At 39.3% G+C, this 72,089-nt stretch overlaps 3 protein-coding genes, 2 long non-coding RNA genes and 1 pseudogene across 5 annotated transcripts in view; 4 read left to right on the top strand and 2 right to left on the bottom strand.

Moving 5' to 3' along the window:
- Positions 1–6,967: 6,967 nt before the first annotated feature.
- Positions 6,968–8,567, top strand: LOC104604243 (MYB-like transcription factor 4). The gene is made up of 2 exons (XM_010268515.3): positions 6,968–7,448; positions 7,557–8,567. The coding sequence occupies exons 1-2, from the start codon at positions 7,186–7,188 to the stop codon at positions 8,017–8,019; spliced, it is 726 nt and encodes a 241-aa protein (XP_010266817.1). The 5' UTR covers positions 6,968–7,185; the 3' UTR covers positions 8,020–8,567.
- An 11,979-nt stretch (positions 8,568–20,546) lies between these two features.
- On the bottom strand, positions 20,547–41,442 carry LOC104604242 (proteasome subunit alpha type-7-like). The gene is made up of 3 exons (XM_010268514.3): positions 41,049–41,442; positions 39,337–39,751; positions 20,547–21,000 (listed from the first exon to the last, which is right to left on the bottom strand). The coding sequence occupies exons 1-3, from the start codon at positions 41,219–41,221 to the stop codon at positions 20,839–20,841; spliced, it is 750 nt and encodes a 249-aa protein (XP_010266816.1). The 5' UTR covers positions 41,222–41,442; the 3' UTR covers positions 20,547–20,838.
- LOC148791101 (uncharacterized) lies at positions 21,011–30,874 on the top strand. Its single transcript, XR_016077737.1, has 2 exons — positions 21,011–22,764; positions 22,803–30,874. It is a non-coding gene; the product is annotated as an uncharacterized LOC148791101 (long non-coding RNA).
- A 1,483-nt stretch (positions 41,443–42,925) lies between the features above and the next one.
- Positions 42,926–45,059, top strand: LOC148791100 (F-box protein At4g18380-like; annotated as a pseudogene).
- An 18,647-nt stretch (positions 45,060–63,706) lies between these two features.
- The window catches only part of LOC148791099 (uncharacterized), a 9,261-nt gene continuing 878 nt past the window's right edge, over positions 63,707–72,089 (top strand). Inside the window, exon 1 of the long non-coding RNA XR_016077124.1 lies at positions 63,707–63,940. This is a non-coding gene — a long non-coding RNA (uncharacterized LOC148791099). The remainder of the gene's footprint in view (positions 63,941–72,089) is intronic.
- The window catches only part of LOC104604241 (histidine kinase 1), an 11,920-nt gene continuing 3,782 nt past the window's right edge, over positions 63,952–72,089 (bottom strand). Inside the window, exons 4-13 of the mRNA XM_010268512.3 lie at positions 72,012–72,089; positions 70,798–70,957; positions 70,158–70,284; positions 69,921–70,010; positions 68,386–68,571; positions 68,211–68,280; positions 67,693–67,735; positions 67,056–67,196; positions 64,796–65,992; positions 63,952–64,607 (exon numbers count right to left, since the gene is read on the bottom strand). The exon at positions 72,012–72,089 is cut by the window's right edge and continues 170 nt beyond it. Coding sequence (XP_010266814.1) covers positions 64,401–64,607; positions 64,796–65,992; positions 67,056–67,196; positions 67,693–67,735; positions 68,211–68,280; positions 68,386–68,571; positions 69,921–70,010; positions 70,158–70,284; positions 70,798–70,957; positions 72,012–72,089 — 2,299 coding nt within the window. The 3' untranslated portion in view covers positions 63,952–64,400. The remainder of the gene's footprint in view (positions 64,608–64,795; positions 65,993–67,055; positions 67,197–67,692; positions 67,736–68,210; positions 68,281–68,385; positions 68,572–69,920; positions 70,011–70,157; positions 70,285–70,797; positions 70,958–72,011) is intronic.

Below are 72,089 nucleotides of genomic sequence, written 5' to 3'. Positions count from 1 at the left end.
TTTTGATTAATTTGCACCAAATCAATTTGGAATACGCCAAACCAGAGCCCAAAGGAAACAAACATATATAATTAGGTAGGAGCTAACCTTCTCCTACGTATAAAAAGAAACTAAGAGATGAAAAAGAACGAAAATTTGTACTCACATCGTATGGTCCAATTAAGCAACCTCCATGAAAGCACGCAACCATCCATTCCACCCAATGCCTTAGCAACAGACACGTAAACACGCATGAATCAGTCCGGACAAAGATTGCTCAGTTCTGGTCTACGTGTCTGTGTGCTGTGCGGAAAATTTGTACTCACAACACTTATAGCCATGCATTTGTACTTAGGCATTAAAAGAGCTTTCAGATTCTTGCCAACCGGCCGGCCCATAGAAAAAGGCTTTCATTCCACCGTTGCCGGCATAGTCGTTTAAGGTTAATTTCTTCATCATCATGTTTTCAATCTCAATTTCTGAACTTACCATTTACAAGAAAAAAGTGTATAGTGGAAGAATTATACAGGATTTTACATGGTTGGTTGTAGATAAGGGTGCAAACGGATCGAGTTAGAATTAGATCCGGCAATATTCGAATTTGAATTCGATTAAGAAATTCGATATTCAATGGATATTGAAAATTAATATTCGATTTGATTTTGACTAATTAATTATTTTAGGTAATAAATAAATATATAAAATAAATATTTTATTTATATAAATATAAAAATTGCATATATTATATATAAGAATTAAATAATTAGTCGATTTTGGATACTTACGAATCGAATCAGGTCATATCCGAATTCGAATCCAATTCGATATTCGGTATGAATAGGATATCTGAATTCGACCGATTAGATATTCGAATTATCCGAATTTGATTTGATTATGTCGAATCTCGAATTTGAAATCGGATTTTCGAATACTATTGACACTCCTAGTTGTAGAGGTGTCAATGGACAGGTTTTGGATTGGACTCCGTCTAAGCCAAAATCAATTTAGATGGATTAAACGGACCGATAAGATAATATATTGAATTGGACCAGTCCAGACTTAATGGTCCAAAGTATTAATTTATTGGATTGGATTAGACCCGGTCCATGTGTAATGAATTAATTTATATTGGATTGGATTGGATTGGGCCAATATCTGATCCATTGATAGAAGATAAGAATATAAGTGTCAATGGACCAAGTTTGGATTAGAACCAATCTAAATTAAAACAAATTATTTAGATTGGACCGTTTAAACATCAAATTAGACGGATGCAAAATATTCATGAGATTGAACTGGACCTGATCCATTTGTGATGGACTCTCATTAGACCGGATCGGATTGGACCAACAATTGACTCTCCCTAGTTGGTTGGATATGTTTTGTGTTCATTTGCATGGAAGATCCTTGTCAAACTCACCACTCACCATTTTCAATTTGACATTTTATACAACCCTCATGATAAATTCACCATTTTCAATAAAAAACAAATGCAGCCTAAATGTCAGGGCTTTTATGAGCCACATATGATTGTTTTGCACATGGAAAGCGGCAATCCTAGTCAATACATCGTTCTGTTACTATAATTAGATGTAATTATTAGTAAGTTTCAGCGCATGTTAGGTTCAGTTTGATCCGCCCCGAACGGGGTGGGGATGGGGATGGGGATGATTTTTCCCCTACGGGAACGGGGATGAAGAAATTTTTATCCCCATTAGGGGGATGAGGCGAGGACGGGAAGAGCACTCCCCTCCCCATGGGGACCCCAATTCTTGCCCTATGGGATTCCTACTAATATATATGTATATATGTATGCATACGTTATATATGTATATATGTACACACATATATATATATATATATTTTAAAAATATGTTTGAATCTTTTCTAATAGGATTATAAATTTTAATTATTTTATTTTTATTTTTTAAATAAAATAAAAAACAAAAACAAAATGATTAACATTATAAAAATTATGGGGAATGGGGATCCCTGTGGGGACAGGGACAGGGACAGGAATAACTTTAGTTTCCGTTAGCAGGGACAGGAACGGGGATGGGGATGGAAATTTTCATGGAGACGGGGATGGGGAGAGGCTCCCCGTCCCCTCCCCGCCCCATTGCCACTCCTATGCAAAATCTATAGATTTGCACTCTATATATTTGTATTTGTACTCCTTTCAAACTGAGCCTTAACAATTCCTAGTTAGATGCACCTTGTTTTTAATTACATGAGATTTCGTTATATAAATCCTGTTTCACCATTTTGTTCTATTTAATGTCATATCCATTGTTAAACTGTGAGAGCTTAGATCATTACTTGCTATTTTGATGACCCATGTCATGCTTTGCTCTTTCTCCAATCAGATCAATTTCTATTAAGGATGTACAAAAATTTTTGTGCATGTGAGATAAACCCTTCAAGTGTATTTTCTCTCAACTTATCACCTATTAAAGTTATTAATACATTTCTTTAAATGACTTATTTTTTATTTTATATTATTTTTAGTTTTCTCATTCATCCATCTCACCATATACATTTCTGCCACACTCAGTTTTTAGTTTTTATTATTTTAAATTTATCAAATGAAAATTTTATTAAACACAAATGACTACTAATTGACCAATAATCTTTCATTGGATTATGTTCATTTGACCCAATTTGCTTTTGATTCCGAATTACACACATTAATTTCTGGGTATCATGTTAATACATACCACTTCAATCCCCATGAAATTTCTCATGAAGAATTACTCTTATTACAAAAAAAAAAAAAAATTGCATGAGGAGGCATGTTAAAGGATAAAAACATATTCAGAGACCTCACCTAAAAGTTTAAGTAAGGTGCTGACCCATATGATTCAGCTTTTGAGACTGGATCTAGTAGGCACAACAAAGTAAACATGTTAAATGAATACTTAATAAATATTTTCACAATTTTCAAAAGTGGGTATTAATCCTTTTCAAGGATAGAGCGAAGGTATTTTAAGGAACAAGTGTCAAAAAAATTTCTAAATGCTCATTTACCGTGCTTACAAAATTGTGCCTACCTGATCTGAACAGAACTGCCAGATTTTATGTGTTATGGAGACAGGGAGAGAAACAGAACATTCAATTCAATCTCCCACGTATTAGCAAATAGGTATAAAGGAAATTTTAGAGAGGAAAAATGATTTTTCTCTTTCTTCTAAGAAAAGGAAAGAAAAGAAAAATGGACAACCCCAGCTGGAATTTGTGAAGAAAAATGGAGAAAAAGGACAAGATGATCTGATTCAAATCCTTCAATTGCGCATCAGTGCATCACTCAAGGGGAAAGCAGGACCAGAATTTGGACAGGACACGGAGAAACGGTCGAAAAGTTAGGTAATACTTGCTGTGAGGATTGAGGAATGGGGAGAAGACTACACTCCTTGTAGAAAATTTTTGTACGGGTAAAGATATTCTATTGGGCCTTTGGTTTTGCAATCTGCTTCGAAGCCTGGAAAAAGAAATATGATTTTTTATTTTTTATTTTTTTTTGTAACACCGAGACTGATATGGCGCAGATTCATGCAGTAGGGGTGAGAAAAAAATCGAAAAATCGGTTAACTGAATTGAATTGATCGGTTCAGTTTTGGTTAATTAATATAGAAAATTGACAATTAACCGAATCGACCAATATATATGTTTCTATATATTTTATATATATTTATGTATATTATATATTTTTTATTTTTTATATATTATAAATTAATAAATATGTATATATATAAATATATATTTATAATATATAATATATTATTTATTATTTAAAATATAATATTTTATATATTTTTATAATATATATTGTAAAAATTAAAAAATCGACGAATCGAATTGATAGTTAACTGAATCGATCAACCGGTTAACCAACTGGCTTCAATTCGGTTTCGATTACCAGTTTTCCAAAAATGGATAATATTGATTCAATTCCAAAAAAAGCCCCACGGTTCGGTCACCCTTACATGCTAGAACTCTCCAAAATGGCCACATGTCTAATTTTATTGTCGACGTTCGTCACATGTTTATCCAACAACTTTTATTAATTATCTACTGCCTTCGTTCTTTTCTAAGAGAAAAAAGGAGAAGAATAGATGAAACCAAGTTGATGATGTATTGATGAATGGGACTTGGGACCAAAGTTCAAAGTATCGACACATATCGGCTGATACGCGTCGTTCCAAGACCCCTCCGATACGCCCCTACAGTGGGTGTATCGGGGATCTGACCAGTTTAAGGGGTGGAGGAGCTCTAAATTGGCCCCCCTAAACCGTTTTTGAAAAAGAAATAAAAAAAAAGTAAAAAAATGTATCAATTCGCCCAATATGCCCCTACTGGCGTATCAGACGTATCGATATTTTGAACCTTGCTTGGGACTCATTCATTAAAGCCCATTGGTTTTTGGGAAGTTACTCACATAAAGGGTAAGTGTTATTTGGGAAATAATTATTTGGGTAAGTGCATTTATTCATAGTAAATAAGACAAAAAGCCATTATTAAAAGGGGTAAATTTGTCCCATGTTGGCAACTTTCTTGGCAAATGAGAAAATTATTTATCCATCTCGGATATGGGTATCGCTTACTTGAGAAAATAAATTCTTTCATGGAAATGATAAAATTATTTATCCATCTGGGATATGGGTATCACTTACTTGAGAAAATAAATTTTCTATAGACCTTACATAAATCTGAAAAAAAAAAAATATGGATATCATGGAGGGTATTTGGTTCAATTTACGTTTGTTGAGTAAATATTTTGTACTTGTATAGCTGCAAAACCGAGAAAATTAATTAATGAGGGCGTTTATGACACATAGGTGCCATTAGGCACCACATTAGCAAAGTGCCAATTTGTGCGCCTGAAATATGAGAGGCGCACAAATTGCAAACATCAATTACGTATGGATGCAATTAATGAGGCCTTTTTCTAACGGGGCGCCTATGTGGCAGTGTTTACTCAATAAACTTAAACGGAACCAAACACATACTTGATCAATAAGAACTAAAATCCCATTGACCAACTTTCCTCCCTCTTGTAAATTGAGTTTGTTGATGAATGAATTTGCCTGAAGAGGCTTTCTAAAAAACGTTCCTCTCTCTCAAAATCCAAAAAATGAACGGGTCGGGCCCTGACGGTAAGTTATTTTTTGGACAAATATTTCATGAAAAATTTTTTGTTTAGATAAGTGTATTTATAAATGTTTTTTATTTCCAAGGTAAAATTATACAATAATCGTTTTATCCATAAAAATATCACTATTGAAAGGCTCATCGTGTATTAGTAAATTTATGCATAGACAGAAAATTGATTTATCGAAGCCTAATAGAGTTTTACTTATCCAAATAAATGAGCCGCTTGAGAATCGTTATTTTCTGTGGGACCAATTGATTCTGCAATATGAATACAGGTTTCATGAGACCCACCAACTTACCCGCTCCCATTTACCGAAAAATGAATCATGCCCCCACAGCAAGAGGGGAGACCGGTTATTTTCTCAGGAGGCCCAAAGAAGAGTGATCAACGACCACTAGGCACTAAGAGAGTAAAGGGGCGAGAGAGTAAGATGGTGGTACTTCCATGTTATCCAAACTTGAGCCACAGGCTCAAATTTGGATAGAAGAAAAATAAAATAACAGTTAATATAAACAAAGAAATAAAAGTGGAAGCTTATCGGACCAAAGCCCACATAATTTCCGAAAAGAAAATTTTAACCAAAGCCCACATACACGGATACACCCACCCATGAACCAACCCCTTCTTCCACACACACTAACCCTACATCCCCTCTTCTTCGCCCCTTCAAAGTGATCTCGATTTTCCATACTTTTGTATTCAGGAATAGCCCAATTAAAGACTAGAATATGCTTAATCCAACTTGTCCAGAACATCTTCCAAAGGTTATAGGCTCCATTCGATGCAAATGTGTGTGAATGCAAATATGTAGAGTGTAAAATGGTCGATATAAATTGTAAAGTTGGGTTAGTTTTGCACCGACAAATTTACCTTCTTACCAAATAGACTTTTAGCTGTAATGGATTCCAACACAAATTTCAATAAAACATATGCTTTCTTTTATCAAAAGCCCACTTGAGTGTAAATTTACTTCTTTTTTATTGATGTAAATATGCATATTTACATCTTATTATCAATGTAAATATGCATTGGGAATGCAAATTTATCCTGAACCGGAATTTACACTCCATTTGCATCATTTCCAAACACAGCTTTACTAGGGTATTTGGGTATGCAAGTTTATTCAGGCAAGTGTCTTATAGGTTTAACTTGTCTGGATAAATTTAGTTTCATTACTGTTCTTAGGTGGGTAAACAACTTATTCACCTTATAAGAGAGTACCAGTGAGCCAGACAACTAATACTCTCCAAAAAATTGACTTATTGTAAGACCCATTCTAGTGACATACAAATGTAGAAATCATAATCAACTATCCAATTAACTAATTTACCTCCTATGAAATACAGGCAAACAAACGGAGTCTAAGGATATAAAATAAATATAAAACGTGTTATAGATAGTTGGTGTGAAGTGCCGATTCCAAATTACTGCATGCTTCTCAAACGATGGTATTACTTTTATTCAAATATCTCAACAGAAACACTTGGTAGCCAGATAAACACGAACGATTAGAATTAATTTACCTAATTTGATCATCAATCCTCAAGGCCGCAAGGTTATTCGGGTCGGTTCTTTTCTAACATTTAAATCGAGACTACTAATAAATTAAGTATATAGATATAGATACATATAAACATGTGTACATTTTTAATATAAAAAAAAAGTTATAATCTCAATCACGGGTTACTAGCTTAATTAATCATCTTATAATAGAAAGTTAGGGATTACACGTTGTCTTGCTTTACTTAAATACAATATTAGTTTACACACCTACCTGAAGGTTACTGATAGTTGTATCATTTAACTAATTTCATTATGATGTTTATATATCATCTGGACAGAGTCCCCAAGCATTCCCCCCTAACCTCTCACCAACTCAAGTTTAGAAGCAATTAATCTCTCTCTCTCTCTCTCTCTCTCTCAAAGCCTAAGCCTATAAATCAATCCCCCGTCTCAAGTTCTCACAAGGGTCGAGTTGGGTGCACCAAATCACCACCACTTACAGCAGCAACAGCAACGACAAGAAGCAGTAGTAGAAGAAGTAGTAAGACTGAATGGGGAGGTCTCCTTGCTGTGAGAAAGCTCATACTAACAAAGGAGCATGGACCAAAGAAGAAGATGATCGGCTTATTGCACACATCCGGGCATATGGCGAGGGGTGCTGGCGATCCCTCCCCAAGGCCGCCGGCCTTCTCCGTTGTGGCAAGAGCTGTAGGCTTCGATGGATCAACTACTTACGTCCGGACCTCAAGCGCGGCAACTTCACAGAAGAAGAAGACGAGCTCATCATCAAACTACACAGTCTTCTGGGTAACAAGTAAGCCCAATTCAATGTTTCTAGCTTCAACTGTTCTTCGATCGAAACTTTAGAACTGGGTATATATTCACTGGTTTTATGATTTTATTAATTTAATTTATATTACAGGTGGTCTCTTATAGCCGGAAGGTTACCGGGAAGAACAGATAACGAGATAAAGAATTATTGGAATACCCATATAAGGAGGAAATTGCTGAGCCGAGGGATTGATCCGGCCACCCATCGACCTCTTAACGAATCGGCTTCCGATGCCAGAACTATATCTTTTACCGCCGCTGCTAAAGAAGAAACGAAGATCATCAGTATTGGAAGACTCGAGTGTAACCAAGAGAAAAGGCAGAGAGTGGAGCGGTGTCCCGACCTGAATCTCGAGCTTCAGATTAGCCTTCCTTATCAACAACATACTCCCGAGACGCCATTGAAGAGTGGAGGGGGAAGAACTCTTTGTTTCCCTTGCAGCTTGGGCTTGCAGAATAGTAAGGACTGCATCTGCAGTAATTCCAGCACTAATAGTGATTTCTTAGGCTTAAAAACTGGTCTTTTGGATTATAGAAGCCTGGAAATGAAATAAAAAGCTCTACTTGTAACATCTAACTAAATTAGAGTGGAGAAAAGAAAGAAAGAGATTATTATGTGGGAATCTCTCTATCTAGCTTTCTCTTTAGTCTAATTTGTATAATTACTACCACATATTACAAGTAGATATGATTTATGAATTGAACTATTTGTTGGAAATCAAAAAAAAAAAAGAATGGTTGTTCATTCGGAAGATTTGGTAGCTAGAATATCTATCCTTGATAATGGTTAATTAGCTTGTTGTTTCCCCCTTCATAATAGATTTCTACTTTAATAGAAAAAAAAACCTAACACAATCCCACAAAATAAAAACAAGGAAGAGAGAAAAAGAGAGGATTAAGTGCTAATTTGTTCTCATGTGCAAAATTATCAGTCCATCAGATGCTACCCATGAATATTCTTGACTGGAGTTTAATTTGTAATAGTGTGAGCTGTTCAACTCCAACTCTAAACAAACAACTAGTTAATTGCTGGAATCATTTTACGATTTTGATGAACTTATCTTCTTCCCTTTAAAGGAAAAGGAAAAGTGAATCATTTTAATTCCCTCTTGGCTTGGCCCCTGTTGAGATGAGTTCACTGATTTTTTATGGGGGGGCCCTTGGTTGTCTAGAAAATTTTTCTTTGATTGATGAATACTTTGTGTTAGAATTTCGATTTTTGGTCGTCTTGAGTTTCAGTCGATGGATGGATAAGTCGTGAGAGGACGAGAGCGAGAGGAACGGGTAGGTAACCTATCTCGTCAACAGAAAATATCTTTCTCCACAAACACACACAGATTGAGGGAGATGAATTTTACAGTGGTATCCCATCTTTTATTTGTTAAGTATATCCTAATAACTGCTTTACATTAAGTAAAAATCTAGCTATGGCTGATCTGGTTATCTGTCCTTAATAATTATTTCTTAAGATCCGTTTGGTTTGCAGCCGAAATTGGAATGATCTATTCCCATAGTCTGTTTGGTTGAAACATGAATGAGAATAGAAATTAGAATAAGCAGTAATGGTATTTCATTCTCAAAGAAGAGAGGGAATGGCCATTCCCTCAAATGGAAGAATATCATTCCAGTAATAATGAAAATGGAATTCTGATTCCGCCCAACCTAATGATTTAAAATCAAAATAATTCATTCCAATTCTGATTCTAAACCCTTATTCTCGTAAACCAAACGGGACCTTACTAAAATTTGATTAGGACTCATCATGTTTGCATGCATGTGTGTAGTGGGTAGGAAATATAAGTGGGACCTGACCTAATAATCACTTATCAAAACTTAAAGGGGTCACCTTCTACAAAATAGAATGAATCTACCTGTAACAATGTCATTTGACTAGAAAACTTTTTATAACATGTATCTCCCTTAATTTCCTGACATAAAAAAGAGACTTATAAAGCATCAACCATGTGCACAATACCTACCCAAATATTTCATTATATGCAATCGCCCCACATGTGACAGTACAACCATGACCATCAATACAATATTATATATATGAAAGATGGGTCGAGGACATTAGAATTGATAATTAATCCACCGCATAATCTACCTAATCACATTTGTCACACTATAGCTAGCTAGAGATCTAATTGTTTGAACCAGAATTTCCCTGACTTGCCTCTGTGTCATTAGGGGATGATAAATTTCATGTGAGAGATGTCACATTAATCTAACAAAATGGATTTGTTGATGGATAGATAAAATTTGGATAACAGGGCTGTTTAGTCTATTGGTGTTTATTTAATAAACATTTTGTATAATATTTATTTTTTATTGTGTTAATAATTTTCCCTTGACCCCTTTTTTCTAGGGGTGTAAATGTTATTCGAAAAACTGATTTGGAATTTGATATTTGACATAATTGAATCGAATATAGATAATTCAAATATTTAATCGGTCGAATTTAAATATCTTATTCATATCGAATAGTTAATCAGATTCGAATTCGGATATGACCTGATTCGATTAGATAAATATCATATTTCAACCAATTATTTAATTATTATATATAATATATAAACTATTTTATATAATAATTAAGTTATATAAATAATTTATATATTTATTAATTATCTAAACTAATTAACTAATCAAATTCAAATTGAATCGAATCGAATATTTGAATATTTAATCGGATTCGAATTTAAATATTAATTTTCAATATCTGTCGGATATCGGATTTTCTAATCGGATTCGAATTCGATCCATTTACACCCCTACTTTTTCCCTAATACTAGTTGTGGGATTTGATTCCACGTCAACATCAGAACAAACCAGTTAATACATCAACGAGCTAGCCCTTGGTTGGTTTATAGTATTTATTTTGGAAAACAAAAAAAAATTGGTTGATTTTTTTTTTTTTGGTTTTTGACAAATAGAACCACTAGACACCACATAAGTTAAGCAATGAAAAAATCAATGTTTTTGAATCATTGTTGATCTGGACAGTCAGACCATTTGGCCCTGGAACTGTCTAAGCAATCAATTTTGTTTCACCCTTAACCTATTCTTGGCCAAAAACTGTTGACTTGGTCAATGATTCATTGACTTGGACAATCAAATCATCGACCCATTCGACCCAGACAACAGTTTTTTTCCGTTTTTTATTTTTTATTTCTTTAAGTCAGAATGAGCCATCCATTTAAACCGGGCGATCGAATCGCTGACCCAAAAACAGTGGCCAAAGCGGTTTTGATTCCGAATCAATTTTTTAAACCTTGAAAAAATACCTTAATGTTGGAAGAAACATTAAAAAGAAACTTCTTCAATATAGTTCTCACATAAATTGAGATAAACATTTATTTGATAAATAATTTAACCAAATTATATTTAAGAGGAAACGCCTATATAACACTGAGCTAACAACATTTTTCACATAACCGAACGAAACACCATCATCATTAAGAGGGGAAAGGAACCCTAAATCTTAGAATCCATGAAACCCCGAACCTAACTCTAAAAAGCAATTAAGGCATTAGGGGAGACAACCAGCAAAGAAACCGACCTAAGTGGTGGTAGCTCTTGACCTCTTGTTCATGAAACAAAAAATCTGTAAGAACAATGACCCCTCCAAATAAAAATAATAAAAAAAAAAGGAGGAGTCGCTTTTCAACACTTCACCCACTTTTCCTTTTTCAAACATGTTAGGTGGAGACAGAAGAAGCTTCTATTAATTTTTTTTTTCCTCTTTATATCCCATTTCTTATTCCATCATGTATCTCTCATCTCTTGAAAAGAAAATATATAACACAAAAGGCTGTGTTTATAATATTAACTAGGATGTGGCTTCCTTTGTTAACAACTTAATTTCCTATTCAATCCCTATTAATTAATCAACTAATACCCAACACCACATGCATGACTCGGGTGGTGGGGCCTCTCGGTTCCCCTTCTGGTGTCTCACCCATCCAAAATCGCATTAAAGCATGTCATCATTTACGTAACTACCACCAATTACTTGTACACCACTTGTTCGACCTTCTAAGCTTTTTTATCTCCTCTCCTTCGAGATGAATAGGCAGAGCACATAACCTCAAAATCAAGTAATTCAAACTCTTTCAGTGATGTCTTCATTGAACTACTATATATGCTAATTAGGAAGAATTTACATCTACTTCTCTTCCAAAGTCTAAGCTGCCGATACCCATATACTCTAATGGTCTGTTTGGTTCATGAGAATAGGAATATAAAATTAAAAACAAAATGAAAAAATAGGTTATTCCGATTTCAACTGTTTGATTGGATGAATTTAAAATTCCATTCTTATTCTTGCTAAAATGGCATCCTCATTTAAGAGAATAATCCCTTCTCTTAGGAATAAAATTCCATTTTAAGTTTATTCTGTTTTTAATTCTCATTTAAATAAAATAAACTATGTGAATAAATCATTCTAATTCCGATTGTAAAGGATTTTGATTTTAATTTGGATTGCAAACTAAGTAGACCCTAAATTTGGAGAGATTTTATAGATTTTAGCATAAATTTAAGGGTGAAAAAGTAATTTTGGATGCACAACTGGGTATATTGTGATTGTGGAACGTTGGTCTGTATCCCATACGCTACCAACTCCTCCCTTTCTGGCGGTGTGGTTGCCAGCCGCCCGCAACGGTCATGTGGCGCATGTGCATGGTTGCGGCGGGTGGGGCCGGCCGGACCCGTGATTTATATATAGGCTATATAGCTGGGTCTGGTGGTGTGCCCAGTGCCCTTACAAATTACAAGTCCTCCGCCGTTTCGGATGAGCTTTTGTTTCTTTTCTCCTTTACATGAATTCTTTTCCGGTCGGTCAACTCCTCCCCTCCCTCCTCAGTCCTCCCTCTCTCTCTCTCTCAAAAGTTTCCAGTATGGCCACGAGTCGAGCATTTTACGAGTTATTTGAATTTGACTTGTAAAAAGGTCGCTTGGTTAGATTTAAATTGAGCTTCAAACTGAATTTGAACTTGATATATAGGCTTATTTGTTAATTGAGTTGAGTTCGAGTCCAATGAAATCGATTCGTGAAGCTCGTGAGTCTAGTATTAAATAATAATATTTTTCATGTATAATAGTAAATAATTTTTTATAATTATTTTTTGTATATATAATATTAAATAATTTTTATAGTTCTTATTTTTTATCTAAAAATTAAAAAAAAAAATTAATACATATAATTTTTATTTTTCAAAAGAACTTCACTTATAGTCGAGCTTGAGCCGAACCAAGCTCGAGCCCTATACTATTCTTGCGAGTTGGGCTCAAATAGCTAAGTATTTGGCTCGGCTTGGCTCGAATCCACCCCTAGTCTCCATCATTATGAAATAAAACATGAGTTTAGATAAATTGTTTAAAATTCCAATCAGATGGTTGAACCTATGAACCGCTGATCGTGTGATCTTTTCAGGCATCTAGATTGTGGGGTCATTTACCATCGTCATGTATTCCTAAACCACTGATTGGTATACAATGCTCTCACCAGTGGTAAAATACATCTGAATTGTATTCCTTAATCTCTTAGGCTGTTGCGTTTGGAAATGATGCAAATAAGTGTGAATGCAAATATGTAGAGCGTAAAATGGTCCATATAAATTGTAAAATTGGGTTAGTTTTGCATCGACAAATTTACCTTCTTATCAAACAGACTTTTAGCTTTAATGGATGCAAACATGAATTCCAATAAATCATATGCTTTTTTTATCAAAAGCCCACTTGAATGCAAATTTACTTATTTTTTATTGATATACTTTTACATCTTATTATCAATGTAAATTCATTTGTCATTGCATAAATATAATGTTGCCAAACATAGGCAAAAGTGAACCAAAGTGCAAATTTACCCTGAACCAGGATTTACACTCCATTTGCATCATTTCCAAACACAGCCTTAGTTTCCGTGCTGCCTCCATTTTGTATAACACCTCCTATTCTATTCAAAAAATCTGGGATTATACCAATAAAACTATAACCCTATCAACTTTCTGGTTTTATCGTCCAATCCATGCAGTTTTAGCTACACTGGTAAAAACATTTGTCGATTACTGCTGCCTTACCCTTTAAAAAAGCAAAAAAAAAAAAAAGAGTAAAAAAAGGCTATATTTTGCTCTTTTGGACTATGGTACTGAGCCTACAAGTACAAAAAGACAAAGGGCCCATTTGGTGCGTTTTTCCGTGCGGTCTTTTGGTTGTTTATAAGCCGGGAAGACCGAAAATCGATATATTCCTGTTTGGCACACGGAAGATCTAATCACCAAAAGACACGTAAAACCCATTTTAGGCTGATTTCATGAAGCTTCAAATAAAGCTTTTCACGTCTTTCACATTTTAATCTCGCGCAAAAAGACCCGAAACGATGCATGAAAAGATGCACGTCTGCCAAACGGTCTTGGGGCTGCCCAGGTCTTATGTCAAAAGCTCAATGCGTCTATTGACTATTAGAACTACAAGAAGATCTTCTCAAAAAAAACTTGCCCAAAATAAAGTAAGGGAGTGGCATTATGAAAAAATGAATGGTAATAACATCAAATGCATCACCTATTTCAATCAATAGATATAGATTTTTTTATTTTTCTTGTTTAGGTTATGTTGTAGAGACACACATAAAAAGACAAATCAGGTTGGAAATGATTTGGCAATTTTACCCACAATACATTATCTCCGTGCATTAGAAACGTCTCTCATACATAATACTATGAAAATGAAAGAGGATGAGATATTCCTCACGTATGGTTGCTATATTATATTAGTAAACGTGGGCAGAAGATCGGGACTGGGGCCATATGAGATTAGCTATGGATTCTTATCACTTAACCTTACAACTCAGCTTTCTTGACGACGAAAGTCTCATCCTATTTGGACCAAAAGGCAACGAAATAGGTGAAGGTTACCGTCATCAGCCATGAGAAGATGGAATTTTATTCTCGTATTCCAATTCAAAGTCTTGTCAGTCTGATTGAAGTGGAATGAAAAGAAACAGCTTTCCCATTTCTTCATTCCTTCATGGATTTCAATTACAATAAAACTGGTTGGCGGTGGCAATAGTTGTTTGATGCTCTTAATAGGTGGGTACTGGGTACCCACTTGCATCAAACCGGGACTGTGTCTGGTTCATCAGACTATATATTTAAAAGTTAAATTTGAGTCCCATTTTAATAAAATCCGGAAATTAGTCAAAATCGTTGATTTAATCAAAAATTATTTGACTTAATCAATTCAACTGTTGATCTATTCAACTTAACAATCAGGTTACAGGTTACAGGTTATTCAACTGTTGATCTCAAGGTGCCATAAGGCTCCTTGCCCTGTTATTTTACAAAAAAAAAAAAAATTTTTTGACATCAAATCGCAACTTTTATATATAAAACATAATTATATACACACACATATTGCTGACATGGCACGATCTGACTTGTTCGATTTAAACGATCAAACCGATGACCCATAACCCCGAGAAAAAAACAGTTGAACCTTTGGGTTTTAAAACTTCGGATTGGTTTTTAAAACATTACTCAACAAAAACGAAAAAAAATAAAGAAAAAAAAGTTTAAAATTACAACATCATATTTTTCTCTCTATTTTATTTTCATTCATAGAATTCAATGAGAGTTGATGACACACCAGGTTGTTGATGATGTAATAACATGTAAAGTTTTTCCTCTCATACGTTCTCTGATTCTCTCTACAGGACAATTGAATCATTGCAATAATAAATTTTTTTTCTATGCTTTGGACCAGAAGACGCCACGTGGTAAAGAAAAGAGCAACCCTTTTTTTCTATTTTATTATGGCTTTATTTTAGCCAAAAATTCAATTTTATTTTTTTATTGAATATATTATACATAGGTCGTTATTTCGTGCATGGGGGACCAAGTATTTCACCATATTTACACCAAATTAAAGGAAAAACTATTCTTATTAAGAAATCGGCAACCCGCCTAAGCTCACAGTTTTCATCTTTTTATGTTCATTAAAAAATTCAATACGACTGTATTTTTTTCATATATTAAAAAAAAAAAAGACAGAAACCGAAGTTTTTGCAGTAAAAGAGACGAAAACACAACTAAAATATTGTATTTTTTTTTTTTAGAGCAGATGAAGTTTATATAAGGAAGTTATCTACGCATACCCAAGTTTTTTTTTTCTTTCTGTATTATTTTGTTGGTCTTTTCCATCGGTGACATGTGCTGCTTCAGCTGTGATAAGCATATTTTAGACTGTTGCCCAAAACACCATCCAGATTAAGTTTATCTGGAAAGAGGAAAAATAAAGTAAATAAAGACAAATCCTGGTGTCGTTTTAAATTTAATGGTAAATTGTAGATTAGTACCTATATTTTTATATTAGTCTTATTTATTGTATCTAAATTTTAAAATATGCCATTTTAATATCTAAATTTTTAAAAATTGTCAATTTAGTACCTGTCGTTAGCAGTTCCTCACACGGCTTTAAAAACCGACACGGAATTGGAATCTTTCTAGTCACCGGTTTTAGGTTGACGTTCGACTGTCCGGTTTGAATAGATGATCCGTTCCAACTTAAAAAATAAAAAATAAAATAAAATTTAAAAACAGCCATGTACTGTTGAACAGGTCGAATGGATCAACAGTTTGACCGCTTCAGTCAATGGATCATTGACCAAATCAATGGTTTTTGGCCAAGGACCGGGTAGAGGGTGAAACAGAACTGGTTGTTAGACAGTTCCCGGGCCAAACAGTCCAACCATCTGGGCCAACAGTGAATCAAAAACATCAGTCATTCAATTATTTGTATCATGTGATGACATGGGCAACTTAAATTTTTTGAAAATATCAAAACTACCCCTTTTTAATATTTTTTAGACTATTTTACTTTGATTGTCGACAAAAAGGATAGGGTATAAAGCAAATATGAGCAATTGCAATGAAAAGGGATACATAACGGGGGACCCATCCCCCAACCGACAATCCCTCAACCTAGGTGCAAGTAGGATTTAATCCTAAGTCTCTGCTAGGACCAACAGGAGACCTTACCAACCAGCTGGCTGGCACCTTGATGAAAAGGGATTTAAACATAGATATTTTGTCTATTACAAAATGATGCTTCTCTTGTCCACTCAAAACTTGAAGGGTATTTGTGCCCTTTCACATGTCACCTAATGTCAGTTAATAATTTTACACTAAACTCACAGTTTCATGAATTTAGATATTGTAGTAACACATTTTAGGTGTTCTTTTTCTGGATTTTGAGGGGGGAGGGGGGAAGTCGGTCAATGGGATTTTGATTTCCATTGACCAAGAAACCCATGTTCTTTTTCCATATTTATGTGGGGACCAAGGAAAGTTTATTTTCCTCCTAGGTGGGTAAATAACTTTTCCACCTAAGAGGAAAGTTGCCAATACTTGAATGAGACAAAAATGTCCCTTTTAATAATGGATTTTTATGGTTAAAATGGCCATTGCCTTATTTACACGTGAAATAAAAGAAAATGGATAATACACTTATACAGATAAGTTTTTTCTAAGAAACACTTACCCAGATAAATGCACTTTCCTGAATAAATAACTTACCAAAAACTAAACACGACCTTAAAGTAAGAATAATACCTCAAAATACAAGGTATTAATCTGCAATTTACCCTAAATTTAAATAAAGGTGCATGAAAATGAAAATGATATATGGATAAGAAGATTAGAAAGGAAGAGGGTGCGTACTTACGCACCGTGCGCGGGAAAGCATAAACAATGCTGGTGGGAGTAATAAACGAATTTGGTGAGCTGTGAACGAAGACAACGACGACCCTAAGAGGACAACAATAGTAATGGATCTATTTTTGTGTGGCCAGGGGCCTACCGTTAACGCAAACCTACCGTGACGGTGACAGTCTTGAGTCTCACAGATTCATACGTTACTCGTCAGATAGATAGATGGTTCATGGTTGGATTGATAGATAGATGATCCATACTAATTTTAAAATGCCGACACGTAGATGATCTTCTCTATTGGCCTATTTTCTTCTATGGTCCCACACTCCACTATAACATAACTAGAGGCCATTGACAGGTGGTCCCCGCGTAATGGGTCCTCGTCTGATTAGGTTGACTTTGACCTTACCAACGAATACATTAATGCAATTAGAGGTTTGGAGTCACCAGATCATGTATTGGGCTTTTTCATGGCCTGGGCCCACAAACATCCTACTAACCCGACGATAAGCCAGTCCATGTCCCATCTCGGGTCCACACATTTAAAACCTCTTATTAAGTCAAGGGTCCAGCTCTGAACTCTGGACTCGGTGGGTATCTTCCAAATTTCCAATGACAAATAATATAAACATAAAATTTGAATCGAACTAGATAGAACCAATGTATATATATGATAAGGTTGGAATCTGGATATATGAACCCGGCCTAGGCACTTGACCCGTTGACCGGATTCTCAATTCAATTTTGCGTAGATTACCTGTTACCAGCCCAAACCCACACCCATTTGATTATTCCTGACCCCACCAGGCCACCTGATCCGAAAACCCTTTTTGCCAACTCATAATGAATAATGGGTTCCATCTTTCTTAAATGGACGTTATCAGTCCATCTCATGCACGTAAGATACCGACGTTTTAATCTTAACCATTCAATTCAGTCGGCTATGATAAATTCTTAATAACAGTAATAAATGTAAATTTTTTACTATTAAGTTATTTTACGAATGGATGCAACAGAGGACAGAATCTGAATCTGAATGAATCATTACAATAAGATCAGATAAACATAAAGCAGCAGGCAGCAACATTCCATCCGCAGTTGCGGGGCCCACCTCCCTCAATAATTTTCAAGGGTGGTGGTGTCATTTAGTTTGATTTCTTGAATAAAGGCTTTACTCTTCTTTTTTTTCTCTTTTCTTATCTTTCCTTCCAGCATCCAAATTCCACTGTTTGGAGTCTACGTAATTACGTAAGGGTTTTTGTTGATTGTAGAAAATTCTCGCGCGTGATATGTGGATTGAAAGAAGAACGACATATCATATCAAGTGACATCGATTGTGGGATAATTAAATGTGGGACCCTTCTAAGAAACGTGGCAAGCATCAAATGCTTTTTAATTGGGTAAAGTGGGCCATCACGGGCCGTGCCGCTCTCCCCGGTGAAAAATTTGGGGGTCAGCCCGGCCCACGGCCCAGTAAAAAATATGGGCCCGTGCCACGGATTGGGCTGGCTCATGGGCCGGGTCGGGCCGTGTATTGGGCCAAAGTAATTTATTTAGAAAAATTGACAAAAAAACTTAAAATTTTGATTTTATATGAATTTTGTGTATAAAATTACTTATATATGCAATAATTAAATTAATTAGTATAATAAAATTTAAAAAAATAGTTATTTTATTAATATATTATATATTATTATATAATTATAATATATATATAATATATATAAATATATTTATAATATATATAAATATATTTATAATATATATAAAATACATATATGGGCCGTGCCACGGGCCATGCTGGGCCGGGCTACGGGCGGCACGACCCGTTCAGTCGTATCGTACCATACCGGCCCATGGACCTAAGATCCCAGACCCAACATGACTTACATAATCATGCCAGGCGTCATGCCGAGCTGATCCAAGTTCATGCCGTACTGCAGGCGGCATGGCCCAATTTACACCTCTAATGGTGGTAAGTCAGCGCTATTACTTATGAGATATGGTTCATTAAATACTTAGAATTTAGAAATTATAGTATATCTGAATATGCAATAACTAGTAGAGAAAAGGCGTAGATAAAATAGAAGCATTCATTCGCTAATCTCTGATGGTTGGTGGTTGGTTTGTATTATAATGACAAGTGCATTTTTTTAAAGAGTTTGGATAAATATAATTAATTTACAAGTTAAGATATTATAATGATCGTATGGAAAGCGCGTGTGATGTGGAGATTAAGTATCTATATAAATAAATTCAGAAAGTCATTAGACATAAATTATGAGAGTGAGTCCATTGTATTCTATGTCTAGAGAAGAATGGGTGGTAGACTGGTAGGTTAGCATTTTGATGATATTCAAGTAAGAGAGAGAGAGAGAGAGAAATCTGAGGAAGAAGCTAGACTGCTCAACTGGGCTGGACTTCTGACAATGCTGATGGGTGTCATAATTCATAAACAATTAGCAAAACAACGGCCTATGTACCTTGAAGAATTTCGCAATTTGGCTTAGGAAGTCAATTTCTTTTCTTTTAAGTAGTTTCTGATAAAATATTTTAAAACGAAATACGAATACGTTAAGACATTTTATGAAATCCATTTTAAGGACTTCATTAATTTCTTAAAAGTAAAAAAAAAACAAAATAATTGCAGACAGAAATATTGTTAGTGTGGGTATAGCTTACTGCATAACCAAACCACGTAGTTCTCATCCTATAAATAAAAAGATAAAGAAAAACTCCTAATGAAGTTGGAAATAAGGATCCATTTGATTCATAATCTAAATCAGAATCGAAATCTATCAGAATTGAAATCAGAATGGTTTATTTTCATAATTTGTTTGATTCAAACAGAAGAAATTGAAATCAGCCAGAATGAGATATTACCTCAAATAAGGAAATGCCATTCCGCCAGAAATGTGAATGGGATTCTGATTCCGTTCAACCAAACAGTTGACCCATTCTAATTCTGATCCCAGACCCCTATTCCTGCAAACTAAACGGGCCCTAAATATTTTTTTAAATTTATCAAGACGAAATCTCAAATTTGATAAGACAGGTGGCCACCTTAAAGTGCATTAAAGAGAGAGAGGTTGGCAAGTTTGACCTACTATTTTCCATTCTCTTCATCTGCCCATCTCTCAAATCTAAAACTCTACCATTCCTGGTCGATATGGTGGGGAACAAAAACGCATCTTACTGTTACTGTCCCCATCTTTCAAATCGCCTACAAGCATTCCTATTAGTCCCAGAACCATGGAGTGTGTGTATCCATTTTGCCAAACCAATTACCTTCCTGCTTAAGATTAATGGCTAGTGATTGCTGCCAAGCCTTTTGAACATCAATATAATACACGAACCGACAAGAAAATGTAGCCTAAGTTCAAACTATTCCAGAAAATAGGGATGAATCCCTCTTTCCTTTGCAAAGTATATGCAGCCAAGTCACATGTGAAATTACAGATATGACCAAAAAATTCAAATTATACATTATGATAATAGGTGAATTACCATTCCAAAATCTTTCACTGAACCCAGATCCTGACTGAAGATGTAATTAAATCTTTAGATTCAAGGGAGTAAATGAATTCAAAATAAGAAAATGCCACCTCTTAGTACAGAATTCTATGCAAAATCACAAGGTGAAAAGTAGAAACTAAGCAAGACTTATGTTTCTTTGGGGGGAGCCTTCTTTGCTTTCTCTGCTTCCGCTTTCTCTGCTTCTATTTCAGCAACGATGGCATCAATTTCAGCTTCTTCCAGTTGCCGCAACCCATGCTCTCTTGTCATCACAGCAACTTCTATGTTCTTTCCTCCACTTTCAACAACCTAAGTTTAATAAAACAAGATTCAAAGGTTAGGAATTGTGAAAACATGCATACATAGGCAGACACTTCATATTCTGCAGCTACCTAGCTACTTAAACAAGAAATGACACATGAGCATGCACGCATAAGAAATGACACTTCATATTCTGCAGCTCTCTCTCTCTTTCTCTCCCTCTCTCTCTCTCTCTCTCTCTGATCACCCCTTGCCTAGCTTACGTGCCTATCATACAAGTTGCCAATTTCTGGAACTTGAATCGAAGTAGAGGATATATTCAGTCCCCCAGCTAGATTTATCACTTCCCTCAGGATATGTTCTAATTTCCATGATTCATCATTATCATCATCACTAAGCGTTGCCCCAACAATATAGGGTTGGCTATAGAATCCTGTTTTGCCATTACATTCTGTTCAGTGTCATATCCATCATTAAATTATGAGCAATTTAATCATCTCTTATGACTTCCGCCCAAGTCCTTTTTGGACTGCCCCTAGCTCTTCTAGCCCCTTCAACTTGTAACAGAAGTTTTAATTTCCACAATTCCAAGTTATTTGTCAGCCAACTGATTACTACTCTTGAATCCCCTTCTACAACTATATTTTTGTAGTTTAGGGATTTCCCCAACCAATTCTCTTTTTTTTTTTTTTGAGAAAAGATAACAGAGTTTATTTATTAATAAAAGAAAAAGTACATACATGGCACAGGGAAAACCCATCGAGATTCCACAGGAATCAAACTATCACCATATAAGACATCCAAATAGGCACCTATTTTAGCTAGACCATCTGCAACAAAGTTTAAATCCCTTGGAATCCAAATCAAATTTGCATTTAGCAATTCCAAAGAGTCTCGAGCTGCTGTCAAGAAGTGGTTTAGCCTCCACGGGCCACCTTCTTTGTCTCTTATCCATGTAATGGTGTTTGCTGAATCACCTGCAATGGTTAAACTTTGAATGCCTAGTGTTCTTACAATTCTGATTCCCGTGAGAGCTGCCAACACTTCCGCCTTGGAGGAGTCAGTGACACCTATTGGACCACTAAAAGTCCAGATAACAGACCCCTTTCATCTCTTAATATGCCTCCTATGCAAACAGCTCCTGGATAACCTGACGCATTCCCGTCAAAGTTTAAAAACATCCCTTCCTTCCCTTCCTATTCCTAAACCACGGGGGACAGGAGGGGGGTGATGTTGAGTGAAAGAGAAAGAATTGAGCACTTCTGTTGAGATTGTTCACTGATAGTCCTCCAAAAAGATCAGAATTGTTGGCCCAAAGGTTATGATGATAAGTGATTTGAAGAGACTAGTCCCTCGTGAATTATTGTCTTGTTATTAAATAAATGGTTGTTCCTTTCTTCCCAAACACCCCACATCACCACATGTAGGATGGTTTGCCAATAGGTTTTACCTCTTTTACTTAACCCTCTGCCTTGCCATTGTTGAATGAACTCCTGAATATTCTCCGGGGCAACCCAGCTATAACCAGCCAACTCCAGAAAGTGGTGCCAAATTTTCTTGGTTTCCTTGCAGTGAAGAAGTGATTGGCTGATTCTCCTTCATTCAAGCACAAGATACAAGCATGAGGGAAGATGAAAAGTCTTCCCAAGCTTTTCTATTGGAGAAGGTCACATGTGTTGATCCTTTGCAAACAGGCTTCCTATACAAAGGAGAAAAATCTTGAGGCTCAGTTTGGAAGGAGTACAAATACATACAAAATAATACAAAATATAAGGTTTTGCACTCTACAAATTTGCATTTGTAAAATATAAGGTTTTGCACTCTACAAATTTGCATTTGTAAAATATAAGGTTTTGCACTCTACAAATTTGCATTTGTACTCCTTCCAAACTGAACCTGAGGGAATGTGGCTGTACCAAGCCTTCTTAAAAGGGAAAGAGATCTGTTCACCTGCAGTCAAAATCTTGTAAAAAGACTTGGAAGAGAAGTCACCATTTGGATGAGGGGGCCAAATTCTTGAGTCTTGGGAGTTAGATGAGATAAAACCTCCTTTAGAGTTTGGAGGAGGTCTGCTACTTCAATTATCTCTCGGTCTCTTAGGGGTCTTCTAAGGCTTAGGTTTAAGGTATTCTCAGAACGAGGCAGGAAAGCAAGAAGAAATGGATGCATCTTGATCTAGGGTTAGATTAAAGAGTCTGGGGAAAGAGGTAGCTAGGGTGGAGTGGCCCACCACAGGTCTTTCCAGAACTTAATCTTGCAGCCATTACCTACTCTGTATCTAATGAAAGGGACAAAAAGATTGCTAATAGAGGTGATTCCTTTCCACGGATTTGTAGATTTAACCCGGTTCAAATGGAGAGTGCTCTCCCAACCATTAAAGTTTGTCCTGTATTTGCTGGAGATGATAGCTGCCCACAGAGAGTTAGATTCTGTAGGGAATCCCCAAAGCCATTTCCCCTAATGGTCCGTTTGGTTTCCGAGAAACAGTGGGATGAGAAGGGATGAGATGAGAAAGGAAGAATTTATTTTCTCATTTTTTGGCCCATGTGTTTGTATGCTGAGACCTACTATCCTACAGAATATGCTTCTAGTGTTTGGTTGATGAGACGAAGGGATGAAGAAATACCGCAGAACTGGAACAAATCCATGGGGCTAGCAACAGATTTGGAACAAATCCATGGGAAAAACTCCAGATCTGGAACAAACACGTCTCTGGCCAGATCTAGAGTGCCGAAGTTAAACCAGAGGACAATAGTAGCAGATCTAGAACACAGGTGTCGTGTTTCAGCTCGCTGACAAGGAAAAACTAGTCTGGCCGACCATGGTTAGAGGGGCAATTCAATGAGTTGAGGGCCATCCATGCTATTTAATACTTTGCAAATAAACAACCGTCGTACGACCGGAAATGTTACCTTCGCCAGAGAAGATGAAGACAATAACCGCCGGAAACATTACCTTCACCAGAGATGAAGGATACAGGTGGTCGGAGTTCGGACCGTTGCAGAGGTGGGAGATGAGAACAGTCCACCCCTTGATAAAACTTCAATGACTTGAGGGCCATCCATGCTATTTAATACTTTGCAAATAAACAACCGTCGTACGAAACCGCCGGAAATGTTACCTTTGCCGAAGAAGACGAAGACAATAACCGCCGGAAACGTTACCTTCACCAGAGATGAAGGATACAGGTGGTCGGAGTTCGGACCGTTGCAGAGGTGGGAGATGAGAACAGTCCACCCCTTGATAAAACTTCTTCACTGTCGTCGCACAACTTTCATTTCTTAGTGGGGTTGCACCTATTTGGTGAGACCCCACATCCCCATATTTTGAGAATGCTATTCTCATTGCACCTACTCGCTGAATATACCTATTTTCTCATCCAGGTCGTACGAACCCAACGGACTATGAAGGGAAGTATTCTTCTCCTTGAGATGGCCAATTCCCAATCTACCTTCCTCCTTAGGCTTGCATACTTGATCCCAACTTACTAGGTGATTCTCTTTTCCCCCTCCGCCTTCACAAAGGAAACTTCTTTAGGCTCCGTTTGGTTCATGGGATGGGGATGAGAAAAGGGAATATTCCTTTTCCCCTTATTTGTTTTGGGGGAAATAAAGGGATGGGATGAGAAAAACGTGGGATGAGGGATCCCAAAATTGTAATCAAGATTGCACTAAAACAGTGCAACCCCGGTGGAAAAACTCGAGATGGGAGATGGGCCTTCTTCAACCTCTCGAGAAAACTCGAGAGACTCTTCTTTTTCAACCTCTGAAAACTCTGCCAACAGATCCAACCACAGTAAACGCCATTAGAAGTCTTATTCAGGCGAAGCTCACGCCGGAATCATCTCCTCTGTTGTCAATCTCTACGATACAAACTTCTAGTCATCACCGCCGCTAGTGAGGATGGTCTAAAAACAGAGAACCACTACCTCCGATCTCCGTCTCTTTATTGCTTTCGCCGGACGAACAGATCCAACCATAGCAAACGCCATTAGAAGTCTTGTTCAGGCGAAGCTCGCGCCGGAATCATCTCCTCTGTTGTCAATCTCTTCGGTACAAACTTCTAGTCATCACTGCCGCTAGTGAGGATGATCTAAAAACAAAGAACCGCTACCTCCGATCTCCGCCTCTTTATTGCGTTCGCTGGACGAACAGATCCAACACAACAGACGCCATTAAAAGTCTTGTTCAGGCGAAGCTCACGCCGGAATCATCTCCTCTGTTGTTAATCTCTTCGGTACAAACTTCTAGTCATCACCACCGCTAGTGAGGATGATCTAAAAACAGAGAACCGTTGTAGTAGTTTCTTCCAGGCCGACATACATTAAAGCTAACGGAGCTGGTGAAGAGGTTCATTGAATCAAATCCAGTTCTTGTGAATTCTCGACCCAACCAGATCTCATTATAATCTCTCATTGCGTTAATTCTTTCGAATCCACTGTCGTGTGTGTGTGTATTTTGTTAGTTTTTTTTATGACTAGATAATATTCTTGTTAGAATCCTATTTATTATGATTCAAAAATTGAACCTAGAATAGATAAAAAACGGATGAGATCTAAATCCTACTATAGAATTTTTCATCAGAGCAGCATTTCCACTTTAGTTTGTAGGGTTAGGTTGGGAAGGTAAGTTGGTCGAGGGAGACAAAACTAGGTCTAAAATTGAACCTCTGAGAACTCTACAGATTGATCTTCAGAGGAAATCTCCAACACCAACGAGGAATCCGCCGATTCCAATTTCGCAGGAGAGAGGTCCTTCTAGACTCGCAAGGGTGGACTCTGTTTTATGTTGGATACTTTTCCAACTATTTACCCATATAAAACCAAACAATGGAAAGTTAAATTTTTACACCTTCCCATCCCATCCCACCCAAATCTTCCCACAAACCAAACAGAGCCTTAAGTTTATCAATCTGAAATCTGACTTTCCTAGGGATCTGGGAGACCAACAAGTATCAACAGGTTTGCAAAGGCCTCTAAAAGAGTAAATCACCCCCCTTTTGACAAATAGCAACTCTTCTAAGTTGTTAGTTTTCTCTTGCATTTTTTTATCACTGGCCCCCAAAAAACTGAACTTTTCAGATTCCCTCCCAGCGGCATCCACAAGTAGAGAATTGGAAAAGACTCCTCTCTGCACCCTACAATGCTTTTAAAGGATTCTAGAAGTCCTGCTTCAATAGAATTGATGATCACAATACTGCTTTTGGAAAAGTTGATCCCAGAACCAGTTACCATCCCAGAACCAGTTGATCACCCTTTTGGAATTTGTAATTTGCCCAAAGAAGCTTCCAAAAATAAAATAATGTCATCTACGAACTGTAAATGTGAAACATGGAGAGTGTATGTACCTACTTCAAAACCTTTTAGTAAGTTTAGACTTTTGACTTTCTCAAAAAGCTGGCTGAATATATCCATCACCAAAGTGAAGAGAAAGGGGGAAAGAGGACAACCTTGTCTCAGACCTCAATTTACCTTGGAATAGCCTTTTGGTTCTCCATTTACCATTACTGAGAATAAAGTAGATTCGATACACCCTTTAATCCACCCAACCCACCTACTACCGAAGCCTCGACCTTTAAGATATGGTGAATGCACCCACAATCCACTATATCATTAGCGTTTTCCAGATCTAATTTAACTATGACCCCTGGCTTTCCATTTTGTCTTCTGTCTTCGACACGTTCATTCACTACAAGGATGTTGTCCACTATTTGCCTTCCTTTCACGAAGGCAAATTGGCTTGGGGAGATTAGATCTCTTAAGACTTCTTGTAGTCTTCTTGCTAGCACCTTGGCCAATATTTTGTGAAAACTCCCTACTAGGCTTATCGGTCTGAAATCCTTCACCCCCAAGACTCCCCCTTTCTTTGTGATCAAGCATATAAAGTTGGAGTTGAGTCCTTTGTTCACTATGGCCAAGGACTGGAAATCCCTGAAAGCCTCCAAGAGATCTCCTTTTACTGTGTGTCCCAACACATCTGAAAAAAGAACATAGGAAATCCGTATGGACCCGGAGCCCTATCACCATTCATTAGAAATACAGCCTCTTTAATTTCTTGCTCGTAAAGACCTCTTACAAGCCACAATCTCTTTTATTCTGATAATTCTGACCCTTCCCACCTGTCCATAGTGTACTGACTAGATTTTTCTCTAGTGCAGAGGATTTTAAAGTAAGTTAAAAAGGCCTCTGTAATTTCCTCTACATCCTCCACTTCCCTCTGACCCACTTTGAGCTTAGTAATAAAATTTTTCCTGTCTTCCCGATGCATAAGAGTGAAAGAATCTAGAATTATTGTCCCCTTCTTTTAGCCATCTCACTCATGATCTTTTCCTCCAGTAAGTTTCTTCCCTCCTAATCAACTTCTCCCACATAATTCTCAGATCAGCTCTTCTCCTATTTGTTTCATCCAGGTTGCTATTCTGATCTCTGAGATCCAGCTCTTCTAACTCCGTAAGGATTTTATGCTTCTCTTCTTCAAGGGCTTTAAATTTCTCTCTTCCCCAAGCTTTTAGCTTGCTTTTTAAAAACTTAATTTCTGCAACAACCAGAAGCCAACCTAGCTTTCTACCTTTCATTCTTTCCACCAAGAGGCCACCTTCTTGCTGAAATCCTTGTGCATGGTCCACATCATTTCCAACATAAAGGGGGGCTTGCATTTAAAAATCAAATCTGTTCTTAAGACGATTGGCCAGTGATCTGAGGTGGAGCAAGGACTAATTTCTTGAACCAAGTTAGGGAACATCTCCACCCACTCTAGACTCTAGAGAGACCAGAAATCTGTCAAGTCTACAACTTATTGCATTTTCTTGCAAATTTGACCAGGTGAAATGCCCGTTATTGAGGGGGAGGTGATACAAATTTTGTGTACATATGAAGCTTGAAAACTTCCTCATACTTCTTGTTGGAGTTCTGCTGTTGGAGTGTCAATTGCTGAACCTTATGACATTGAAGTCACCACCTAGACACCACAGAATGTCATTGAACTCATGCACTGAGTCCAATTCTTCCCAGAACCTTCTTCTATCTGAAGGGGAGTTTGGCCTGTACACACCAGCCATTATCCAACTGAAACCATCTTTTTTATTTCTGATCAAGACAAAGAAAAATCTCCTTTGTCAACTTCTATGCCCGAGACCTCTTCTTCATTCTAAGCAAGAATAATGCCCCCCGACGATCCTGTTGCAGGGACAGCCGCCCATTTTTTCCCTCTAATTCCCCAGATTGCTTTGATCAGTTTTCTGTCTACAACCGCTTTTTTTGTTTCTTGTAAAATAACGATATCCGGATTTTTTTCTTAGAGACTGTTTCACTAGACACCTTTTCAGCTGTCCTCCCAAACCCCTAATGTTCATTAGGCCTGTCTTGTAGAATTTCCCTTAACCACCCTATTACGGTATTACCTTCGAATCTGTTATCTGTCAGCCCCCACTGCAGTCGCTTCAATTCCCTTTTGGAGCTCCTTCTTTCACTTCTTCCCTGATCGTTCCCTCCCAGGTTATTATCTTTCTCGGTCGAAACCCGATTTTTTGTTTTTCCCTCTCTTCTACTGACAACCAGTAATTTGGCCATCTCATCGGTGCCTTCTTTCAAACCATCTGCCACTTTATTACTAGTCTGGACTTGTTTGTCTACCGTCCTTGCTGAAGTTTCTGGGCGATGACTGTCACTCTGTTTTGGTTGGGATTGCTCTCCATTCGAACATGAAAAAGAGAGAAAAGGTGGTTGCAATGAAAGGACCGTGAAGAAACGAAAATCAAATTAACAAGCAAAGAGGGGGGGGGAGGAAACTCTTGGATGCAATTGGCAGCTATGTTGGGTTTTGGGGAGGTTTGAACATGAATCCCATCCTTGTCTTTTAGCAAGGCCTTCTGAGTTTGTGTCCTCGTAGTCCAAATTGACCAAAGGCATCTATTCAAGCATCTATACACATCCCCAACCTTCATTCATTGAGAACAGAACTTTTTCCCTTTCTAAAGCGACCTCCCAAGGATCCAGTTCAGTCTCCATCACATAGGAACTTAAATCTAAACTGGAGTCTTCAGCTTCAGATATAGAGGAGGAACTTGACTTTAACGAGGAAGTGGGAGATCTGTAAACATCCTTCTTTCAGCCTCCTAAGCTAGGAAGGGTGTCCAGCATCACTTGGCCTTTAAAAGAGGGGGTTTCAGGTGGGCTTAAAAAGGTGAGTCAGCATTCTCTGGAGAATGATGGGCCTTTAACTTGAGACAGCCCAAGGCTTTTGAGTGTTTTGAATTTGGGATCAGGTCAGCCTTGTGCACTAGAGCAGATCCACGAAGGCCTTAAAAGAGGCTGGAAACTTCTGGGGTCAAGGGGTCTCCTTTGAAAAGGAAATTGAATTTTTGAAATTCTTCCTGGGAGCAGCTTGTGAAGATTTAACTTTCAACTCCCTTCATTGCAGGCAGTCTGAACTTATATTTTTTGGGAAAGTTCGCACCTGGCTGAGAAAGGAAGAACCTGCTGCCTCTTTTTCTTATGGGAGAAGAAAGCTTCCAGAGGTGGTTTTTGACTAAAGCTCCGTTGAACCACTGCCACATGTAATGGGACTGTTGCTTTGAGTTAACTTGTTGAGTCGAACTGGAGACTCGGTCATCTTCTCCACCTCCACTAAAAGGTAGAACCAGGCATTCCTATCTAGCAGAGGTATTGAACGAGGAACTACATGAACGCCACAATTGAGCACCTTAATCCTAGCGAAACTCAGCTGGGTGAAGTTTGTTGTTTCGGGATTAATATCTGGTAGACCTCCACAAAGGCCACCGATCAAAGCAAACACCTCATTCATCCAAAGATGGAAGGGTAACCCTCGAATCATAAGCCAACCGTTGAAAGACAACGAACTTGCTACTATGTTCACCATTGGCCACCACCGCTCGAGCTTGACCCAGTCTCCATACAACAGGATTGTCTCCTGTTTGACCCAGGCAAGCACCAGCTCCTCCGTTGGAGCGAAGCCCACTGCCCTATTTTCTTCAAAAGGGATGAGTTTCAAGAGCTCTTGTGAGTGAAGATTAGCAGACAGGCCTAGTTCCACCTCTCTCCAATTCAGCGCTTGGGGTTTGGTACAAACGAAGGCTAGTTTCCAATTGCCAAAAGGCTTGTTCTAATGGACAACTGAGATGAAGGCTGACCCTTCTGCCTAAATTATTTTGCTTTTTCTTTCTAGTTGAGGGATACCTTCAAAAGTAGGAGAAATTTTGGGGGATAAAACAAGCTTAGTAGCTGGTCGAACAAATTCCAACCCTCTATGGAAGGCTCTTGGGAACGCAGATGCTTTTCCAAGGAGCTGAAATCAACCAACTGCTCAAATGCACAAATCTACTCCATTTGTTTTCTTTCAACTATAAGAGAAGGACTCTAACCTTTTCGATTCTCTTATGATCCACAAGAACCTTTGTTCAGCACTTTAACGCCAACTGGAAAAAAACAAAACAAAAACTCCCTTACCCACTTTACATCTTCCTTTTGCAGAAAGATCCTGGACCAAGTCCCCCTACCTCATTCTGTCACCGCGATCAAACCCTCTTGATTTTTCTGTCGCCATTCCATTTCGAAGGTTTTTGAGCCGATTACAGCTAATCTTCTATCCATCACAGTGTCCAATTCCCCAATTAATTCTCAAATCTCTTTTTTTTCTTTGAGAGAAGATAACTAATTTCATTAAGATCAAAAACAGGGAGGGATGTACATGAGAGGATGTGCAAAGCCGTGTCAGCAAAACAAAAACAAAAGACCAAGGTTAGCTAGACCAGATTTAGCCAGACCAAGGCTCAAAATGTCGATATGTATCGTATCGGGGCCTTCCCGATACACCCCTACAAAGGGGTGTTTCGGGTCAGCGAGTGGTTCAAGGGGTAGACCGGCCTTAAACCGGACCCTCTGAACCAGATTCGAAAAAAAACAATACAGATATGCCCTACCGGCGTATCGCCCTGTATTGATATTTTGAACCTTGAGCTAGACTATCAGCCACTTGATTTAATTCTCTAGGAATCTGTTGAAATAGTTTATTTTACATTTATATTCTTATTCTGCTTAGTTAGGGTCTGTTTGGTCTATTTAAGGTAGTTCTTTTATTACTGTTCTTGTACTTTAATCTCAGTAGGGGCACAAGGGTCTTTTCCCTTTTAATTATGGTCGCCCTATAAATATTAATGTAATCTGGCACCGCCAAACTGAAGTTTGAGTTCGCCAATCTTCTTTCTTCTCTTCTACCTTCTCCCTTCTCTCTCTCTTCCCTTCTTGTTTACTGCTATTCGTCCACTGTTAAGATGGTATCAGAGCAACTCTACTGGATTTGAGAGCAGATCGAACAAGGTCTTCCCCTTCATCTTGCTGTCTTCTCCAGACTGAACAGAAAAACTGACCTACAACTGATACTGATACAAGTTTTCTCCTTTTTCTTCTCTTATCTTGGTCGTGTACCAAGAAAAAACTCGATGAAGATGGTCTGCTGAATGTTGCCAGAAAAAACTGTGAGGTTTAGACCTCTTTTCTTGGACCGTGTGATCCTGTACCTGTGAAAGGGATGCCTGTAGGTCACGGATGACCTGTTATTTCCCAGTTTTGGTGTGACTACAATATTCTGAGGATCTCTCTGGTGGTTAATGCACTTATACACTCTTGGAAGCTTGGTAGGCTGGAACTGTTAATTCCGTACAGGTCTGAAATCAATCTAAACCTAATTTTTTTGGAGAATTGGTGCTGGTCTGTGTTCAGTTTGTGTCCAAACCAAACCTGTTATTTCCCAGTTTTGGTGTGACTACAATATTCTGAGGATCTCTCCGGTGGTTAATGCACTTAGACACTCTTGGAAGCTTGATAGGCTGGAACTGTTAATTCCGTACAGGTCTGAAATCAATCTAAACCTAATTTTTTTGGAGAATTGGTGTTGGTCTGTGTTCAGTTTGTGTCCAAACCAAACTGTGTGCATGTGGACTACTTATTTGGGATGCTTCTAGGATTTGTTTTGGTGAAAGGAGGGATCCTAAGTTGTGTGTTGAAATTAAATAGTGTCCTTAACCATATCCTCTGAGAATTCTGCAACTTCTGGGGTTTTAGGAGGTCAAAACGGAATGAGTGGGGGGATGGATGAGTTTTCCCATGGCTGTAATTCCCTTTGATTGATGGTCTAGGGGAATTAAACTCTACATTACTGCTAGGGTGAAAATAGGATAATGGTAAAGTGAAGGAACCTAAGACCGGAAGTGCTGAATATGACAAGTGGAACCAAGAAAATAGTATGGCGAAGTCATGGCTCTTGATTTCCATGCTGCCACAAGTAAAGAAAACATTATTGTGGACTGAAACAACTTGTAATATATGGGAACAAGCAAAATCTATCTATTCGGAGCAAAGGCACTATGCCAAGATATATCAACTACAAGCTGAATCCTCCACTTGCAAGCAGGGGGAGAGAAGTCTCTCAGTGTACTACTCAGATCTAACATCAATATGGAGAATTGGATCATTACCAAAATGTGAATTGGAAGTGTGATGAAGATGCAAGGGCCTATAAGTCACTTGTTTCCCAACAACGAGTATTTGTTTTTCTTTTGGGGCTGAATCCTACATATATTAGGGTATAGATCTTGGGAAGTAAAGACTTACCTTCAGTTCAAAAAATTTATGACTTAGTTCAGTCTGAAGAGAGCAGAAGAAGTGTGATGAATTGTGCAGAGGGGGAGAAAGATGCTCTAGCTGTCCGAGGAGAATGTTTGAGGCTCTTTTAAGAAGGGTGATTAACAAAAGAGAGTGGATAACAAAGACAAACTTTGGTGCACTCACTATCAAAAGACCAGGCACACTAGAGACACATGTTGGGACCTCCATGGGAATCCTAAATGGGCTCAGGAATTGAGTAAGAAATCAGCATCTGATTAGAGTAAGAAGTCAACCCAGTAGAATCAAAAGAAATATAACTCAACAAATGTGGCATCTCAAGAGACTAGTCCCATGGTACCTCAAGAGCGGGCCCCTAATTCTGACCCCAAGGAAGAGATTATCAACTCCTTTCATGATCATTTGGAATTATATGGTAGGACACTTCGCCAGATGGATTCTGGCCCTTCTCCTACCTCCGTTGCGTCTACATTAGGTAACACTGCCACTGCTTTCCATGTGTCATCTCATACTTCTGATTCCTCCTGGATAATTGACTCTGGAGCCTCAAACCACATGACTAGTAAGTCGACTTTATTTCAAGCACACAACCTCCTCTCTAGAGAGATAAGGTGAGACTGGCTAATGGATCATTCTCCACCATAGCCGACCAAGGAACCATATCTCTTCCACTCGGTCTTACCCTCTCTAATGAGTTTCAAGTTCCTAAATTACCTATCAATTTACTTTCCATTAGCAATATTACTCACTCCTTGAATTGTTCAATTACCTTCTCTCCTTCTTCGTGTGTGTTTCAGGATTTGGCCTTGGGGAAGACGACTAATAAAGGAAGCATGGTGGATGGTCTCTACGTGTTGGAGAATAAAGCTAGTCTTGTGGCTACAGAGTCCTTAAGTTCGTCTAGTGAGAGTCACGCCTACTTGTGCCATAGTCGTCTTGGACATCTTTCTTTTGAGTCATTAAAACTTATGTTTCCAGAGTTATTTAAGTCTGTCAGTTAGTGAGTTATAGTGTCAGACATGTCAATTGAGCAAACATTTCTTTTTCTTTAAGAAATAAAAGATCTGAATTTTCGTTTTATATTGTCTATTCTGATGTTTGGGGCCCTATTACTCTATCTTCTGAGACTAGATATAAGTATTTCATTACTTTGATTGATGACTACTCTAGATATACTTCCCCACTTCCTTTTTCCTAGAAACTACTTCCCACTTCACTAAATGGTCCTTTTTTGAATCACCCAGTTCCCACAGAAGGTCTCACATGAGTTTTTCTAACTTATTGGCAACCTTGACAAGAAGCTTAAAGTAGACAGAAGATACACCAGAAGGTTGGCCAGAGTGGACTTGATTAAAGTGATTCTACCCCCTAGTGAGATATAATTTCTCTTCCACCCTACTAGCTTCTTAGTGAATCTTTCTAAAACTAGGTACCAAAAGCTTTCTATTCTAGGATTTCCCCCAGGGGAAGACCTAAATATACCAGAGGCCAACCACTTACCTCGCAACCTAAAGCCCTAGCCACCAATTGGACCTCATCTTCCCATAAATTCACCCTTGCTACACAACTCTTATTCCAATTGACTTTCAAATTGGAGACTCTCAAAATGCGTCACCACCAATCTCAAATTATCCATCTCCTCAAGTTCCCCTTTACAAAAGAGAATGATATCATCCACAAATTGTAGGTGAGTGACAATCACTTGTTGCTTCCCAACTCTCCAACCTTTTAGTAGATTTCTTGAATCAGCCCTAGAAATCAAGACACTTAGGACATCCCCTACTAAGGTGAAGAGGAAAGGTGACAAAGGGTCTCCTTGTCTAAGGCCCCTCTTTGCAGGAAAGACGTCCCTAGCTACTCCATTCACTAAGATTGAGAAGTGACAAGAGGTAATACAACCCTTACTTCAATTGGAATCTAAATCTCAGGAGACCTCTAAGGGACCTAGAACTTAGTGATATCACTAGCTTCTTGCATACCTTGAGAGAGGTATACCTCTCCCAAATTTCCCCAAATCTCCGTGTTTGGACCCTTCACCCATCAAGTAAGTTTTCAACCAAGTCTTACTTCAAGGCTTTTTTTAGGGAAGATCAAGCTACTGATCAATACCCCTACAAGAGAATTTGGTGTGCTCATATCCCTTCCAGGGTATGCTTTTTTGTGTGGGAAGCCAGCTTAAAGAAAATCAATACTTACGACCTCCTTCAGAAAAAGAACCATGGAAGGTATTATCTATCTCCCCATGTGTGTTGTTTCTGCCTTAAAGCTGGGGAATCTAGCAACCACATCCTAATTCACTGTGAGGAAACTAGAAAATTTTGGAATTTCTTTCTATCACTCTTTGAATACAGCTGGGTATTCCCAGAAAATGTGGTTGATTGCTTAGGGCAATGGCCCGGAAGAGGTTTAAGCAAAAGAGGAAAAACTTTATGGCTGTTTGCTGCTCATGCTATCTTCTGGAGCATTTGGGAAGAGAGAAACAACCGGGTGTTTACCAACAGAACAAAAAACTTTGAGGAGCTGATTTCTATAATCTGTTATAGAGGTTTCTTGTGGACCTCCAACTCAATTTACTTCAGAGGAGTTACTTTTGATGACCTTCAAAGAAACACCATAAATTTTCTTCACTCTAATCATAAACAGCTCATCACTTCCCACAGTTTCAGATCTGAAGTGGAAGGGGAGACGATCTTGTACTTTGATGGGAGTGCTTTTGGAAACCCAGGTGCTACGGGTATTGGAGGGGTAATTCAAAACAGAAATGGCAACAAAGGCCGAAGTCATGGCAGCTCTAACTGGCATCAGAATTGCAAAAGACATGGGCTTACTAAACCTTACCATTAAAGGAGATTCAGCCAACACCATTAACTGGCTTTCTAACCCTGACAGTGGGCCTTGGGCTTTAGCCCATTACCTGGCTGAAGCGAGAGACATCCTCTCTTCTCTAAATGTTCATGTAGTTTGGATTCCGAGGGATAACTTTTTGAGTGCTTAATTGCTGTGTACATCTCCTCATGTACCTTTCTTTTCTTCGAATAAAGTTAACTTTTTCTTCAAAAAAAATTACACCATCTCTCCCCAAAGCCTCCATTCTTCAATACTTTTAGCAAGAATTCCCAATCCACCAAACCATAAGCCTTTTCTAGGTCAAGTTTACAAATCAAACCCTTTTCTCCTTTTCTTTTGTTGTAATCCACACATTCATTGGCTACTAAAATCTGATTAATAATTTGTCTCACTTTCACGAAGGCCCTTTGGTTCAGTGAGATTAAGGGAGGACTTTCTTGAGTCTTAGTGCAAGAACTTTAGAAATGAACTTATACAGACTCCCAATCAAACTGATAGATCTAAAGTCCTTGGGCTGAACTACAGGCACCTTCTTAGGGATCAAAGCCATGAAAGTAGCATTTGCACCCACGTTTATTTTTCCTCTTTCAAAGAACTCCAAGAAAACCTCCACTAGGTCATCACCTAAGATATCCCAACAGTCTTGATAAAAAGCCATAGTGAAACCATCCGGGCCCGGGGCTTTTGATCTTTCCATAGAGAAAACTACCTCCTTTATTTCTTGAACCACAAACGGCCTTTCTAGGGATTCCAACAACTCCCTTTCTCCAGCATGCCACTCAAAGTCAGTTAGAGTCTCTCTTACTCTACTAGGGCTGTCATAAATGGATTTAAAATGCTCCATAAAAGCTTTTGCAATCTCTTCCTCTCTTGTCAGCACTACCCCTTTCCATTCCAAACTTTCAACAATATTCTTCCTCTTTCTTCCACTTGCCAAACTATGGAAAAATCTTGTATTACCATCTCCCTCCTTCAACCACTTGCATCTTGATTTTTGTCTCCAGCTTATCTCTTCTTTTCTAAGAATTTCCTCCAAATCCCGTTTCAACTTCCATCTCTCTTCCCTTTCTTCAAGCCTCAATCCTCTCTCTGCCTCAGCAGCATCAAGCTCTTGAATCCTTTTAATAATAGCCTCCTTTCTACCTTCAATTCTACCATACTCTTCTTTGTTCCTAGCTTTGATCATGGCTTTTAGCTTTTGTAACTTCTTATAAAATCTATATCCCTTCCATCTAAACACCACATGATCCTCTTCCCACCACTCTTTCACTTTCTTTTGAAAGTTTGGATGTAGCAACCACATGTTTTCAAATCTAAAAGGGCAAAGTCCTCTTTCTAGTCTCTTGAGATAGTCTAACTGGACAATGATCCGACGTAGGTCTAGGTAGGGCCCTCATCACCAAACCACCCCATACTTCCTCCTAATCTAACGAGAATAAAAATCTCTAGTTTACAACAAAGTGGTTCTTCCTGAAAATTAAACTGGGTAAAATCAGCTTGCACCAATGGCAGCTCCCTCAATTCAAAAGAATCCACAAAATAGTTGAACTTCCTCATACTTGAGGTGATCCTATGGTTAGGGTTATTTGTTTCATTGACAAACCTGATGACATTAAAATCCCCTCTTAAGCACCACGGACCCTCCTACAATCCCCTTATAGCTACTAATTCCTCCCAAAACTCCTCCCTTTCTCTATACGAATTTGGCCCATAAACATTTGTTAAAGCCCATTCCAGTCCATCAACTCTTTTTCTTAATTTCACTATAACTGTATAGTTACCAATTAATTCTTTTGTATAGGCCAAATCCTCGTTTTTCCATATTGTCAAAATACCCCCCGAGGCCCCCCAAGACTGTGTGAAAGCCCAACTCAGTCCTCTAGCCGACCAAATATTTCTCACCCATCTCCTATCCACCTCTGATAGTTTTGATTCCTGAATCAACACAACATCTGGCTTTTCTTTTCTAAACATTTCCCTTATCACTCTTCTCTTCTTGGAACTCCCAAGCCCCTTACATTCCAACTAATAATCTTCATCGAGAAACAATCTTATGAGCAACCCTAGACAGCACTTTTTGCTAACCTGACTACCTTCCTTTTCTCCCAGAACACCTCTTATCATAGTCCACTTCACATCTCAACCCCTCCGCTTCACTCAATTTCTTCTACCTCCTTTTAGGTGTCCCTCCTTCAAGCTTTTTCTTAGATTTATCTTGTTCTTCCACTCTTTTCTTTTCTTGACTCTTCTTCCTATTTCTCCTCTTTGTTGTTTTTTCATTTGTCTTTACCCTTTCTCCCTCCCTTCCCCTAACTTGGGAACTAGGAACTGGAGTGTCACCCTCCTGTTCCTTTTCAAAATTCCCCCCTAATTCCTCCTCTACCAAGAGTCTAAAGGTTTACAAGATTAATCCCCAAATCCTTTCCCCTTAATCCACAGTATCATTCAGAGCCTCCACATCCTCTAAAACCTCTGTTACTTCAATTGAATCACTAGGACAGGCAGCTTTTGGAAGAGTGTCACTAGGACAAGCAGCTTTTGGAAGAGTATCACTAGGATAGGCAGCTTTTGGATGAGTGTCAGCTTCACCTGCGGGCCGAGACAAAACAACAACTGGGGAAGGGGGCATGTTAGTATCAAAAACTCGAGGAATACAAGAATCAAGACAAAACATACTAGAAACACCAACACCAGAAATATCACCAATTCTGCCTAGGTTTTGAGGGAGTTTGCTGGGAGAAGTCTCCTTAGGGACATCTTTCATCAAAAAGAAATGAGAACTCCTCCTTCCTCATTAGGAGGCCTAACCTCCTTGTGCTCAGGAGGCTTATGCCTCTTGCATTCTGAACTTCACCTCACACTTCCTGATCATGGAACATGGATGCCTCACAACACACCCCCGCATTTTAAAACATTGATACAAACATTTAGAAATTGGTCGACACAATCAAAGGACCCATGAACAATGATTAGAAACTCTTTTTATATCAGGGTTTATTTCATCACCTTGTTCATAATTTTACATAGTGAGATAAGAGTATCACATTGATGATACAATGATTTCTTCCACCATGGGACTATTTGGAGGTGTTTCAAACCATGAGGGCTCACTTCTTCGTTTCCCTCTTTTTTTTTCATTTGGTTAGGGGGTCACAAAGAGATCCATCCACCTTCAACATGCAGGGTTGCTTATTTTAAGGTATTGTTACAGGGGATCCTGAAAAGAAAATCAGGAATAATGCTTTCTGGTTTCTACCAAGATATTTTCATTCCCAGAAATCCAAAATGTGAAAGCTGCATTCCATAATCACAGTTATATTTCCTTACAGCCCTACCCCAAAATAATAGTAAGGAAAAAAAAATAAAACCATATTTCATGTGAATATCATCCACAATGTCAGGAAAGAAAACAAAAGCCAGAGAGCAGGGGTGGTGTACTGATATTCCTTTGTATTGTCATTCAAAGATTTGATGTTCTAAAGATCTTTTTTTTCTTACATGAACAATCAAGTTTGATCACATAAGATGTAAGATAAAGGGAAGATATGAACAAAAAGAAAATTCTGAAAAGAGCTTGTGCAAGCACCCACAATTTACAAGATGCAACCAAAAAAATATAACAATACAAAAGAATGATAGACAAATGACCCTACAATAGAGGAATAAGCAAATGTGGATACACAATCACTACTATATTGCAATTCTTTTTCCAAATCACACCATAATGTGTAGCATCACATACTCAGTATTGACATCTTCCTAGAATATACTACCGACCCAAGAAGAAATATGACTTGAAGTTGAATCAATATTCTGCTTCTGAAAAAATAAATTCTCCAGAACATAATTAAGAGTAAAAAAGAGTTGTAGAATAACAGCCATGAATTTGATCAACTTACTTCAAGTAATGCACGAATCGCCAGCTTGACTGTCTCTTGCCCAGAAGTTTCTTTGTAATTTTTCTCCAAAAATTCTCTCATAGAATTTGAATTTCTCCCAGTTGCATTAGCTTTCCAAGCTGAAAACGTCCCTGATGGATCAGTCTGATAAAGTGATGGAACACCGGTGTATGGATCAAAACCCACAATAAGTGTTGAAAGACCAAATGGTCTCACACCACCACTTTGTGTATACTTTTGTTGAAGACCGGCAATGTAACGTGTGATATATTCAACCGTAACAGGATCCTCAACTGTAAGCCTGTGACTCTGGCATTCAATCCGTGCCCTATTAATGAGTACCCTTGCATCAGCCTTTAATCCAGCACAAGCCAGTGCAATGTGATCATCCAGGTTTACAATCTTCCTAACCGTTCTGCAAAATTGAAGGAGCAAATAAATCAATAAGTAGGAAAACCCTATGAAAAGATAGGTGCAAGAGTGCATTAATGAACGCAAAAGAACAACCACAGAGATAACATGATTTGTATAAAATTTCACAAAGGGGGAAAAGGAAAAGATTATAGGTTATCTGCACAAAGCAGACAGGATTTCAGCTAAGAACAGATCGACATGAAACAGCCTGTAGATTAAAAACTAAACCTCCAGCCCTTCTAAATTCAACATGGGATGAAAATGAATGGTTTTAACATATGTTGCATAGACATGGCAATAACATGCAAACAATAAAGTGTTAGATATGCAGTTTATGCTAAAAACTAAAGTGGCTAACACAGTCAGCACACTTATTATCCATGCAAAATAGGCATAAATTCTTAACTAATTAAAAGACCAGTCCATGCCTGAGACTATGCAGAAGGAGATATGGACTGCAAGCACGCAACAATTGCAGTTGATTCTTACCAAGAAAACCCTGTCAACAAGCTTAACTGAAAATAGAAAAATGTAGTGAAATAAATAAATAGTTATGACAACGTGGGTTGCATTGCCATAACCATAACTTTCTTCTCCAAACCAAAAGTGTACAAAAAGAAGCTTTACTAAAGTTCTTTGACTTCTAGTGTTCCTGCTTGGCCATAAAACCAAATTGGTATGAGCCATAAAAGGGGGAAGGGATTTAAGAGTGCAGGATTAGCTTGAATTGCCTTAATAAGCCCAGCCAAATTTTCTACCTTTCCCTTTAGCTACACTAGAATCAAGACATTGCCAATTTAATATCATTCTTGCAGTGATTGTTCTGAGTATCACATAGAACACTCTAAGGTAATATAAATCCAAGAATCAATTTTACCGTTCCAGAGATCATAATTACAACTTAGAAAAGCAAATTACCAAACCCAGTAGTTCTCGATATTACAAAGAGAAAGAACATATATGAGTCAACAGAAACGTCGGCTGCGTCTTAAAAAAGCGAAGCAACTCCGCTGTGAAATATCACAAACCATGAGAGATGAGACATAAGGCTTCCGAAAAATAGCCATTAATTAAAAAAAAATCACGGATTCGTGCCACAAACTGGACAAAAAAAATCGAAGCCGCGTGTTCCATCAGCTATCTAGGATTTCAATAAAGGTATTCAAGACACAATCTACAGCATTTGAAACTCTGACCCCAAAAACAGCTTTGTTTGTCTAGGATCAATGTCATTTCAATCTTAGCCGAGATCTAAAGAAAACCAAATTCGAAAGAATAAAAGGAAAAGGGATACCTACCTTGAGTCTTGAAGCTTAGCGGTGGATTTTTTCTCGACGCCGAGGACGATAGTGTCAGTGCCTCGAACACCGACGGCAGCGTTACCCTTTCGCACGGCCTCAAGCGCGTATTCGACTTGGAAAAGATGGCCATCAGGAGAGAACACTGTGATCGCACGATCGTATCGAGCCATCTCTCTTCTCTGGTTTTGGTCTCTTCGGTATGAAGGTTCTGGTATTCGCCTTGGCCCGAGCGAGAAATTGGACGGACGGGGACGGGGACGGGGACGGGGACGGGGACGGGCCTCGAACTCGCAGTCTTGGACGACAAGGCAAGGCACTTCAAAATGTTTAAGATGCTGGAACTTACAGAAGCAACCAATGCAGTGTGTTGCTTCAAGCCTTCGAGGGGTTGCATTTAGGGGTGCAAATGGATCGGATCTCTGATCTTATTTGGTCGAATTCGGATCACCCCTATTCAGATCTTCGGATCACCCCTATTCAGATCTTCGGATCAACCACCCAAGCCGATCCGATATATATTATATATTTATAACTATAAATATTTTTATATTTAAATATCAATATATTTTTATATTTATATTATAATATAAAATAAACATAATATATATATATTATTTATTTATTTATAAATTTTTTATATTATTTATTTTTTTAAATATGATGAAAATAATTAGAACATACTATATTTTTTGTTTTTATTTTATTTAAATTAGTATATTTTATTTTTTCTTTTAGTAATTTAATAATTTTTAAAGAAAACAAGTCAAATTCGATCAAATCCGAAAGATCCGACTTATCGATAGGATTCGGATTCAAATCAAGTCCTATCAAATATGATCTAGATCCAACATGAACAATGTTGGATCAAATTTGAATATGACCTTATATTCGAATCTTATTCTATTCAAATTCGATCCTATTCATTTGCATCCCTAGTTGGATTTTCATTTAAGGAAATGTCCTTACTTTCCGCTTGTTCAATTGAACTAGTTCTCTTGATACCATCAAACTAGGGAGTATAGGACTAGGGTGGCCACAACCAAGCTTTTCATAAGTTATTTGAGTTTTGCTTGTGAATAGTTTGATTTGGTTCAGTTTGACCGAGGTTCGAGTCGAATTTGAGCCTAATATATAGGCTCGTTTGCTAATCGAGCTAAGCTCGAGCCCAATAAAATTCAGCTCATGAGACTTGTAAGCCTAATCAAACATATATATATATATAAGAAATATAAAAAATAATATATAAATAAATAATAAAAATGTTATATATATAATATTTTTATTTTGGGTAAATTGCAAGGACCCCCCTCATACTATGAGGCATGGTTTTTAAAACCAACCTAGAGACTGAACCGATCAGGGGTCCGGTTACTGGGTTGAACAATCTGACCGTTCTGACAAAAAAATAAAAAATAAATAAATAAGTGGTCAAAACCGTTCAAACGGTTAACTGCCCAAGTCAATGGTTTGCTAAACAAAACCAACGATTTTTGGAGAAAATCCGGTTTTGGGGAAAAATGGAACCGGTCACCTAATCGGTTCCTAGTTTTTCCAGTCACCTAACTGGTTCCTGGTTTTTCCGCTCCAACCGTTTGACCCGATCCAGTTTTGAAAACCACGCTATGGGGTCAATGACAAAGACCCCTGCACTTTTTTCACATCAAACACCCCTCTAAACTTTGGCCGTTAGACAAATACCCCCTTTGCTAGGTTTCCCTCAGTTAACTTCTAAAAAGGTTCTCATCTAACTGTTTAAAGTTATTTTAATACCCAAAATTCCCTATATACTGTTTCATACTTGAATGTTTGTTTCTGCAATCAATATCAGACTTTCATTAGAACTCTTGACTTTATATAAGGTTTGGTTTGAGAAAATGCGCCGGTGTCAAAGGTCCAAGGAGGATCGCCGAATTTGGACAAAGAGAAGAATGGAAAGAAGCAGCTTCGCATCGGTGGTATTGGTAGGTTAGTCCCGGCTCTAGCAACCAAAAACAGAGGATTTGATGTCAAGGTGTTTTCAGACTCTGGTGTAAACCATCTCAAACATTACTGTTAGTAGATCTTATGATGAGAAAGGTTCAGTTTATTAAGTTTTAAACGAGAAAGACTCTCTGGGGTTGAACCAGAGAAGTGATTACTCCCAAGATCAAGCACTTTCAATGTATGAAATCGAGTTATAAACTCTGAAAATTCCCTTGAAAAGTTGTTGTTGCCCAAATCCAAAACAACGTATGTTCATGCAAGTCGAGTTGGGCACTGCACTGCACTGCTGTCTCCAAGCATTTCAACTCCCTCGTGCCCTATGTCCATGATGTCTACATCAAGATTGATGAAGTTGTAACAATCAATGGCAACAAGGACGAAAGCTCATATTCTTCTTCCCACAAGCCCCATAGTTTCTTCTCCAATCTCCTCAAATACATGTTCTTTAACCTTTTCAAACCATTCCATCATCTAAGAAACAACAACAACACAAATAAAACCCTTCTCCCCCAAGTCTCTCAGTGTACTCTTGATCAAGTCCCCATGAATTTCCATCACACTCACAATCTATGGATTGAATTACCAACTGCTGATGTTGAAATTGACGATAGGGTTCTTCTAAAATGTAAAGCAGAGTTTGGAAGCACACTCTAAAATTGAAAGGAAACCAGTAACAAATCAGGGATCACTTGAGGACAACGGGAGTATACCAGAATCGTTTTACACAAATGGGGGGTTTGAAATGGCGAGTTTTGTGGACTATTAGCTCATTAATTGCTGCTTCTACAAGGCACTATTTATTGGAACCAATAATCAAGGATCATCCAACCCTGAAAATTGTGGCTTTTATAGATGGAAAAGGTCAGGGAACCTTGAGCATGGGTATCAAGCAGCTAAAAGGAATTTAGGGAGAAACCCTTGGCTGCATCAGCCTCTTTGAGACGGATTCAAGTGCCAGCCTCAAACATGAAATTGAGGTATGCTCCATATTTGGATCTTCGAGAGGGATTGGACATGCAAGGGGCAACGTCGTGGTTATCAGGCCATCTAGAGAAGGCAATAGGAGTATTAAAAAGGAGGTAGGGACATCTGTTCATGGGGCGTTTGGCGGGGGCCATTCAAGGCAGCAGTGAAGGCATTGATGAGTCGTAGAACAGAGCTACCTTTCAAGCATCAACGGCTCTACGGACGGTATGGCATCTGTTTTCAAAGGGATTTGTGCCTTCTTGCTAAACTTTTCCTATCAACATTAACTACTTCTTCTTTCTTCTTTGTTGACCTCTCTCTCTGCCACCTGTGGGTCTCTCGCTCTTCAAAGAAATGTTGAGTTGAAGAGAGATGTTGTTCCATTCAGGTGAGCTCAGCGATGACGTCTCTTCGTTGACCTCTCTCTCTAGAGTTGAAGAGAGCGAAGAGAGACGAGCTGTAGAGTTGCGTCTTTGAATAGATAAATGTTGTTCGGTTCAGCAAAGAGCATTTAAGAGGGGGTACCATTAGAGAAGATTGCAGTGGGGGTGGAAGAGGAGGAGGTGGCGACGATAGTGTTTGTGTTTGTGGCTACGATTAAAGGTATTTTTGGGTCCAATAGGTTTTAAGAGAGAATGGCAAGGAAAAGAAATAGAGAAAGTTTAATAGGGTATATTGATAATTTAACAGCTTCCATCATCTATCTTTACAGCCGAGGGGGTATTTGTCGCAACGTAAACGTTTAGAGGGGCCTTTGTCGCAAATTATAAGTATAAGGGCCTTTCTCACTGACCCTATAGCACCAAGGCAGTCTTTCTCATTTACCCTTTTAATTTTTATATATAATAATAACTAGTTATTATATTTCTTAATTTTTTATATGTATACGTTATTTTTTATTTTTATAAAACCTTTGGCTCACAATCGAGTTCAAGCCGAGCCGAGTTCGAATTTACAAGCTTTTGACTCTAATCGAACTTGAGCTCAAGTCTCTAATTCGAATCGAGCTCGAGCCTCATAATTTATTAGTGAGCCAAGCTCAAATAGCTAGATATTCAACTTGGCTTGGCTCAAATCCACCCCCCCTCCAGGTTTGATACAAGGGGGATCCATGAATTAGAACCCCGTCAAGCTAGCAGCTTGTTGGATAATCCAGTACCAATGGATTCACCATTCACATATTTTACACAAATTGTGCACATTCGTCATTATGGTTATTTGGATTGGGTGGGGTATCTTTTTTTCTTTCTATTACCATTACTACCACCACCCCATTTGTTATATTTCAACTATCATACCTGACTTTTTTGGGTTGAGTTCTGGCCAACTCGGCTCAAGTTGTAGCCCTAAGACAAACCCTCCATGGCCAACACAAAACAAATAAGGGGATATTGGATTCCCCTATCTAATACCCCTTAAGGAAGAGAAATGTCCTTTTAAATTAAAACTAGAAACTTTATGGTAGATATACAAGCCCATATTAAGTCACAGGAATCTTGTGAAATCCCATTGGTTTCAGAACCCAAATAAGGTAAAGGAATCATAGGCTTTTGATATATTAAGTTTGATAGTCATATGACCCCCTTTTACCTTTATTGTTTTGAGAAAATGAAACAATTCCTGAGCTAGAACTATGTTATCATAAAACTATACCTTGCAAGAATGAAAGCTATGTGATGGGGTGAAATACATTTGTATAGAATGAGCTTAAGTTTATTAGCCAACAATTTTGTAATTACTTTGTAAAGCACATTACAAAGGCTAATTGGTCTAAAGTGTTTAAACTATGAGTTCTTCACTTTTTGGAATCAAAGTTAAAAAAAGTATGAGTAATTTTACTCGCAATTTTTTATTTAAAAATAAAATATGTCACTCAATCCAAATAACTCAAACAAAGGCATGATAGTATGTGGTGGGCTATACAACCGCAGTGCATCTAAACAAATAAGATGTTTAGATGGTAATAGAAAGAAAAAAAAAGTCACACCCTAAAAAAGTCGAGTATGTTTTAATTCTACCCAAACAATCGAACAAAAATGCATCTTCCATTTGGAAACATTTTATAAAAATGAAAAGAACAGATGGACAAATGGTTTAAAACCAACCAATCAAATTGTAATTATTGCAATCAAGAGTTCAGATGTGCAAGTTCTCAAGGAACTAGCACACTTTCTAGGCATTTATCCAAATGCAATAAATGTCTTTTTAATGTGAAGGGAAAGAATCAACAAGTTTTGTCATTTCAACCAACTCCATCAAATGAATAAGGAAATGATGTCATAGTTAATTGGAAATTTGAACAAGAGTATTCTCGAAAACAACTTGCTTGGATGATAATTCTCGATGAGTCACATTTCAATTTTGTTGAACATGAAGGTTTTTGATGATGCACAATCTGGCCGGTCTTAGCTGTCAATGATCTTGCCTCTGAACTGAGTAATAGGGACCTGAAACGGAAGGAGAAGAGAAGCTTCGGGGAGAACCCGGCGTAAGGGCTCCGAAGCTCAAGTTAGAATCCTTCAAAGGCAAGACAAACTAGATAGTGCAAAAGTTAGCATACCTCGTTCCTGGGGGGTAGGAGCCTTTTATAACCACCTCGCGCACTCGCTTCCAGGCTTCCGTCAGATCGGGCATGATTACTTCTGAACTCCTGCCAGTTCGGATGTCATTTCCTCTGGCCGGACAGAACCGCCACTGTTCCTTTTGTCGGAGCCGTCTCTACGGCTAGTGACGACAGTTGCAGGTGGCGGTAGCAGGAAGCCGTTTGAAATGCGGTTGTCAGGCGTCAGATCCCAAATCAGTCAGGTGCGTCGCCCTTGGATACGGACGTCCTTGGTGTCGGGTACGTTTGGTCAGCCTGGTGTTTCGGAAGCGAAGTGTTGGAGTGGTGAGCGAGGTGTCTTGAGTTCGGTTTGGAGTGTTCCGAGCTGCCATGGGCCAGCTCGGGTCAGCTTTGTGAGGCTTGGGGCCCAGTATAGTTCGTGCTCCTTGCAGGGAGCTCGGGTTCTCAGTAGGGAGCTCGCTCTTAATAGGGAGCTCGGACTCCCAGTAGGGAGCTTGCTCTTAATAGGGAGCTCGGACTTTAGGGAGCTCGGGTTCTTACTTAGGGAGCTCGGACCCCTAACAGGGAGCTCGCTCTTAACAGGGAGCTCGGGCTCCTAATAGGGAGCTCGGACTTAAGGAGCTCGGGTTCTTACTTAGGGAGCTCGGACCTTTAACAGGGAGCTCGCTCTTAACAGGGAGCTCGGACTCAGTACAGCAGTCTGGAGTTTGGGCTCGGTAGTGAGCTTGGATTTGCTTCCGATGTTCGCTTCGGGTGCTCTACTGTCCCGAGCTGCTTGCTTTTGCCACGTGTCGGGCGATTGCGAGGTCGGGCCAAATTTCCCTTCATCAATTGCCCCCCACTCCCTGCGACAACGGTCCTGTCTTGGCACGGGGAGTTCGTAAGGTAGCAGGAGGGTTTTGGTCCGTGCTGAGGGCGCTCGATTTAATTTGATTTTCAAAAAAGGGCGCGCGTTTGGGAGTCATGGCGGTAGTTGTTCGGGAGTTGCGCTGTAGACGCTTTTATTGCGAGGAGACGTGCGTCGACACCCCGTCAGTTTCGGGAAGACGCGTGCCGACACCTGTCCTCTGACAAGACGTGCGCGACGCCTCGTTGGTTTCGGAGAGACGTGCGTTGATTGGTTTTGGAAGACGTGCGGTTTACCGCGGCTGTGGGCCGTTGGATTGGCTTCGATCTGGGCCGTCACTTTCCGGCCGCTGTGGATATAAATAGCGCACGGGGGGGGGGGGCGTCCTTGCTACTGTTGTACATCTTGAGCTCGCGCCTAAGTTTCAGCTCGCGTCCAGGCTTTTGAGCTCGCGTCCCAGGTTCCTTGTTCGAGCTTTCGTGGTCTGCTTCAGTCTTCTTCCCGGGTGAGTGCTTTTGGAATCCCGTTCCGTTTCCCGATGTCTAGTTTGGAGGGTTCAGACTGTTCAAGCGGGTCTGATGTAGGTTCTACGAACCAGTTTGCGTCCCCCGGTAGTTCAAGTGAGCCCGATGTAGGTCTTGAGGAAGGGGTCGGGCCTACAACCCGAGGTGCTTCGGGTAGGTTGGCGTCCACCTCCCGTCGTGGCCGGGTTGTAGATCAGTTCGGCCCTTCGACTATGACGCCTGAGGAACTTCAATCCCTCGTAGACTACTACGACTTGCCCGGGGAGCACGGTTACTTCATCCCTACGGGCAGCTTCCCTTGGGAACATGGTCCTAATGAGATCGTGATTTTCCGGGAACAGCTTGCTGCGGGGCTGCGACTGCCCTTTCATCCTCTTCTCGTCGAGGTTCTAAACCACTTCGGTGTGACGGTCGGCCAGCTTCACCCGAACTCTATTAGAAATTTAGTGGGGACGATCTCCTTATTTTGTGACGAGAACTTTCCTTTGGATCTGGAGATTTTCTCCTCTATTTTAATGCTGAAAAAACAAGCGGGTCCCCTTCCTGGGCGTAGGCGGGCATACTACCTGTCTCCTCGCCCGGGCTTCAAGCTCTTACACGGACTCCCCAATAAGGTCACGGCGTGGAAGCGGGACTATTTCAGGGTGCGAAGTGCGCTGGGGTGGCCGTTTCAGACCAGCTGGGGGATGGCCACTCTCGATTCCGGCATCACACTTGATAAAGAGACGGCAAAGGGCCTCCGGCAATGGGCGCGGCTTGGGCTGGATTGTCATTGGTATCTGACGGAGGCCAAGCTTATTGCTGCGGGCCTGAGTTCGGGTAGGTTCTTTCCCTAGTGATCCTGTCTTGCTCTTCTTTTACGTGTCTTACTGATGCCGAACTCCTTTTCGAAGGTACGATGGACTCTCGAGGGACCCGAGGTGGGCACTTGTTCCAGGGCATGAAGAGGAGAAAACGGGTGGCTAAGCGAGCTGGCGCCGAGCCATCCCAGGGTGCGGAGCCTGAGATGCCGGACTATCCGGTAGAGGAGCCCGAGATGGTTCCTCCTATGCAGGAGCCGGCGGGGGCTCCTTATGCCGAAACCACACACACGGGGGCTCCCGCCTACTCCGAGTCTGCCCATACGCGAGCTGGGCCGTCGGGCTCGGAGGCCCCGGGGGACTTCAGGAGCGTGCTGTCGCCTGTTCATGCTCTTCAACGGAGTAAGGAGGCGATGTTTCCCGAGGAAGTTGCGGCGTGGACTGAGCTCCCTCTGCACCGAGTGGCCTGCCGTGCTGTTACTCATGCCATGGTGGTAAGTGCTCCCTTCTTTAGAGTTCGGCTTTTATTCTTTTATCCGTTCCTTTGATAGGTGAACTCTTCCATTCACGCCTTGGCGAACCAGGTGGAGAGATGCTCGAGGCAGGCGCGAGCTGCCGAGGAGGCTGCTCGAACTGCCGAGGAGATTGCTCGTGCTACTGAGGCTGCTGCTCGCCTCGCGCGGTCTAGGCAGGCAAGTTCTCAGAGGGATGCCGAGACCATGGGAGTGGTGGTGAAGCGTATGGCGGAAATAAAGCTGGACCTGGAGCACCAGGTCGAGTATCTTCAGGAGGATATCAGGGAGAGGACTCAGATTTTCTCTCAAGGCATCGAAGACGCGAAGAAAAAGTTGTCAGCGATTACATGGCTTCGCCCGATTTCGATAATCTAATGGTAGACTCCTACAGGAGGGGTTTCAAGCTAAGCCGGTGGATGATCCGGAATACGTACCCCGACCTCGATACCAGCGTCATATCCACTTCGCGCATTACTCAAGAGATGGCTAATGCTGCGGATGCCGAACCGAACTCCGAGGGGGAGGCAGGTCTTTCGGGCGTCGTCGAAGTGGCTTCTGATAATGATGAAGTGGCCCCTGGCTTGTAATGGCTTTTTTTTTTGAATGTACACATCTATCTGAAATGAAATGGCTTTTGTTCAAGTCTGGTTGTCTTCGAGCTGCGTTTTTTGTCGAACTGACCATTTCGGTCCTTCAGTTCGTTTCCTGACATGGCTGTTTTTCTAGTCGTCGTCGAGCTGCGTGTTTTGCCAAACTGACCATTTCGGTCCTTCAGTCCATTTTCTACCTAGGCTTCAGGGTGCTTGCCTTGGTGGTTTATAGGTAGTATCTTCTTAAGTTGACGACGTTCCATGCTCGGGGTACTTGTTTTCCTTCTAGGGTTCCGAGCTCGTATGCTCCCCCACCGAGTGCTTTCATTACTCTGTAGGGTCCTTCCCAGTTTGGTCCAAGTTTCCCTACGCTGGGTTCGGGCACCATGACCTTACGGAGAACCAGGTTGCCGACGCGGAAGTTCCTCTTCTTTACTCGCGCGTTGTAGTACCGAGCTACCTTTTGTTGGTAGGCCGCAGTTCGGATGTGCGCGAGGTAGGCACATTTGTCTGTTCGTCGTACGCTTCTAGTCGCAATGTAGGCACTTTGATTTCCGCCGGGATCACTGCTTCGGTGCCGTAGGTGAGGTTAAAGGGGGTCTCACCTGTGGCGGTTTTTTCCGTGGTTCGGTGTGCCCATAGAACACTTGGTAGTTCGTCTGCCCACAAACCTTTGGCTCGGTCCAATCGCGCTTTCAGTCTGCGGAGGATGGCTCTGTTCGTTACTTCTGTTTGGCCATTTGCCTGTGGGTGTGCGACCGATGTGAAGTTCTGACTAATTCCCATACTTCGGCACCATTCTTGGAACTTGATATCTTCGAACTGTTTGCCGTTGTCGAAGATCAGTACCCGAGGTAGCCCGAAGCGACATACAATGTTCTTCCAAAAGAAGTTTTGTATGTTTCGGGCTGTAACTATTGCCAGGGGTTCGGCTTCTATCCACTTTGTGAAATAATCTACTGCCACCACTAGGAATTTTCTCCCGCCTGTTGCTGGTGGGAATGGCCCCAGGAGGTCGATCCCCCATTGGGCGAAGGGCCATGGGCTGGTGAGGTATTTGAGGTCGGCAGCGGGCTGATGGTGGATGCTGGCATGCTTCTGACACTTGCCGCATTTTCTGACGAGCTCGATTGCCTCTGTCTTCATCGTTGGCCAGTAGTATCTTTGTCGAAGTGCCTTTTGGGCAAGGGCTCTGCCCCCCAGGTGTCCGCCGCACAAGCCTTCATGGATGTCGCGGAGTACCAGCTCGGCTTCAGCTGGGCGCAAGCATCGCAGATAGGGGAGCGTGTAGGATCGTCGGTACAACCGTTCGTCTATCATGACGTATTTGGCTGCCTGGCGCTGCACCCTCTTGGCTGCGTTGTGGTCCGCGGGGAGGGTTTCGTCCAACAGGAAGCTCGCGAGTGGGTCAATCCAGCTCGGCTCTGCTTCGGTGATGGGAGCGACCTCTTCTGCCCCACCGAGAATGCTGGGCCGAGGTAAGTCCTCTACGTACACGGTTCTCCTGGCATTGTGGCTCGTGCTAGCCAGTCGGGACAGGGCATCGGCCTCAGCGTTCTCTGACCTCGGGATTTGCTTGATGAAGTGTGACTGGAAGTTGAACAGAGCTTCCTTTACTTTTGCCAAGTACGCAATCATAGTGAGCTCGCGTGCTTCGTACTCGCCTGTAACTTGGTTGACCACGAGCTGGGAATCACTACAGATAACCATGTGCTTTGCTCCGACCTTGTGCGCTAGGTTTAGCCCGGCTATTAGTTCCTCATATTCCGCCTCGTTGTTGGACGCCGCAAACTCAAAGCGTAGTGCGTATTCCAGTTTTGTTCCGCTCGGGCCGCATAGCACTATTCCAGCCCCGCTGCCTTGTTGGTTCGAGGAGCCATCTACGTGAAGGATCCAGGGCTCCTCATCCCAGTTCGCGCTTGGTCTAACTAGGAGGGATGCCACACTGGCTGCTACTTCACGGGGGTCGAACTCGCTTGGCTTGGGAGCTCCAAGTTCGCCCGAACTGGGGATCTCGGGCTCGACCGGCTCGGGGGCTTCGAGGCTAAACGTGCATTCTGCGATAAAATCTACCAAGGCTTGGGCCTTAATGGCAGTTCTTGGCTTGTACTGGAGATCGTACTCGCTGAGTTCGATGGCCCACTTCGTCAGCCGGCCGGAAACCTCGGGATTGAGTAAAACTTGTCTCAGAGGTTTGTCGGTCAGGACGATGACGGTGTGAGCCTGGAAGTACGGGCGGAGTTTCCGTGCTGCTACCACTAGTGCATACGCTAGCTTTTCTATCTGCGGGTACCTTGTCTCTGTTCCCTGCAAGATTTTACTAACATAATATATGGGTCGTTGGACCCGGTCTGCTTCCTTTACTAGTACCGAATTGACCACCTCGTCGCTAGCCGAGAGGTACAGTTCTAAGACTTCGCCTTCCTCGGGCCTAGCTAAGGTTGGCACACTGGCGAGGTAGCCTTTTAGCTCGTCAAACGCGAGCTGACAATCTTGGGTCCATTCGAACCCTTTGCCTTTGATTGCTTTGATGAAGGGTAGGCAACGATCTGCCGACTTGGACATGAAGTGGCTTAGAGCGGCTATGCGGCCGTTTAGCCTTTGGACTTCTTTTATTTTCCGAGGTGGTCTCATATCTAGGATGGCTTTTATTTTGTCCGGGTTGGCCTCGATACCGCGTCGATTGACAACGTAGCCCAGGAATTTGCCCGAGGTGACGCCAAAGACACACTTGTTGGGGTTCAATTTCATGTTATACTGACGCAGGATTTGGAAGACAGAATCTAAGTCTTGTATTAATTCTTGTGAAAACTGTGTTTTGACGACCATGTCGTCTACATAGCACTCTATCTTTTTGCCGATCAGGGGCCGAAACAGCCTATTTACAAGTCTTTGAAAGGTCGCCCCGGCGTTTTTTAACCCGAAGGGCATGACCTTGTAACAGTATAGACCGAACTCGGTTATGAAGCTGATTTTTTCCTCGTCGGATTGGTCCATCCGAGTTTGGTTGTAGCCTGAGTAGGCATCTAGGAAGCTTAGCAATTCATGTCCCGAGGTCGCGTCCACTAGGCGGTCGATCCTAGGGAGGGGGAAGCAGTCTTTCGGGCAAGCTCGGTTCAGGTCGGTGTAGTCGACGCACATGCGCCACTTGCCGTTCGCCTTTTTCACCAGCACAGGGTTGGCCACCCAGCTCGGGTAATGGACTTCCCTTATGAAGTCTGCCGCGAGGAGCTTCTCGACTTCCTCGTCGACCGCTTTCCAGCGCTTTGGGGCTAAGTTCCGTTTCTTCTGTCTAACGGGTCTGACTAAAGGGTCAGTGTTGAGTTTGTGAGTTATAAGACCAGGGTCAATACCGGGCATATCGGCCGCAGACCATGCAAAAATATCTAAATTTTGGAGTAAAAAACTTACCAGTTCGGCCCGTAGGGGTTCTTTGATAGAAGCACCAATCTGGACTGTGCGAGCTGGGTCCGTAGGCGAGGTCGGGATCGCGACTATTTCTTCTGTGGGCGAGGCTCGTTCTTCGCCTTGCTCCGTGGGCCGCTCCAGATCGAGGTCGCCGGCCGGCTTGGACTTGCCCTTTAGGGCGGCAACGTAGCACTTGCGGGACTCGAGCTGGTCGCCCCGCACTACCCCCACACCGAAGTCCGTAGGGAACTTCATGGCCAAATAGTAGGTGGAGACCACCGCCCGCAGGATATGCGTGATTGGCCGCCCTATTATGGCATTGTATGGGGCGGGGGTCGTGACCACCAGGAAGTCGTGATTGAGTCTGACCGCACAAGGCCACGTGCCGACTTCCACGGGCACCATTATTTTTCCAAGGGGCCTGACTTCCTCCCCGCTGAAGCCCACCAGGGGAGTGCTTGCAGGTTTTAGTTCGCTCCTTGGAAGCTGTAGCCGATCAAACGCCGATTTGAAGAGGATGTCCGCCGAGCTGCCTGAATCTACGAGCACGCGCCTAACCTCGAAGTCGCTGATCCTTAGTTTAATGACAAGCGCGTCATCGTGAGGGTAGCGAACTCCTCGCGCGTCGTCTTCTGTGAAGAGAATTGGCTCTTCGGTCTTTGGTCTTTTCGGAGGGTTCCGCTCCTCGAGGACTGCTTCACGAACTGAAATCCGGGCCGCCGCCGATGTGCACCCCGCTACTACCGAACCTCCCACAATTACATGGATGGTTCCCCGAATTGGCCTCTCTGCCGGAGGTTGTCGCTGCATCGGTTCGGCAGGCCTGTTGCTAGTCTCGGGGGCGTCTTTTTCGTGCTCGCCTGGCCGATCCGCTTTATTGCTATTATTGTTGTGCTGTACAAAGTTCCTTAAGTATCCGCGACGGATGAGCCCCTCTATTTCATCTCGGAGGTTATTGCACTGCTCGGTACTGTGACCGTGGTCCCTATGGAAACTACAATACAGATTATTGTTTCTTTCGTTCGGATTTCCCTTTAGGCGAGGTGGCCATTTCACGTACGGGGCGTCCTTAATCATCATTAAGATCTCGGTCCGCCTCGTGTTCAATGGCGTGTAATCCGTCCGAACTGGCAGGGGAGCTCGGAACGACTGGTTCAGTTTCGGGTCCCGGGCTGGGTTTTTTCGGTCAGTTGAGTTAGAGGGCTCGCCATCCCTCTTTCTTTTCTCGTTCCCGCCCTCGGTTCGCTAGTTGATTTCCTCCTCCGTTCTCATGAACTTGTCCGCGAGCTTGAGGAACTCGGCCACGGTCGCGGGCTGGCTGGCTACCATGTGCCATTTGAACTCTTTGTGCGTCACCCCTCTTTTTGCTGCGACGAGCTGCACCGCGGGGTCTAACCGCGGTATCTGTAAGCATGCCTCATTGAATCGTTTGATGTAGCCCCGTATGGGTTCTCCTTCCCTTTGGACTACCCTGAAGATGCTTTCCTCTGCTATGGGGCACCGTTTGCTGGTGACAAAGTGTGCAGTGAAGACTTGCACGAACTGAGCCCAACACTTTATCGATCCGGGGGCCAGGTTCCTGTACCAAGTGCGGGCTACCCCCTTGAGGGTGGTGGTGAAAGCCACGCACATGCATGATTCGCTAGCTCTGGCGAGGTGCATTTGGGACTGGAAAGCGTCCACGTGGTCGTTGGGGTCGAAGGACCCGTCATACTTGTCTAGGGGCGGGAGCTAGAAATCTCTGGGCAAGGGGACTGCTAGGAGTTCCGATGCGAGGGGGGAAGGAACCGAGAGAATCGGGGCAACTCCTACCTCGTCTGAGCTCGTCTCGCCTTTGCCTCTGAGCTCTGACAGGACGCGGGTGGCGGTTCGTCGACCTCGACGACGCCTTCGCTGCTGAGTGGGCCTTGTACTGGCGCTGCTGGCCTCCGTGTTGCCGAGCTCGATGGGCCCGGAGTGCTGGTAGTCCGCTGCTGCCAGTGCGCCGAATCGGTTTTCCACCAGTGGGGACTCCGGTTTGGAGCCCCGAGGTGCCGGTCTCGCAGGCGAGGTCCCCGATCCGCCTGCGAGCCACGAGGCGGGGATGACTTTTCTCTCTCTCTGGCCTGGGGACGAGGCCTGGCTGTTTGGGGGATTCTGGGGCCTAGAGGCCTTTCCTTGGTGGAGGCGCCCATCCTGCGGAGAGGCCTTGACTGGCTTCGGGGCAGGGTGGCGAGGTGGAAGTAGTGGTTGGTTCGGTGTCAGTTGGGGGAACTGCTGTTGATAGTGGTATTGGGAGAGGTTGTGCAACACTTGGTGCTGGTGAAGCTGGTGTTGCTGGAACTGTTGCATCTGGGCTTGCATTGCCCGCATGCACTGCATTAGGTCGTCCAACCGATTTTGGCTGGCTGCCAGGGGGACGGCGGTTGGTTCAGTGAAGGTAGTCTCGATGGGAAGAGGGAAGGGGATGTTTGCGGCAAGTAGGCTTACAGGCACCACTGCTTGTGGCGTAGTCAAATTGGGGATTCCATCCACCGAGAGGGGGATGGTGAACTGCCCAACACACACCACGGGAACTTGGGGCTGTTCCCCGGTGGTGTTTGTCTCTGTGCCGCGTCCGGCGTTGCTGGATGAGGCCATGAGTATTGAGTTTTTCAGAGAAGAAGAAAAGGGTATGAAAGTTTTGGAGGGAGGCCTTTTGAAGCTTTCCCACAGACGGCGCCAATTGATGATGCACAATCTGGCCGGTCTTAGCTGTCAATGATCTTGCCTCTGAACTGAGTAACAGGGACCTGAAACGGAAGGAGAAGAGAAGCTCCGGGGAGAACCCGGCGTAAGGGCTCCGATGCTCAAGTTAGAATCATTCAAAGGCAAGATAAACCAGATAGCACAAAAGTTAGCATACCTCGTTCCTGGGGGGTAGGAGCCTTTTATAACCACCTCGCGCACTCGCTTCCAGGCTTCCGTCAGATCGGGCATGATTACTTCTGAACTCCTGCCAGTTCGGATGTCATTTCCTCTGGCCGGACAGAACCGCCACTGTTCCTTTTGTCGGAGCCGTCTCTGCGGCTAGTGACGACGGTTGCAGGTGGCGGTAGCAGGAAGCCGTTTGAAATGCGGCTGTCAGGCGTCAGATCCCAAATCAGTCAGGTGCGTCGCCCTTGGATACGGACGTCCTTGGTGTCGGGTACGTTTGGTCAGCCTGGTGTTTCGGAAGCGAAGTGTTGGAGTGGCGAGCGAGGTGTCTTGAGTTCGGTTTGGAGTGTTCCGAGCTGCCATGGGCCAGCTCGGGTCAGCTTTGTGAGGCTTGGGGCCCAGTATAGTTCGTGCTCCTTGCAGGGAGCTCGGGTTCTCAGTAGGGAGCTCGCTCTTAGTAGGGAGCTCGGACTCCCAGTAGGGAGCTTGCTCTTAATAGGGAGCTCGGACTTTAGGGAGCTCGGGTTCTTACTTAGGGAGCTCGGACCCCTAACAGGGAGCTCGAGCTCCTAGTGGGGAGCTCGGACTTAGGGAGCTCGGGTTCTTACTTAGGGAGCTCGGACTCAGTACAGCGGTCTGGAGTTCGGGCTCGGTAGTGAGCTTGGACTTGCTTCCGATGTTCGCTTCGGGCGCTCTACTGTCCCGAGCTGCTTGCTTTTGCCACGTGTCGGGCGATTGCAAGGTCGGGCCAAATTTCCCTTCATCAGTTTTCAAGATTCTGTAAGGGTTTTATAGCCTAGATTCATTATCATGCCCCATACAATTGTGACATAGGATTATTTAGAGGTGTACAAGGCTGAAAAAAAAAAGAAATTGAAAGACATAATTTCAACAATAGATCAACACAATTGCCTCACCACAAACATGTGGACATCTAACCAAAATCTTGGTTATATGTGTCTTACAATGCATTTCATTGATAATTCTTGGAATCTACAGAAAAAGAGTATGAACTTTTGTGTAGTTCCTTGTCCACATGGTGGTGAGGTGATAGCTTAAAACGTGGAGTTTTGTTTAATGGCATTGGGGATATAAAAGTTGTGCTTTCTTACAGTAGACAATTGCACTGCTAATGATGTTGCCATTAGAAGTTTAAAAAGGAAGCTCATGAAAAAAATGGTTTATTATTAGATGATGAATACTTTCATGTACGCTGCTATACACATATTTTGAATCTGATTGTAAGAGATGGAATGGAGGAGATGAAGGATGCGATATTAAAAATCCGTAATAGTTTAAAGTATGTAAAGAGTTCACTAGTAACACATCAACAATTTAAAGCTTGTATTGAACAAGAAAAGATTACAAGCAAATGTCTTGTCTGTTTGGATGTTCTAAGTAGATAAAACTCTACATACTTTATATGTTAGATACGACTTTCAAGTTTTAGAAGGCTTTTGAGCATCTTGATGAGCAAAACCGGAATTTTTCCAAAGACCTTAAAGATTGTGTTTCTACTGAAAATGATTGGAAGATTGCATAAATTTTTGAAGAAGTTTTATGATGTAACAAAACGATTATCTGGGCATTCTTATGTTACATCGAATATTTATTTTCATGAAGTTTGTTAAGTTGAAAAAATTCTAGTATAATGGTTCAAGCATGTAGATCCTTGTTTCTCTAATATGACTTTGAAGATGACAGAAAAGTTTGACAAATATTGGGGAAATGTTGATAAGGTTAAAATATTGTTGGTATTTGATGTGGTTTTGGACCCTATGTATAAATCAAAGTATGTTAAATTTTATTACTCAAATATTTATGAAGCTGAAAAGGTCCATGAGATGACTAAAAAGGTTATGGATGGCTTGAATTGTCTCTTTAAATATTATTAAACTACTTGTTCATGCCACCAAACATCAACTATTGAGGTTGGACCTTTTGTTGAGTTTGATATGGATGATGAAAATACAATACTCAAAACAAATATCAGAGCTTCTTGGAGGAAGAAGAGATCAACCGATCAAGGTTAGAGTTTGATAAATATTTGGAAGAAAGTATCGAAAAGGACACCCAACAATTTGATATTTTGAAGTAGTGGAGTTCGAGTATTGTTAAATTTCGCATCCTTTCTTTTATAGAATGAGATATTCTTGCAAGTCCAATGTTCACAATTCCTTTAGAATCAACCTTTAGCACTAGAGATTGAGCGCTTGATAGATTTAACAATTCTCTAATACCTAAAGTTGTTCAAGCTTTAGTGTATGCACATAATTGGTTACGAGTAGCGCCCTTAGCACTAGAGCTTGAAGGAAAATTAGAAGAAATTAAGGATGTAGAGAAATGTAAAATGTTTTATTTATTTATGTTAATGAGTTATGATAATATTGAAGTAATTTAATATGAAACTCTAATGATTATATTTTTTATTTTTCATACATTTTAGTTAATGAGGGTAATATTACATTCAACTTTTTGCCTAACAAATGATATGTTTCTTTTAAGGTAAGATTATTAGATAAATGTAGTCTAATGTTATTGTTTAATATATTTTTATAATAATGTTAATATATTAATATTTATTTTTGAGGTTACAAGAGTGAATGATGGAGTAGGAGGACAAGAGGATTAGAGGAATATTAGTTTTCATCATGTCAAAGACTTAAGAGTAGATGAATTTATAGTATGAAACATTTTGAGTTTATTTTTATGATTAGACAAGACATTTTGGAAGCATCTATTATATATTTGGACAAGTAGAAATAGCATGTTATGGAGCTTTGGAACAATTTTATAATTGTAGTGCTTAAATAGTTTCTTCAAAATTAATGTGGTTGTGTTTTCTTTATTTCTTCTTCTTTTTTTTTTGCAATGAGAAGTTGATTATTGTGGTTATTGTAATTTTTTACTCTTGTTTTCTATGAGAACTAATTATTAATTCAGCTAAAGGATAAGTTGAAGATTACATGGTGAGGCTATGAGATGAAGAATTAATTTCTAATTGAACTAATTGTTAAGTTGATTTCTTTTCCACTTATTTGCATGTATTAAATTATATCATTTTTTTTATTATCCATAAGTGTTTCCACTAATTTTGTCATTGTCGTTTCTCTTTGTTTTATAGGTATTTGTTTATATTGCTATTGGGGTTATAGGTGTTCATTTGTTTCATTATTCACAGGTATTTATCTTTTTTCCTTTTGTCTTTTAATTTTTATGTATGACCTATCAAATATATTCAAATTATTTGCTTGATCTTATGAGTTGTTATTAGTGATTTTATATCCATAATTTTATGTTTCATTATTATTAATTTCATGATTTCATAGAGAAAAAATCTATCATAAGTCATAACTCATAATAAACAAACACATATTTTTCTACTAGATTTTAAGGGATGGGAAGAAGGTTGGGTTGGGCCCAACCCAAAGTTGACATTGGTTGGGTTGGGTTAGGATTGAAGGAATTTAGCTAAAGCTATGATAGGGTTGGGTTAGGGTTAGGATTGGGGGTTTAGAACATAGGGTTGGGCTAGGGTTGGCCTGAACTTGACCTAACCTGACCCAACTTGCAGCCCTAATTTGTCTTTGTCTAGACTAATTTGTAGAGAAAATGAGGAAAATAAAATGAAGGGAATTAAAGTTAGCAGGAATGCCCCTGAAATTTCACATCTATTATTTGTAGATGATGTTTTGTTGTTTGGAAAACCCACTAGAGAGGAAGCGGCAGACATAGTAGAGATTTTAATAGAATTTCAAGGATTATTAGGTTTATCTATTAATTTTTAGAAATCTGGGATTTATTTTAGTAAGATATCCCCCAAGGGAGCTAAAATGATTAGAAGACAAATGAGAATGTCTCAACTTGACAAGGATAAAAAGTCCTAGGGGTTCCTTTGATGTAAAGAAAAAACATCAATACTTGGAATTCATTTTGGAAAAAAAATGAAGGGTAAACTAAATAACTGGAGGACTTCGTCCATTTCTTTTACTAGGAAATGAGTTCTTATCAAATCAGTTTTGCAAACAATTCATTTGTACTATATGAGTGTAACTAAAATGGTGGAATGAGGGAAGGAGTAAAGACAATTCTAGTGGAATGGGGGAAGGAGTAAAAATCATCTAAAATGGGTTTCATGGGATAAACTTTAAGCTCCTAAATCTGAAGGTGGTTTGGGATTTATGAATTTAGCCATGATAAATGAAGTGGGATAAACTTTAATTTGGAGTTTTTTAATGTATCTAACTCTCTATGGGATAAGGTGTTGCAAAGTAAGTATCTTCATTGTAAGAAAATAATTCCAAGATTGGCCCCAAGATCAACCTCTCTTTTGTGAAAATCCATGGTAAATGAAATGGCTAACTTGTACTTGAGTGTTGGTTTTTAGGTGCATAATCGATCAGTCAAATGTTGGGGTTTGGGACTAACCTTGGATCTAGTCCAATGATCAATTTCAAACTCCACTAGGTCCATCAAGTAAAGAACAAAATAATTTATTAATAAGATATTTGGTATGCCAGGATACTTTGAATTGGAATCAGTAGTTGGTTACAGATTTTTTTTCATAGGAATATAACTAGCAGGGACCCATGCGATGCACGGGCTTTGTTAAAACAATTTCAGGCAATAGAGCTAGGGCGCCTAAGGGTGCAAGTTGGGTGTACCTAATTCAAAGCCCAACCCGATCCAATCAAAGCTTTTGCATTGGTTGGGTTTGAGTTTTTAAACTTTAAGATGGGCTTGAGCCAAAAAAACTTAGGCCTAAACTAAATTCAGATTGAGCTTATGTTGAGGCCTCAAGTACTGATCCGAGGCCTCAATATGCCCAAGCCCAAGCCTAGCCCGAGTAGGGATGGCAACAAAGTGGGTTCAAGGAGGGTTAGACTCTACGCGCCTAGTGGGTTGGATTTTAAGAATCCAAACCCTCCCCGCACATGAAAATGCAAAACCCTCACCGTATTCAAGGGTAGGGGTGGGTTAGGTTTAAAACCCATATCTAATTTCCTATTATTTCTTGTTATGTGAAAGCAATAAATAAGTAAAATAACATAAATAAACAAAAAAGTTTCCAATTATTTGATTAAGATGTAAAAGAACACATAAACTATCAATTATCCTTTACATCTAATTCAAAATATTATTAAATTCAACACCTAGTACATAAAGTTTATATGCTTTCCAATAATATGTAGGTTGAGGGGGTTGGGTTTAGCCTGATACCGTACCCTACTCGTAATGTATGGGTTGTAGAATCCTAAAACCCAACTTGCTCCCATCCTTTAAACAAAAAAAAAAGAAAAAGAAAAAAAAAAACCCACCCTATCAAGGTGGGTAGGGGTGGATACCCACTGGGTAGGGTAGAAATTGTCATCCTTAAGCTTAAGATGCTTAGTTAAGGTTGAGTTGGGCCTAGGTTGGTAAACTTAGGCTTAACCTTGAATTGGACCAAGCTTGAGCTTGAGGTTTGAGACTTAGGATTGGATTGACCCTCAACCCAACCCAACCCACTCAAGTTGCATAGTAGGGACTAATGCAATGCATGGGCTTTGTTAAGCGAAAGCTAAACAATAAAAGCGCATAAGAAAAGATAATTGTTTTATATTTTAACCTTTTAAATAAGGGGAAATTCCTAATTAATACCTTGTACTTCGGGCCTAGTGTCATTTTGGCCCCCGAACTTTAAAATACAACAATTCAGTACTTGGACTTTCAAAACATGTGAATCCAGTACCTATCGTTAACTAGCTATTAACCAGCTGTTAAGTAGCATTTGAAAAATACGCAAATGCCCTTCGAGTGTCATCTAATTTTCTTTATAAACCACCCAAACATTAACAAAAAATTAACAATCCCAAATCCTTGCCTCTTCTATTCAATAAAGTTTGGGTCACCAGAATGTCCATTCAAACATGACCCCAACTTTCTTGAATAGAAGAGGCAAGGATTTGTGACTCTTAATTGTTTGTCAACGTTTAGATGGTTTATAAAGAAAATTAGATGACACTCGAAGGGCATTTTTGTTTTTTTCAAATGCCATTTAACAATTGGTTAACAGTACAACTAGTTAACGGTAGGTACTGGATTGACACGTTTTGAAAGTTCAGGTACTGAATTGTTGCATTTTAAAGTTTGGGGACCAAAATGACACTAGGCCCAAAGTACAAGATACTAATTGGGAATTTTCCCTTTAAATAATTAATAATTAGTTGTATTTTATATAGTACTTTTAACAATTTTTTACAATAAAAAATAACAATAATTAATTTTAGTTAGGTTGTTCATCAAACCGATGAAACTGACCAACACAACCCAACTCGACTCGAGTTGGACGGTTTTCTAGTATTTCTAGTGGGTTTTGGTTCAGCAATTTCCCAATCTAACCAGGTCGGGTTAATTTTGGTTTGGCCATTTGTTGGTTGACAAAAACCAAACTGACCCAACCACAAACACACACACACACAATATATATATATATATATATATATATATATATATATATATATATATATATATATATATAATATGTAAAAGTGGTAAAATTAATTATATGTAATTTTTAATATGTAAAAGTTGGAAATTTGCCATATTCATTAGTCTAAAATATTTTTATATTGTAAAATTAATTAATTTATTTATTTTTTAATAATACAACTGGAATTTTTAAATTTAATTTTTTAAGTTTAAATCTTTTGAACTAACCAACCAAACCGGAAATTGATCCAAACCAATATAACCCAAGTTGGCTGGTTTTGGGTGACCAACTCCCCAACCCGACTAGTTCAATTTGGTTGGCCAAACAACTTACAACTGAACCGAACCAACCCATGAACACTCGTAATTTTTGCTAAACTAATAGTTTAATCTCTAATAAATAACAATAGTTTAATCTCCAATAATTATTGAAAAATTTTCTATTAAATAACAAAACAAAAATATATTTATACATAATTATTGAAAATATATTTATCACAAAAATACAATAAATAATTAATAAAAATACAATAAATACAAATTTTAGTATATATAAATATATAATAAATAGTGATTAAGATTTTAAAATTATTTTATAGAATTATTAATTGATATAAGTGAAATAATGTTTTTATTATTAGTACATTAATAATTGCAACTATTATTATATTTTTTAATATCTATCAAAAAAATTTTTTTGAAAGTTATTACCTATTTTTGTTTTTTGAAAGATTCAATACCTCTAAATTATTTAGTCTATTTTTCATTATTTCAATAATATTTAAAAAAATTTAAATTATTTATATTTTATATTCTTATTATCAATTATTATTAAATCTATTATAATTATTTTTGTGTGTTTTGACAAAATTTTTAAGGTTATTACATAATTTATTTATTTAATCCATTTTATTTGTTTCTAAATAATATTTAAAATATGATTTAATTATTAATTTATTAATATTTAAAATATTTAAAATTAGTTACATAATGGAAAGATGCCACTCTTAACGATTTCCTGTTTTGTGATAACCTAAAATATTGTGAACTAGAATGGAAAGATCGTAATCTTTTGTTACATAATAATGTGCTGTTTTGGATCAGGAAATTATGGAAATTAAAAATTCCTGCTAGGTTCAAGTTGTTTTTGTGGAGACTTTTTGTGAAAATGAAATCTCAGGCGAGGTTTTCATACTTTACCGGTTTACCCTATTTATTTAGCAGAAAAGAAAATAAAGAATGAATGAAAAAAAAACCCGATTCTTTTCAAAAGGAGGATCCTCATTTTACACTTTTACCAGCTCCAGTCCAGGAGGCAACTCAGCAGGTTCGGTTCTTGATCATGTCACATATGAATTAATGCGTCAGTGTATTTAACCGCTGAATTTACATCTTATTTATATATGTATGATTATTCTGGGTCACTGTTTGATGGGAACGGAGTTATACTTTGCTACTGAAGAGTAATTGATGGAAACTCTTGTGTCACATTTGTTTTGAACTCGAGTTTTGTTCTTCCTTCTCAAATCCAGTGGGGTTTTTCTCTTTCTTGTATGAACATTTCTGTTAGGAACTAAGGATAAATATCATATATACACGAAAATAATCCTTACAGGAAAGAACACAGCACAATGGGGTACTAGTAGGGAGGTTTTTCTCGACGTGAAACGCTTTTTGTTTTGATGACATCCAACTATACACCAGGCTACCAGCCAATGAATTTGTTAGCTTGGAACTTGTGTGAAACTCAAGCAGTTATGTTCTTCTTTGAAACAGCTGTATGCCATTCACTTAGTAAGTGTAAGGATGGTGGAGATCATTTTCTTGCAGTCAATTGGCTTTGTTAGGTATGCATCCATACCCACTTCCAAGCATTTGGCTTCGTCTGATGGCATCGCATGGGCTGTCAGTGCAATGATGGGAATGTGCAAACCAGTCCCTGCCTCAAATTTCCTGATTTGTTTTGTTGCTTCATAGCCATCCATCTTTGGCATCTGGCATTATGATAATAATAGTGGGAATTAGAAGCACTAGTTTGGATTTCAACATTTATATCTAAATCTATACAACAACATATGTTAAGTCATATAGGAAACATACATGAATTTTTTACATCCAACAGTATGATAAATAGATAAGATGCAGTTGGAGGCATGGTTGAGTAAATGTACTACTTGTTTACCTGACAATCCATGAGGACCAAATCAATTTTGTGAAATTCTGGGACTTCTGCCTGAGATCTGGTTTCTCCATCCTGTATGGAAGATCCCCTTATTCCATGTCCATCTTCACTGAACATGAGTTTCAGAGTTTCCACTGCCTGCAGCCCATCTCCTACAGCCACAACAGTAGCTCCCATCTTTTCCAACATTATTGTTGCAACTCTTTGTAGTACTGGTGTATCTTCTGCGAGCAGTATACACAAACCTCCAAGAGGATTTCGTCCATTAACTACCTTACCTGAGTCCATATGATCTTCTTCTTTAGGAATGTTGCTGATTATTTGATGTTCACCACATCTTGAACTTCCACATTCAAGTTCTGTTAAAACCAATATGTTTTTTCTGCATACTAACTTCTTTGCTAAATCCTCAACGTTAGAAGTATTTTTCCCTGCTTGACATGGGAACCTTTCTTTCAATTTATTTTCTTCTAAATGGAGTTGATTTGGCTCAACTGAACTGTTGTGAACAGTCTTATAATCTGACAGACCAGGTGTTGAAATTCTTCCTCCTGGATTCTCTCCAGTTTGAGATGTGGCTTTTCTTGAGCTAACAATTCTTGCTTCAGCTGTATCAGAGTCATCTGAGCTGGCAATATCAAAATGAATGGGATCAATTTCAAAACATTCACGCAAGTCACCTGGCATTGTCAAAATTCCTGAATCATCCAAACTCTTCTGCTGCAACTCAAGATTCCTTTCTTTTATGGCAGCTTCCAGAATCTGAACCATTTTTGCTTTGTAGAGAGGTTTATTAACCATCAGTAGATGACCTTTCCTTCGGAGTTCCATTTTAACAACATTGGGGGTGTCATGGTTTAGTATCCATGCAAACTTTGCTTTCCCATGATATTTATCAAGGAACTTCAGCTGCTCATTCCATATGTCTGTACTTAGGTCAAGTATCCCTATATCAACTACTATGACAACATTTGAAGTTGTCATGGTTTGAACTTTTAACTCTTCAGGTCTGGAAGGATTACTTGTTGTATGTTCATTGGATCCGCTTTTGGGGATTACAATGCTGGCTTTGAATACTTCCTTAATATTTTGTGTTAGTTCGTTCCAGTCAGATGCTTCCCAAGTGCACACTCTTTGTTTTCTTAACCATTGAGACATTATCAATCTACCCATATTGCCATTAAGTGCAAGCAACACCTTCACTCACAATGTAAATTTATATTAGTAATTGCTCTTATGAACATGACAAGATAGATTGCAGTCAATCAAGTCAAGATGTCTTTTAAGTTTTATCTGAACTGTCACATATGAATGTCATTTATATTTTTCTATAAATGGTAAAATATATTTTACAGAGGCGCACACTATGTAAAATATCAATTATAATTACTTCAGTATTCTGTTTCTTCTTTCAAAATCTGGTCAAAGTGATGATTTACTTTAGCATATTTCTTACATATATACTAGTCAATGACCAACTTGTATTGTGTATGGGGCAACTATCCCTAAGTAATTAGTTTGGGGCCCAGCCCACTATCCATCTTTTTCTTAAAATCTGTTTCTCATATAGCCATATGGACAAACTGGTTGGTTCCTAAAACTTTATCATATGTGATAACCTAATTTTGAGCAATCCTCTCCTAGATTTTCTCCCGTGTTTAGACAATACTTCCCTTAATAAATTCTAGCTTAGATAGGAAATGAAGTTTCTAATCTCAATCTCCAAATCTTCTAAACAAATTTTGTGTCACTCAACTTGGTCCTATGGAAATTAAAAAAGACAATTATAGTTCAAAAATATTTATGTACTAGATTATTTAAATTACTCATAAATGATAAATATAATTACAATAATTTACTTGTGTATTAGATAACATGGTTGTCCTCTGCTTGTCATAGGGTCATTATCTAGTATGCCTTCGTACAATAGTAGCTTTTAAATATTAATTAGTGTATGCCCCTCTTATAGATAATAGGACTTGCCTAGATCAATACATGTTTTATTTTTCCTATTTTACTGACTGGAAAATCTAAGGAAAAAACATAAAAAATGCAAGCACAGTAAGCCACAAAACATACATTCATTAATGGCAAGTCTAAAACTCTATACTTGGTAATGCATGATGTCAAGGAGTGTATCTGAACAAGAATCAGCTTTTCCAGTATTACAAAAGGTACTCCCTGATGTAATACATATAATCAAAAATTTCACAACTTAATTGCTCAAAATTAAGAAGAAAGCAAAAAGATTGCCACTGACCATCATGCTATGTTTGGAAAAATCAATTTGATAAATTTGTCCTGTGCCATCCAAAGGTGTGCTAAGCATCAAATATAGCTGCATCAGAGTGCCTGGACCATCTTTTCTGACAACTTTGATTTCTCCACTCATCTTATTAATCTGGATCAACCGTGTTATCACAAGCAATATGGAAGGCATCAAGAATGAGATGCAGAGGACCATATTCATATATCAGTAAATGGTAAATATGAATACTTGTTTGGGATGGATGAAGTGAATAATTGTTCATAGCTTGCTATTGTGATCCATCAATTGCAGTTCAAACCAGAAAAGGGTGAGTGCAGGTATGCAAAATGTGCATAACCTGTAACTGAAGCTTCTTATGACACTCCATAACATATATTTGATAAAAATTTAAATCTAGCAAAACTGTAAGAATACTTTTCTATAAAAGAAGTTGTAAGAGTGATTCTGATTTTCAGAACTACAGTTGTTGGATGGATTAAATAGCCAAACAGGTTAAATTTTTATTCTGTGTCTCAACCCATCCTGACAAGTAATCCTCTTCTTTCATGTCTGACCATCCTTTTATTTTTCTTTTTGCCTTAACATACATAATAAATATATACTTACTACTGGAAACATTTTAACTCACCAAGGTTCGAACTATGCATAGGCCAAGACCAGTCCCACCATGCCTGAGAAAAGTACAGAACTTAAGAACAAAAAGCTATAAGCTTTATAATTTATATGTTCTATCTTCCATAAAAACATGGATTTATAGGAAGGTGTTTATATGGTTGTAAAACCAAAAGTTTACTAAATTGTGAATAAATTTTACTTTGGCGTACAATTGAGATGCATGTGCATCACTTTAGTATAGCACATGGCCCAAGAATATGACAAGACAATTCTAACTATTCCTAACCATCTGGTGTGGAGCATTTATCATGACTAATGGCCATTGGAGGTAGTTATTTAGTTAGGCTAATAGGCATATCTAATAGGAAACATCCTGATCCATATCCAATCCAAGAGTAGCCTACTAATTGGATGATCCTATCCATCATATGTGTATCATGTGCTGACCTGCAGACCTGGGTCCATGACAATGTTTCTGGACAAGAAAAAAATTCCATTGTGGGGTTATAAGATTTATGCAAAGCTGCTTACAATCTGGTTGTTGAGGGATCAGCTTGCTCAAAGCTTTCAAATACAGATTCCCATTTGCTTGGATCAATTCCTACAGAAAAAGAAACCACTAGTAATCTATTTCAAAGGTGATGATATTGTTCTTAAGCAGAGGAAAAGTTATTAGTGCTTGATTACATAGCCATAAAGTTCATACCACAGCCAGTGTCATCAAGTTCAAAACAGAGAATGACTTTTTTATCTTTCTTGAAGGTTTTCTTTGCATGGCTTCCATGTTGCTTCAATTTTGTTTTGTTTGCATAACATGATTCCTTCTGACTGAGGGGAAACTTCACAATGTTAAATGAATTCTCACACCACCCTCGCAGAATTATGTGGCCCGCTGTAAGCAATTAGAAACTGTAAATACTGCTTGTTATAACATTTTGTAAAAGAAGAGGACTATTAATTCTGTTCTGTCGTAATGCTTAGTTTCCATTAATCTTGGTTACCCTTTACATATCCTTAATATTGGTGTTTGAAAAACTTTAGGTTAATATTGCAAAAAGCACTTTACAAACAATGTTACTTGTGCAAGGGATCTTAAGCTGAAGGCTTGGTTTTAGGTGGTCCAATTGATAATACAAAGACATTCTACATAATTCTGCCCACCTATGCAAGGGTTTCAACTATTCGGTTGGTAGTCCTCAGTTAGGTGAGATGTAGGATTAGAATCATATCAATATCTACAGTAAGCGCCCATTGATGGGCAAAAATGAACCAAATTTTGGGATACTAAAAAGTTATATGGTTTAATGATATACAGAAAATGCAAGGCACTGATTGGCTGCAAACCTTAAAGTTTCTGAGTTTGTTAGTGTTGGGTTTCATGTGTGAGTGGGCAAGTACAAGAGTGGCCCATAGCCCAATAGCTTAGGCTTTTGGGTTGTAAGTGGTGTTCATCAGAGTGTGTAAGTCCTACACATGTGAAAGTGTATGGGCTTCCCGGTTATGGTGACTCCCCTCGATGCACAACGGTTAGCACCAATTGTTCAGATCTATCTTTAGGTTATCCAGATGGTATAGCATCTGGATGGAGCAGGGTATTGGACTGTCAATAAATAACATGACCAAAAATTGAGTGTGGCATGAATGCATATGGTGAGATAGATGAGTGGTAAAACTAGAAAGAATAGGGTCATAAATGAAATCATTTGAAGGAACCTAGGAGTAGCTCCAATAGGTGGTAAAATGAAAGAAAATAGGCAAAGTTGGTTTGATGACGTGCATAGAGGACCATCTACAGCACTCATAAGAAGAAGCCATCTATTGCAAGTTGAAGGGGCTAGAAGGGCTAGGGGCAGAATGAAAAGGACATGGGTTGAAGTAGTAAGAAATGACTTAAGTGTTCATAATTTAACAATGGATATGGCACTAAACAGAATGAAATGGATAAATGGGATTCATGTAGCTGACCCCATATAGTTGGGACAAGGCTAAGATGATGATGATGATCCAGATGGTATAGCATGGAAAACACTAAGATTCTGTCTCCTTAACATGGGCAGATAGGCAAAACTCATATTCTCCTTAGGTTCCATTCTCTTTTCTGTGTTAAGAGTTCCCATTAAACTTCTTAGTTGTTGAATTCCTAAGAAATTATGGCGATTTTCTCTTATATTTATTTGATTGTTAAATTAGGAATATTTTGAGAGATTGCAAATTAATCCTTAATGGCAAAGGTGCACTTACATGATGTGAACTTCATAGAATTGCTAATTAGGTTTGCAAATATTTGAACCACTCTAGCAGAGTCTCCTTGGACAAATTTTGGCATATCATCTACAAAAGAATAAGTACAAGGAAAATTATCATTAGGAATAAAATACTTTAAACCAATAATATGAGAGTTGTTAAGTAAATTGGAGTCTTTTTCATTAGTTTTTGGTGTTGGACCAAATAAGTTTCAAATGATGGAGGCAACCATACCAGAGAGATCTAGAACTGTCTCCACATTGTGGTTAATACATTGCACAGAGAACATATCCACAAGTCCTTCAAGTTCTCGCCCCAAGTCAAACTCAGCTTCTTCCAATACTAGTTTTCCAGATTCAACCTATAAAAAATTTTAATAGTGACACACTGAATTTTTTTGGTGATTACAAAAATATATCAATAGAAAATAAATTCTTATTGGTGAACTGCAATCCATTTTATGTTTCTGATAAAATACTGCATGGAATTTTAAATTGCTTTTTTTTTTATGATTGACTCGAGGTACAAAATTCTTGATAAATTCATAAACCGGGCAACTTTTAATGTTCACTCAACAAGCCACCTCATAGGCCATAATCTAAAACACAAATTTTTACCTGTCTTGCTTATACTATTACCTTGGTATTCCTTTATGCAGGTTTTACTTGTTTTCGCATATATGCTGTTTTTGTAGTTTTTCTGCATGACTTTTGTCATACATGGGATTCTAAATTTAAGAAATTAATATTGCTACAGTTTTACTGTAAAAAAAGCAGAAGATTTAAAACATAGTTTCATAAAAGGAAATTAACATAGTATATAAATATGCATGTTTTCACTCATAGAAGTACCCTTTTGTATTCTAACATCTCACCTTACTAAGGTCCAAAATGTTGTTGAGAAGCCGAAGTAGAGCATTTGAACATTTACGGATCTGGGTAACTGTTGCATATTGCTCATTTGTGAGGAAATTATCACACATAAGAATGTCTAGCAACCCAATCACTGCAGCCATAGGTGTTCGCAGCTCATGACTGTAAAGCAATCAAAGGAGACAGTTATTTTCTCCCTATAGTTATCTCCAAGGAATCTTATAGGGCATCAAATTTATTTTGTATATAGGATAAACTATCATATTCAAATTGTAGGCCTATATATCTGAAATGAAAGTAACAACGGAATACAAATTCATTTACTATTTCATGTCAAAGGAGTTGAGAAACAGGGAAATTGAATTGTGAGACTTTTTTTTTATGAGAAACCATTGATTGTATGCAAATAAAGGGAAAAAAGTCTAGTTGATCACTTTTTATTGACATATAACAATCTAAGTCAATATGCTTGCTGCATTCATGGAGTGGGCAATTTGGTTGCTTCAGGGCCAGATCATGGCTTCTACTTCTACCCGTATGAGGAAAGTTGACTGAGATGGTTTAGTTATGTGCAAATAAGATAGATAATGTACTGATAATGAGTTACTTGCGCAAATAGAAGCAGTGTTGTCAAAACTGGACTGGATTTTGACACATTTTCCATTGATTTATGAATCATAATGTTTGACTGCCCAATTTGCTCAAAGAAAAAAATCTTAAAAACAAAAAGAAATATTACATACTCATATAATCTTTTACCCTTATCCAAATCAAGCATAAAACAGTAAATATTATTTATAAGGTATAGCATCTACTAGTTAGGAAATTTGGAGAAAGTAGCACAATGTGGGATTATGGCCAAATGAAAGCAGTAGTAATTCAGAAGCTTGAATTCCTTTATGTCTGTGATGTGATACTGTGTTACTTTATATCAAACTTTTTTGTCTCTCCTATCTAAGAGAATGGTATGTGAAATATTGTAAACAGTTCCAGAACTAATAACCAGGTAATTAACAATTTTCCACGCTAAAGTGATCGGACATTTCAAAATTATATACATTGAACAATTATTTTCTTATTCTGTGAGAGCTTTTAAACGCAACAGACACCATTTGTTTAAACACCTTGGACTTGTCATTTACAAAATTCAGGATATCAAATTCAATTCTTTAATATTCTTTACCATTAATAGTAAAACATAAACTTGTTTAATCACCTCATGTTTGCTAAGAACTGGCTCTTGTAGTTGCTTGATGCCTCTGCCCTTCTTCTTGCATCAAGATGGCTTATCAGT

The sequence above is a fragment of the Nelumbo nucifera genome, chromosome 6, assembly GCF_055504915.1.
Source record: "Nelumbo nucifera cultivar China Antique chromosome 6, China Antique-T2T, whole genome shotgun sequence".
NCBI lineage: Eukaryota > Viridiplantae > Streptophyta > Magnoliopsida > Proteales > Nelumbonaceae > Nelumbo > Nelumbo nucifera.
This window is presented reverse-complemented; position numbering and strand designations above follow the sequence as displayed.

Bases quoted from the DNA above. Each gene is read 5' to 3' on its own strand.
- LOC104604243 (XM_010268515.3), top strand. From the start codon at position 7,186: ATGGGGAGGTCTCCTTGCTGTGAGAAAGCTCATACTAACAAAGGAGCA. The intron at 7,449-7,556 runs GTAAGCCCAATT...TTTATATTACAG, and splicing joins CACAGTCTTCTGGGTAACAA to GTGGTCTCTTATAGCCGGAA.
- LOC104604242 (XM_010268514.3), bottom strand. From the start codon at position 41,221: ATGGCTCGATACGATCGTGCGATCACAGTGTTCTCTCCTGATGGCCAT. The intron at 39,752-41,048 runs GTAGGTATCCCT...TCAATTTTGCAG, and splicing joins GCTAAGCTTCAAGACTCAAG to AACGGTTAGGAAGATTGTAA. The intron at 21,001-39,336 runs GTAAGTTGATCA...TATTAAACTTAG, and splicing joins CGATTCGTGCATTACTTGAA to GTTGTTGAAAGTGGAGGAAA.